Raw genomic sequence first — 60,948 nt, 5'->3', positions numbered from 1 at the left:
CAGCCCCTAGTGTGATCTGTCAGCTTTATTATCTTCAAAATGATAAAACTGCAAGTGACTCAAGGGATTAGAGAACTATTTGATAGACGATCCCATGCATTTATCAGTTAACTCCATCAACACCCTGCACCTAGACAACACATTTTTCACCCAAACTCCAGGGGGCACTGTTGCTATAATATGAATTTATGCTGTCTTTGATCAAATAAGTAAATTCAGGGCAAATTAATTGGCTTGTGCATCCAATAGAAGAGTGCTACTTATTTCAAAATTCGAAATAAATAATCATTTTGATTTAAGTGCCTCCACGGTGTCTTTAAGTTATTTAGATATTAGTAATTTAATACAGATTAAATTACTAACCTTATAAATATTTTCCTCTTGCCAGTTGCTAACATATATAGGGAAAAATATATATTAATAAATCCATAAAAATATATGTAAATTAATTAATTTTTTTTTTAATAATCCGTTTTTTTTCAGTTTTAGAAATTAAGTTTGTTTATTTTTTGGATTTTAAAAAAAGTATTATTATTTAATTAAAAGCATTATTATTTAATTTAGATAAATGTATAAAGAAAATTAATACATTTATGAAATAATTTACTTGAATTATAATTTATATTTTATTACATATAATATGATCTGATTTTATCACATACAATTATAATATAATATAATATAATATAATATAATATAATATAATATAATATAATATAATATAATATAATATAATATAATATAATATAATATAATTATCTTGCAGACACTATTAATTGTTGATTGTTGAGCATCACTCAGTCCCGCCCCCTCGTCTGCGTTTCAGTGGTTTCGTCCAAACTTGCTTTAGTTCTTCCAGTCCGATGGGGTTTATTCGAGTGCTTGTGATCATAGTGTATTCACAGATGGCCTGCCGAACAAGTTTTCAATGAATATTATAGGTCTTTACAGTCAAATGCCCAAATTCACGGCAATTATGGATATAATTCGTTTGTTATGGATAATACGGATTGTGTGGGCTGTTGAAGGTAAGAGCATGTGTCTGTGTCAAACGTGCGCGCTTTAATATGTCAGATACTTTTTACGCTACATGATGCTGATGATATTGATGATGAAATTAAGATGATACTTTTTTTTAATAAAGCCTCCGACACTAGTGTTTTACAGTCATGTCCTATTATCTCAAGTTAAAGGCTTCCGTTTCCATTAAAGTGCACCGAGAACAGGTGCACTTTAACTGTCTGAGGGAATAAATGAGTTGAAATGGCTTTTCTTTGGTCAGCTGCTACTCTCCTTTTACATCAACACAATATAAACCTTTCAATCAGAGCAAAACCTAAATGGAATTTTCACCACAAAATGAAATTCTTTCCTCATTTACTTACCCTCATGTTGTTCCAGACCTACACGACTTCCTTTATTTCTGTGTAACACAAAAGATGATGTTATGCAGTCTGTTCCGTTCACTTTCATCAAAGTAAATGGTGACTGAGACTCATTCTGCCTTACATCTCCTTTTATTATTCAGAGAAGAAAGACAGCCGTATACAGATTTGGAGCAGCACGAGGGTGTAAATCATGTCTCTTTAAGCAGCATTACCAAGTCCCTCTCTAGAATGATCTTAAGTAACATTTGAGAACATATAGGCTCATAGCTAGTGAGCTGTCTAGTAACTACACAGCATTTTTGTCTATTATAGAGTGAGAATGCAAATAGTAATGCTGTCTAGCTAGGTTTTGAAAAGCATGCTAGAGTAGTATTGTAAGTCAAAATGCCTTAAAAATATTTTAGTCCTTTCCATAGTATATTTTTGTCTGTCATGCTCCAGTCTTTCTGTTAGTACACGTTGCCCATTGTCTCAAATCTCCACCTGGAGACCTGCATCAGCACCTCATCACCACCTGAGACCTTCAGAAAAGCTGCAAGGAGCATCATCTTAAAAAAAAAAAACTTCATAGTGCAGTCTTGTTTTAATATATTATGCAAAACAGTTGCTTAATTATGTCTGCAGATTTGTCCTTCGGTCTTTTGAAGTAATTTAGATTGTCATTAGAAGTCTGTACATTCTCATGTTATATTGTAGAGTGATTCAGAGTGCTTATATACATTTTTACTATACCCATTATTTCTTAGAGAAGGTCCTTAATGGCGGACCTGTTGCAACCAGAGATGGTAGGAGAGACATTAAAACAGTTACACGTTTCTTTTGAGTATTATTTTATAGATGATATTGTCATGTTGTTCTTAAACACTTTTTATACATTCTAAAAAAATTCCAAAAAGGGGTTTGTGATGTCATAGAAGAACCATTTTGGGTTCCCCGAAGAATCTTTCAGTGGACAGTTCTTAAAATAACTTTTTTCTTTAACATGAAGAACCTAATGTAAAGAATAATGTAAAGAACCTTATAATGTGCAATGGAATGCAATGCAATGCAATCTGGAATCTGAGGGTGCAAAAAAATCAAGATACTGAGAAAATCGCCTTTGAAGTTGTCCAAATGAATTCTTAGACTTTTAGTTTCAATATTTCTGAAAATACTGCATCATATTGTGCTTTGTTTGTAAGCAAGATCACAGAAAATGAAGTGAATTAAGAAGTAAAGTTCATCACTGTTCACTCTTATGATAAAAGAATAAGAGAATTTCAATTTTCTCAGTTCATGACCCCTTTAAGAGTTGTGATTAACTAATATTTGTGACCTTTTGTATGGACATTTCTCTGTGGAACATCAGATGAGAGTTTTGCTTAGTCTTGTGCCATCTGTTTATAGCGATACACTATGAACAGTGTCTACATGACGCTTAGCCATACCCTGAAATCACAGCCTCCGTTTGTTTGGTCTGTCTGATGAATGTGAGGAGTGAAAGCTCCTTTATCACACCTCAGAGCAGATCCAGATCTTGGGAGTGAAATAATTGTTTACAGCACAGAGACACAAGACTTAGGCTGCGACTAAGGACATGGATAATTCCTCAAGTGAGTGAGGATGTCTCTGTGAATTAGACCCTGCTCTGACTAATCTAATGAATCCATCCTGTTTCAGTTGTGTTCACTGGGTTCTTTGTTTGCCCAAGGGCAGTGAGTAAATCATTTGCTGTAACGTGAAGAAAATACATGGCTGGACTGCCACTGAAGCTCCTGTTCTGTTTTGTTCTGTCAATCATGTTGCAAGCCATGATGACAGGACTGTGCGGGAAAAAGCAGACCCCCCCTCAGCTTTTGTAGAGAGAGTAGTGTGCATAAATTATACTAGCAACACATTAGTGTCTATTTGTTCTGTTAGAAATACGCTATTTATGGTTTTGCACAGGATGCACTAGTGAATCTAACCTATACTGTATATCACTACAGGGAATGGTTATGGGAAGTTTTTATTGATATGTTTCTATTAATAAGGTGCTATTAATTTATTCAAAAGTATAAAAAGTATACATGTATTCTCATTTTCATTTACCTTGTTGTACTAAAATAAACTATAGCTGAAAGAAAAATAAGTACATTTTATATAAAAATCGAAAAATATTAAAAATTATAATAGTACCTCATTATTGAAAAATAATGCTCCTGACAAACAAATAAATAAGTACATTTTAAGAAGTGTGCTCACCTGTGTTCAAGGTCTTTTTATATGACGGTTATATTACATTTTAGTCTGGTATTTCATACAGTTATCTTTGAAATTGATAGTTTTCAAAGACATTTGAAACCATTCTGAATACACTGATGATATAACCAGGTTTTTCTTATATGTCATTGACTATAGATGTGGGAGATTCTTAACTTCTGCAGTTTTTCTGACCTTAACACGATTATGCAACCACCAACTACTTTTTTTCCATTAAAAACACAGCAGCCGTGTATCCCAGAAAGCACCTGGGTTGGTGTGATGTGTGTCCTGCTGCACTTCCTCGTCCCTGTCTATTAGGACCAAGACCTGCCTCTGGCATCTGCGACATCTTTCTGAGCCTTGAGCCTACATAAGCACGGCAAACCTGACCAGTTTCTGTCATGCCAGACAGCGTCGGCTCTGTGGCCTGGCAGACAGAACAAGCTGTCTCTGAATCAGTGAATTTATGTGTGATGGGAAACTGGGAGTTTCCATATGGCCTCTGATGAAATGACATGATTTTGTCCACAGGCTTGTGAGGGGGTCAAAATGGTGAAATTATCAGGTATCCAAGAGGGACTTGCCATCTGCTTGACAACTTAATTATCCATCTGTCTTTCTGTCTTGTTGAGTGATCATTTTGAATAAAATGAGGTGAAATGGATTGTCCTCTTAATGTTAATTATCAGCCAGTTTGATGAGCGCCGTCATATTGATTTAAATTCATGCTATTTTTGAGTGCAGAGATAGGGGTACAAAACAAATTTGGTTCGTAAACACTCAGAATCTCATTTAACAAAATGTCAGAGTGTCAGTTGCTATCGAGGAGCAATATCTCTCGAACCACCACGCATACGTGGGTCATTTTATTAAATGGAGAGCACAAGCAGGGTATAGTGGTCAATGTGAGAGAGCAATCCATTTTATGGATGTTTTTAAGCACAAAGTAATAAGAAGCACACAGGACAGGATGATATTTCTGCAGTTTCTCTCCAAAGTTGAAAAGAATTGTAAAGTATTAATACTGAAGTCCTCCAGTTTCCTCCATAGTCGATAATTTGGCCGCAAGTTGGTACAAGTTGCATTTTTGTGAAAGGAGAGAGTGCATCTGCATTATAATACAAGCACCTGCCTATTCATGTTTGCTATTGATGATGGTCATTAGCAGAGAAAAACTGACCAATCAGAATCAGCCATTTCAGAGCACCATGTAATAAAGTTTGGTTAAACCAGTTAATTTTATTTATTTATTTATGAACATATTGTTTTGACTGGATCTATTAAATAATTAAAAAATACAGAAAGAAATTGGGTTTATGCATACAGTGACATGAATAAACCACCATGATGAGCATGCTTTTAATATCTTACATTTTTGGATGGCAGAAAGTAAAAAGGGTCAGGAGGATACAGCTGTCCTTACTTTATAATGAAAAGAAAATTAAGTTTGGCAAAAGTAAAAAAAAAAAAAAAGAACATTAAATACATTAAGTTTTTCGTCTTCTTTGCTGTGGACTTTTTAATTTGACATTAGCCCAAGTAGGCCTAACACTGATAAAATGAGTCTGGTAGCTTCATGCACTTATCTGATAAAGATTTATTTGAGCATGTGGCTTTATTCTGCATTATTGTGTTGTTGTTTATCTGATGAAGATCTATTTGAGCACATGACATTGTGTTTGTGCTCATATGATTAAAATATATTGGATCATATGGTACATTAAGCATTTCACACCAGTCAGATCTGCATGCTTCTCAAGCTGGAAAGATTTTCATCTTGCTATTACAGAAAAAGCTAGTGTGTTTTTTTTTTTGTTTTTTTTTACGCCAGTCCAAACAGAATGGATATACAGTACAATAAGTGCAATTAAATTCATTACCTGTACCTGAAAGGGTTCAAACCTGGCCTAGTCTCTACTCACGGGTGTCTAATAGACTGTGTTCTAGAATTGTATTTTCTTTGTCGAAAACAAATCTGTAAGTTGTTTTCATTGACCCATAAGCTTTAAAATTCTGAAGTGAACTTAATGAAAAGAGAAGAGAGATCCCTGAGCTTAAGAATCTCTATTCAGGGTGATTAAAAATCAGATGAAAAGTTAATTTGCTCCCATAGCCTGAAGCTGCTAATTTAATGTGAAATCCACCGAGGATCTGATTTGCGAATGGTTTGTTCTTGAGTGATCGTCAGTATTCAGTCAAAGCCTTCTCAAACCGAACCGTTTGGAATCATTTTTAACCATGTTCTGTATTTGTTACTTATTTTCAGATAATTGATATTCATCTACTCCATAATCTTTTTAGATGGAGATAATTTGCGTCTGGATGTGACGTCTGTGTTCCATGTATAATTTTGTTCTGTGTAAACTTCATTATGTGTTCTTTCATTTTCAGGTATTGAATGTCCCAAAGCAAGCAAAAATGAGTATGAATGGACATCCCAGATAATGAGCTGATATTGCATAATCATAATATCCTCAATAGTTACAGATGCAGATGCAGTCAATCCACTGCGTCTTTGCCATCAGAGCAGAAGTGCTCTTATTCCACGGAGAGAGCTGACATAAAATATTGAAATTCAAAAAGCTCATGACCTACTTGCTCACTATTCTCAATTTCAAAACTATCTGAAAGCACAAGGGTATGTGTTTGGTTTAATATCATTTGATTTCTCAGTGTATACGTTAGTGTTTTTGATGCATAGTCATAGTCTTGTGATGCTTCTCAACATCCACCTCCTCATACATTAGTCATGCAGACTGTATTTGCATTTAGTGTATTTATGGAGTAGATTTTTTTAAGGTAATGTATTTGCCATTAGTAATTCATGAATGTACTCTTTCTGTACCTTCATTTGGGCCCTTTTCTGCACCTTTGATTTAATCATTGTTTGTCTGACATGAATACACATAACTGTTCAAAAGTTTTTGGTCAGTGAGTTTTTTTTTTTCTTTTTCTTTTTTTAAAGAATGTAATACTTTTATTCAGCAAAGATGCATTAAATTAATCTAAGTGACAGTAAAGACATTTATAAAATTACAAATGATTTATTTTTCAAACTTTCTGTTCATCAAAGAATCCTGAAAAAAAAGTGTATCATGTTTATAAAAAAATATATTAAGCAGTACAACCGTTCTCAAAATTGGTAATATTAGTAAATGTTTCTTGTGCATCATATTAGAACGATTACTGAAGGATCAGACTGGAGTAATGATGCGGAAATTTCAACTTTGTGTCACAGAAATAAATTAAGTTTTAAAATATATTCAAATGCAAAACAATTATTTTAACTTGGAATAATATTTGAATCCTTGGTGTGCATAAGAGATTTCTTAAAATAGCATGATTAAATCTTACTGAGCCCAAACTATTGCATGGGCAGGGTTGAAACTAACACTCAGAAAGCCCGAAACGTGAATGGCCTGTAAATAAAACAGCAGTTGGCCTGTAAGTGAAGTATAAATATAAGTGACATCAGCGATTCAATTAAAAGTCTAACCGTCTACTAAAACATCTGTCACAACCTCTGTAAACTCTTCCTTCAGTGTCAATCACAGGTTCATATAAGTTTTTTTTTTTTTTTTTCAGAACTGTGTGACAACAACAAATGTGTGTAATATTCAGTGGGTTTATGAGTCTCCAAAAAGAAAAAAAAATACAAATCAGGATCTGTATAATCTCGAATGAGACGAGGACCTGTGCTGTTTGTCACAAATAATCCCATTGTTGCAGGCATAGAAATCAATAATGCGAAATATACTCAATTGGCAGGTGTGGTTAATTTTGGCCTCTGAATGCAAGTGGTCAGAGTATGGTTTGTCCACTTCAGGGTGCTTTTTTTCGGCTCTTGGCCCATATCGCTATGGAGATGAGAGTTGTAAATGGGGAAAGCAGGGGATTAGTGTTGGGTCTGTAAACTGTGAGCAGGCTGCTCCACTGACCCACTGCTCATTCAGAGCCATCACATTTGGCTCCTGTCTGCAAATGTTAGACAGTCACATAGCAGAGATATGCTGGGGTTATATGTAAAACATCCCCCTGATGTCTGCTCAGAATCCTGACGAAACCGAGTGAGACAAATCTCTTGTTGGACTGCAGCGAATGCTTTACTGACACTGTACCACAGACATGTTTCCTCGATAGCTTTTGTAGGTCAGTAAATCCCAATTCTGTATCCAACAAAGGATTTATGAGAAAATGCTTGTTTGATTCTTTAAAGGGATAGGTCACCCCTCAAAAAATGAATATTTTGGCATTGTTTACTCACCGTCATGTCGCTCCTAATGATTTTCTTTTCTGTGCGCAACACACAAGTCGCAAATTATAAATGTTTTTTTTTTTTCTTCATTAGATTAAAAACATCTTAGATTTGTTGCATTATCAACTAAATGAAATATACAAGCACTAAAATTTATAAAACTAAAACTGAAATAACAATGGAAAATTATAAGGTAAATAGAAAAAAAACTAAATAAAATTACAAAAGCACATACATAAAACATAAATTTAAAGAATTTAAAAAAAGTATTTTTTAGTATTTTAGTATGTGTTAATTACATATAAATAATATTAAAATAACTGTCAAAAACATATTCTTTTATGTTCCACAGAAGAAACCACATGAGGGTGAGTGAATGATGACAGAATGTTAATTTTTGGGTTTAGTGATTGAAGTGCGCTGTGAAACTACAAAACTGTTTCCTTGCTTCTAGATGTCAGACATGACTAGTGCTACTGTTGTTTTGTAGATGGATTGTGACTTGACACACTGCGGCAGTCCCCGTGGTCTAGTGAATGTTTTAACGTCCCACCCACAGGTTGACTGACAGATCTGGAGCACAGAGGATCAATGCACTCTGTCCCGTTTCTGGATGTACAATTCTGAGCGTGTCCTCACACTAGTTCACATGTTCACAATGTGTCATAGCTGCTCACTGTAGGGCATGGAAGCTATTGATCAGTTTAGAATATCTATTACAATCAGCGCTGTCTGAATCCATCGTGTGCTGGAGACATGCTGTTTCAGTTACATAATCATGTTTATGGTTAATTTTTTTCCTTTTCAAATGACTACAACCGCACTCAAGCTATATACTGTACATTAACTACACAAGTTTGGTCAGAAGTTCGTGCTTCAATGAGATACCATCTGTGCAAAGGAATCACATGATCAATATCACATTTTTTTCAATTAGTGATCAAGAAGCTTATTCAATTTGAGTCAGCATTTCTTTTCTTTTTATTTCCAGGTTCAATTTAAATTTTGAATCCCAGACTTTCAAAGAAGTCTCAGACTTTTGGATCCCAATGTATGTAGCAGTATATAATATCAGTGTTGCGTGTGTTTATGTGTGTGTGTTTTGATATAATGGAATGTAAGACTGTAGGGATCTGCATAGTTTGTGAGGGGTATTCCTGTATGATCAAAACTTGAGTTAATACATTTTTCAGTATGTTTCAAGGGCAATGTTTATGCTTTTTCCATCTGAAAAAAAAAAAAAAAAACTGACAAAATCATCTAAACCTCTGCATCAGGTACATGTTTGTCATGTGAATTCGCTATATTGACCAACAGAAAGTCTTCTGACAATAGACTTTTTTTACCCACAAACCTTTGCAAAATTATGATAATCTGACTGCAACTTAACTCGATGAAGCTGTTTTGGGAATCTTTTCGACTTGCTTTTATAAAGAACTGCTTCGTAACATTAATTTGTTAGTGAATAAGACATCATTACTTGTTCTATGATTGTTGTAATATGAAGGAAAACTGTAGTGGGTACTATAACAAGAATTATTAGAGAATTTTTTTTTTTTTTTTTTTTTTATATGTCTCAATCTGTTTTTTTCATACAGCCTCATACATCCCACAGTATGGAAAGGCAAAGGAACAGCGCGGCCATAAAAAAACATTAAGTGTAGCTAATACAGTAGACTCTCAAGAGTACCCTCACAAGAGCAAATTAGACTTCAAGTATTCAGCTTCTCAGCCTCTGTTAGCCGAAGTGGTGTTTACCGAGCCTGTTCAGATTTGTAACTGATAGTGTTTACCAGTTTCTCCACTTAAAGTTGCACTGTTGATATTTTCTCACTCATAGTAATGTCACGAGGGAGGATTCTATGTTTATCATATTAAAGCATTTGACAGAAAAATCAACATTCCTTAATCCTCCGTGCCTTTATATATTGGTATGTGAGATTTATTCGGCTTCATTTAAATACCACACTGTGATACATATTATATTTTAGACATAGCATGGGTAACATAATGTTCCAAAGAGAGTGATTTGGTATGAGGAAGATGAGGATCTGTGGATTTGGTGTATGTGCTTGTGCTTACCGCATTGGCATGGCTCGGCATGTGCAAACTGGATGATGAAATGAATAAATAAATAAAAATGTGGGACTGAAAGTTGTGCCTTGGCACGCTGACCTAAAATCTAGTGAAGACTCGCCATGTTTCCCGTGGGATTAATCCAGTGTGGCATACAGAGTGTAGCGCAGCCTGTAAGGATTATATGTGCTGGACTTGGGCTCCCGCTGCCCTACTTTTCATTAAAATATATAGAGAGAGAGGGAGAGAGAGAGACTGCATGAATGCCTGGACAGATGGAGTGGGGGTTTGATTAAACAGTGCACCAAGAACTGGGAGATGCTACAACTTTCTCTGTCAGTGCACAGACAGTTGTAAATTGTTCTGATTTTCATTATATTGTTGCATGGATCTTTTATTTGAATGCATGAGGCTGTATTAGTAATCGTGTTTTGTGCTTTTTTGGTTGGACCCGAAGGCTTATAAAGTCTAAGAGGATTGTTTGTTTCGTCTTGCATTTTCCTCCCAGGCTCATCATATTCTCACATTCACAGTACTAAACCCACAGCGACAGTGCTGTTCCTGAGAGAAATATCTTTGGTTGCCCCTGAGCTGCAGAAGCTGCTGAAATATAAATGAGACACTTAATGGCTGAGGCTGTATCGAGCCAGTGTTTACAGGGATCCCAGGATTGTGTGACATGGGACTTCTGGCTTCGATCTCAGGAAGTCCTCTTGCCACTTGCCAAATCCTGATTCATAAATGCCACGGGGAGTCTGTGTGTGTCACACTAGATGTATTTATATTGCCTTGACTGAGGCCCATATGCCCTGGCAGGACCCCCATATGTGATCATCCCCCAAGACATGAAAAATGCTCAGTCACATTTCTTATATACATGAAAATAAACGGCTATACACTGTATTACAGCTTTGGACAGATGGTTGCACTTAAATTTTTCTAAATATTTAGGGAAAAAGTTTCCCGTCTCCATTCTGAATGTTTCACGCAACTGGCTAATGGGATTTTCAGATTAAGACCCTATAAAATCAAAATTCTTGGGAGGTTTAACAACTTTAACTTTATTAGCTTTGAGACTGTCTATGCTCCTTAACATTGAAAAAATACAGATTTTTGGCAAAGGTACAGATTACTAGAAAAACAGACTAGAAATACTGAAGAATCACCCTGCACTCCATAGACTTTTTTTCCTTAAACGATTGGTCTTAAACAATTTCTAAACAAATACGGTACTCCATTGGCTTCTCAGTCAGTCCAAGATTTTCATTCATCAAGTGCTAAATCCGATTCAAAATCGCAAGTCATTGGCAAGCACCTCTGTAAAACGTTACTTGCCAGTTGGGCGTTCACTTTTTAGGACTTCTTACAAATCATGGTCGTGAAAACCCATTATGGCTTATCAAATCGCAAAGGCTGTGTGTTAATTAAAGGGTCATGAAACCCCAGACTACTTTTTTCTTAGATTTGATCAGAGGTGTTTGTGTTGCACATCATGGAAGACAATGTTAGCATCCGATTTTTTTAAAAATTTTAACTGTTGGAGAAAACTAGTTAATTTGAAGCTTTTTTGCACTATTTAGATCTTCCAAGTTTAAAATCTACATTGTGTTGATGTCACACATTTGTGACGTGGCAATGGACTATAGTACGTTCCTAATTTGTGTTTTGTTTCCTTAGACCAGCTTCAAAGCAGTACAACAAAATCTTTCTCTAGAGTCTCAAACCTGTCTAGAGTCTCAATTATTATGATTTTGGGAGTGTGTGGAAGCCAGTTGTACCTGGCTAAATAATGTGAGATCAGAGTCATATTTCTGGACTATTTTATCCTATTTGCCTGCCATATTGAAAAGAAAGGCACCCTCTGTCACCCGGGGCAATTACGAACTAGATGTGAAAGGGAAGCAGATGTTAGAACATGGTGTGATCTATCATCTGTGATGGATAACACTTCCAATCTAGAAATGGCCATTTGTAACATTTGATTAGCAATAAGAGTCAAAAATAGCGAACTATTACCACTGTGAATTGGGCAACTGTTATTCTTCATCTCAGTGTGAATCATCCTTCATTTAACATTCAGAAAAGCTATCCATTATGCATCATAATTACTGTTAGACTTGAAGAACAATGACCTCACAAATGCTCAGTAAAAGGCTCTTAGTGGAAGCATTTTAAACTTACAAGTTTTTGACATGCATTTCTTTTCAGATGTGTTGATGGACTCCACGACGGCAACGGCAGAGCTGGGCTGGATGATATATCCATCATTGGGGGTGAGACTCATTGAAATAATTTAGATGATCAGACCTAGCATAAAAATGAATAATTGAGCGCTCAAATTCAGCGTGACTCAAGTGGTGCAGAAATAGAAGTTGAATGAATTCCAAATGAGATGATTTTTAATGCAATCCATGCCATTTGTCTCATTTCTGCACATTTATACCTTAGACGTCATGATGTGTCTGTAATGGTGCGAAACAACAAATGAATGTTCCATAAATATGCAAATGGAATGAAAAACTTGCTTTTACTATTAGAAGCACACATTGCTTATTCAAACATTATTATCTGTGCTTTGTTCCTAGTGGGAAGAGGTGAGTGGCTATGACGAGAACATGAGCACCATTCGCACCTACCAGGTGTGCAACGTCTTCAATGGCAACCAGAACAACTGGGTGCGCACCAAATACATCCAGCGGCGAGGAGCCCAACGGATCCACGTGGAGATGAAGTTCTCCGTGAGAGATTGCAGCAGCATCCCGAACGTCACTGGCTCTTGCAAGGAGACTTTTAATCTGTACTACTTCGAGGCTGACAGGGACGAAGCCACCAAGGTGTATCCCGCCTGGATGGAGAACCCTTGGATCAAGGTGGACACCATCGCGGCCGATGAGAGTTTCTCCCAGGTGGACCTGGGTGGCCGTGTGATGAAGATCAACAAGGAAGTACGCAGCTTCGGTCCGGTGTCCCGCAGAGGCTTCTATTTGGCCTTTCAGGATTACGGAGCATGTATGTCGCTCATCGCTGTGAAGGTTTTCTATCGCAAATGCCCCCGAGTTGTTCGGAATGGGGCCATCTTTGAGGAGACCTTGTCAGGTGCGGAGAGCACGTCTCTGGTGTCCGCCCGGGGCAGTTGTGTCCCTAATGGAGAGGAAGTGGATGTTCCCATTAAACTGTACTGCAATGGAGATGGGGAGTGGCTGGTTCCTATCGGGCGCTGCATGTGCAAGGCAGGGTATGAGTCTGTGGACAATGGGACCATGTGTAGAGGTGAGTTTTGGTTCAATGTTGCTTACTGAGTATTTTGAATACTTTGATCTGCTCTTAAATGCAACCCGTCCTCCAACCAATACGCTCGTATAGGTCGTTTGTCCAAATCCCTAAAATACGACCCATCAGAGCCGTATACTACAATTGCGCCCATATCGGCAAAAGGTTGTTTTCATATTAATGTTTTGTACTCTTTTATTTGCACTCTGGTTTGTGTTTCGTGTAGCTCAGTTGGTAGACTATTGCGTTATACCTTTATATGTAATCATGCTATCATGGGTTCGAACCCAGAGAACGGACATGCACATAAAATGTATATGCTCAGTAAATCATAACTTAGTATGATTTCTGTGAGGGTAAGGTTTAGGGGTGGGGTTAGGTGTCGTCATTCGAACGAATAAGCTACCTAGTAAAATGTACGAATTACTGTGAGATCGGTGTAAAAAGTCTACACATTGCATTTAAATAAACGTGCATTTTGACTGGTAATGACGTTATACGTAATTTCATGACGACAGACGCAACGCGATACTGTCATTATTTTTACGCCTGCTAAAACGTAAATGTAGGTCATAATAAGGTGCTTGCACAAATTACCTATATGATCGTTTTTTGTTGGAGGACAGGCTCCTTAAATGTATGGACCACCAATTTGTTTACCCCTATGATTTTACATAATTCTTGATGACAGAAAATATTGTGTTATAGTTGTGATTGTGTTATAATCACACAGTTAACTGGCATTATGGAAGTTCAACACTTGGTTTTGCAATTTTTTATATTCTTTTTAGGAATTCAGGTTCTTATTAAGCTTTGTTTCTAGAACAAAGATAATAATTAGGAAAAAGAAAGCATTCTTAAGAAATTTTATGTGCTTAACTTAGCCTTGAGTTATACTAACTCATTCTTAGCAGAAAGTAAGTTTTAAAAGTAGTTTTGGCTAATAGTTTTGTTAATCCATCTCAGAAGATATGAAATATTGAGTCATACAGACTTTAGAATACTTTTACATCCTTTTTGGAGCTAGACAGCAGCACTATCTTTAAAAGCTATTTTTGTGTCTAATGAAGTTGGCATCAAAATGAGAATTTGAAACCACATTATGCTGAGTAATTAATAATTAATTACCAAATTCTGCCGATCTCATCCTTTTCTGGTCTGATTTTAATGACACACTAAAAATTGAAACTTTTGTTGTTACATGGGGAGCAATTTCCAGCAGAACTGACCCTTAAAAAGGACGTTCGTAGGTGTAACTGGATGTTGTCAGATTGATTTAGACGTTACAACATTTTTAGGTAGCCGGACTTTTTCTTTTTTACGGTGCTAAATGCCAGCAATGATAAATAAATAATGAATAGCCTCAGCTTCAGCCTCAGATTCCTGCACCAACCTAAAATACAATGAAAGAAGGGATACATTGGCAAATTAAATTTGAATTAAAAAAATAAAATTTACACTATAACAGAAAAGGACGACAGTGTCCTTCCTAAATATACACACACACACACACACATACATTACATAGTCTTACTATTGAGAGCTGCCCTGCAGGTACAAAACATTCACTGGCCTTAACTCTATTGAATCCAGTTGAAAGACATCGAGCCATTGTGTCCTCCAGCCTGTGTCTGTCCATGTGCAGCGTTCTTCTTACAGTGTTATTTCAAACAAAATGTGCACACATGCATGCACACAAGCACTGACCCTTCAAACTGTTTTTATAACATGAGATTTTGCCGTTAGTCTTACATTACTCGACAAGGAAATAGCTCTCTGTGTCTGAGAACAAGGGAGCTATAATGAATAGAAATCCTCCAGTCAATTGTAACGCTGCATTGATTGGAATGAATAGAGGGATTTGGGTAGAAAAAGGTGTTTTTTTTTTTGCCCTCGCTTAGCACTCTGCAGATATGATTACATTCAAGGAGAGCAGGGCGGCGATGAGGGAATGATTTTGGCAAGGTTCTCCTGGGTACTGTTGACAGAATCTAAATTACTAATATCCCCCCATCTGGAGCAGCTGATGGATAGAAATCGGCAATATCCTGGGCGAGCACAAGGCAGAGCGTCTCTTTATTTCCCCTGGTGTTAATCCTCCTCGCTGCCACCACTTTAATGACACTCCTAATTGACTAATTTGGAGTGCGCAGGGGGAACTGGGTGGACGCTTAGACGCTGCTCTCCATGGTGAGTCCATTTGGAAATCAAGCACAAATAATGAATCCCCCTGTGGTTGTTAACCAAGGGCTGCATGTAGCCAAATGGATTTATGAGTTCCATTTTCTGTCTCTAAAGGAAATATGCTGTAGCAGTACTCATTAAAGCCAAGTAGAGACATAATGGTCTAATTGATAGCAAGCTTGATGTGTAATTCTCTTATACTATAATACTGGAACAATGGCACAGCACTACATACTTCAGAACAATGTGACTTCAAAAGCCCTACATGAGGGGTTTCATCTTGTGTGTGTGTTTTTTAAACCTTCCATTGCTCAACCATAAGGATTTTTTTCTGTTGTCTTAGCTGGACTCAGGCTAGTAGTTTTGTACTTGCTTTGATAATGTTTTTAATGGCTCCACCTCATAAAATGCTAACTTTTCAATAAATTTCTTTTTTTTATAATTGTTTCGAAAAAAAAGGAAATCTAAATCAAATAAATAAATAAAAACCAAAAACATTTTTACGATATGGACTTTCGTCTTTTCTTTTGAGTTTTATTAGTTAATGCAGTCATTAAAAATGTAAATAATTTTTTTGGATTTTTTTCTATTAAATAAATGATACATATTTTAATAAAATAATTAATTTTTACTGCATAAAAAAAAAAAAAAAAAAAATTTGCAAAAAAAAAAAAAATTAGCAGAAATTTCTTTTTTTAGAAATATAAAATTATATGATTTATTGTACTTTTTAATTCAAATTATTTATTAATTCTATATTAAACCTACAATTAATTATTTAGGTTTTTGAGCAAGAAGAATAGCTATAAATTATACTGAGCCAAAACTCTTACACTGGCCCTGGGCCATCAGGCCGTTCTTATTGTTGATCCCTGTTAAATATTTAGCCTATTGAACATGACTAACCGTCCTTATGAAACGAAGTATGGGAACAGCTTGCGAAATAACATTTATATGCATCTTGTGCCAAGAACGCCTCTCCTCTCCATAGCCGAGAGCTGAAACTCACCCACACCTCAAGTAATTATAGGGGTAGCACTAATTCATTTAATCCAGCCGACATTCTGACCCTCTCTGTTCTTCTCTTGAGATCTTCTTCAGTCCGCTCGCTGTCTTTCACATGTGGTTTGTGATGGATATTATTGACTGGCCTTCTAGATTGCATTTCATAAGGAATTCCATAGACCTTAATGTACAGTTTCTCCTTGTTTTAACGTTTAATGATTACAAATAATGTTGGCTGCAGATGAATTACCTCTACTGTATGGAGCTGGACTGTGGCCAGTCCCCCAAGCCAAGCCCGCCTGTGTCTCCAAATAAGATGAATGCCGGCTGATTTTGCTTACATTGTGTTATGACCAATCAATACAATCCTCCACAGACAGCTGCAATGTGGATTTGTTTCAGAATGTTGACCTTTCAATTAGAAGTAATGGTTTTGTTATCTTATCTTTGAATATGGGAGTACCTTAGGCCTTAACCTCAGTTTTTGATTTGACCTCAAAGCTAAACGCTTACAGTTAATCAAGGCTGGGTATTCTTAATTATGTAAATGCAATGCATCTGAAGTGTTACATTTGCTAAATCCGTGTCCACTGGGATGCTGTAACTATCTTTTAATCTTTCACGGTCACTGTTGAGGGCCACTCAGTGACCTTCGTGCAATGCTGCCTCTGTTTAAAAGCTCTAGTTTCATGTATTTACACTGGATAATGTGTTCAGATGTGCACTATAGATCATAATGTACCAACACCCTATGTTTTCAGCACATTGGGGTCACAGAGTCTGTCTGTTCCTCAATTTTACTTCAACCTTCATGACTGTAGATGTTTTTCCTGATGTATAGAGAGCTATGGGTTGGTATAAACATGGGTTTTTCTGATTAATTGTGATCTTCATTGATGATTGATGAATGGCATGACTGAGCATTCTGACTTGGAAACAAATGACTCTTATAAACTAGTTCTTAATTAATTAAAAACATACTGGGGAAGCAGTGTAGGCTGATTAGCAATTTGATTCATGAACAAGTGACTCTTAAGAACCAATCCTTTTTAGTTAATTGAAAACATAGTGTGGGACCAGATTCACCAACAAATGACTATAACGGGGCGGTTCTTGGTAAAGAATCAGCTGCATACAGTGAGTAATCTTCATTTGAGCACTTATCTGTGTTACCGGTGTGATCTGATCATGAACAAATTACTCGACTAAGCCGGTTGTTTTTATAAATTAAAAACATATAGGGCCCTATAATACACCCGGCGCAATGCGACGCAGGGCACAGTGCAAGTGTGTTTGCTAGTTTCAGTCGGGCGCCGTTAGCATTTTCTCATCCAGCGCCACGTCGTTTAATTAGCAAATGCAGTTGCGCTCATTTGTGCGCCCATGGGCCTTCTGGTCTGAAAAAGAGGTTTGTTCAGGTGCATTGCTGGTGCATTGCTATTTTAAGGAGATGAAAATAGACTGCGCCATAGACCAGCTCAAACCTGGTCTAAAGTCTGGCGCAATTTTCTTTTCTTTGTTATTTAAAGAGCATGTTAGTATAGGCGGGTCCACAACACGCGTACACACTGCTTATTAAACACAGGGTTGCACAGCAGCACACAAACATGCATATATATATATATATATATATATATATATATATATATATATATATATGCATACATGTCATAATAGATAGTCATCGCATATATCAGAATTAGGCTATTTGCTCGCACACATTAAACGTTGACTTTTCAGTAGCGACAATATAAAATACTGATTTTGGTGGAAACTGAGAACGTTTTTTTTTTTCAACTCTTCATTTCCTATATATCCAAAGCAAAATAAACATTTTAACCCCAGTATTCTCAAAGTAATTGAATTTAATAAAATTTGAATTGAATCACTGATATTTTAGTATTAATTATATGCTATGAGTATTAAAAGAATTGTGTATTATTATAGTATTAATGTTTATTAATATTTTTTCCCATTTTCATTTTCCAATGTAATTTTAGTTTAAGTAATTTTGTTATGCACTTTTGTAACTTTGGAAGTATATTTTTATTTAGCTTTATTTGAATTTTAGTTTAAAGAATTAAACTACTGAATTTTAGATTTTAGTACTTCAACTTTTAGTACTTTCAGTTAGTTTCAAAGGCAACATTTAGAATTTGCATTATATTTTCTAATCTAATAATTTTGTTTTATTTCAGCATTATTTCCATTTAAAAAATGTATTTAAATAGTTTTAGTTAACAAGACTGAATTGAAAAAGGAAATCAGTATGGAAACCTAGACCTTTATAGTGTCACATGCAGGTTGTGCAAAACAAAGTGCCCAACGAAGTAGTATAATCAAAGTACTTTTAATAATCCACAGGAGAGAATATGCACAACCAAACACAAATCCAAACGATAGCAGACAAAGGAACATAAGGGAACACAGTCTTAAGTAATAGAGACTTAATTGGGAGAACTGAAACAGGAGTGGAGCTAATTAAATCAAAGACCATGGAAACAAACAAAGCAGGAGAACACAGAAAACTAAACTTAAACAGATCATACATGTGACATATAGACCATACACAGAACTGGTCCAAACCCAGCATGGGAAAAAACATCTTTAAAAAAATGTGTGTGTATGCTAATTGTATAATACCCAGGGTACACATTTCTAGTAATTGCACAGGTAATTCTCATATTGTATTTTCAGAAATTTTTGGAATATATGTCCACTCCCCAAATGTATCACTACTAAAACACATAATAATAATTTAATTAGAAGGGTTATATTGACCTATTAAGATTTTCTACATCTACATTGTAAAATATATATATATATATATATATATATATATATATATATATATATATATATATATATATATATATATATATATATATATATATATATATATATTATAAAAACAAAAATTCAGAGGTAAATCAATAACAATTAAACTTTTAACAATATTTACAGTGTCATTTATGAGACTTGTTGTATTTTGAATCCATTTTTTTTTTTGATGATAGTTGCATACACATTTCATTAGTGACAGTAATGCTTTGGTAACAACCACATCACATTACAGAATTTTAACTTTTTTACATAGTTACATAATTTACAAAGCAAACATAAAATAAATATTGGGCATGGCAGTAAAGAAGGGTGCTGGAGCTTGTCTCCTGAGCTGTCTTTATCAGGTACAGCTCTCTAATCCAATCTCAGCAGCATATTGCTGCAGGGAGGTCGTCTGCTGCCTTATTTGTTCCTGTGACTCAGGATGTATTTCAATTTGTTTCACCGCAGCACTGGATGTAAAGAGACTATGGCCGAGCTATACAGAAACCAAAATAGATTGGTATTTGTGTAAAATCACATGCATAAAATATCTGCATATTTTATTTGTTCACTGACAGATGTGCCTCTCGCCCTTGAGTTGCAGGATTATGTTACAGTCAAATTAAATGCTTTATATCTCATGCTTCTGTAGAAAGGTAAGTGGTCATGCAAGGCCAGGTCATTATTCTACAGTTTTTGCTTTCTCTCGTGTACAGTAGTGGATTATTGAGGATTTGTTTGGATTGCTTTGTCATTCAGTATTTCACAAAACATGGATATTAGTGAGTTGACCGACAGAGACTGACCATTTCTTCACCGCCATGTTTGTTTAGCTAAGAATGCAGATGGCGATGAAATGTTTTTATTGTGTGGTGAGACTTTGCTTTCATGTCATCTTGGCTTGCTGTGATGGACAGATGCTGAGATATAAAAGTTTCACTAGCAACTGGCTTGTAACTAGAGCTGGATGAATAGTTATGCAAATGATGATTGGTATTGATTGTCCCTCTAGGCCAGACTTGTATCAGATCTTTCTCCTTACTGTGAAAAACCCCCATGAGTCCTGATCCACTTTAATCTTCCATTATTTCTGTATGCGTGTAAACCATGAATTTTAACAGATGCATCCAGACTGTTTCCAAGTCATGCCCACACTGTTATGTTCTATCTGAAAGTGCTAGTTTTCTGTGGTTGGTTGCAGGTAATAACGAAGTATAATTTCCATGACTTCACAACCTGTGTGAAGGACTCCTATGACAGATACACGTACCACAAAAATAGTAATCTTGCCCCCTTTTTTTAGGTGTATGTCACTCTCTTGTTTGTCAATAGCTTATGTGAGCAATGCATTCAGCGTGGTTTGTTTAAAGGCTTTCAAGGCAGAAGTGCTTTGCATGTATTGGACTGTGTATTGAAGCGCATAGTTTTTCAGCTGACCTTTGTGTCTAAAGATGTTAGGCTTACGATAAGGGCAAGTCAGAGTTTTAGCTTGTTGCATTACAGTCAAAACGTTGTTATAAAAAATATATAAAAAAATTGAAACTTACTGTTGCAACTGCAAGCAAGTACACACTGTCCACAGTCAGTTCCAGTTCTTTCTGAGAGACATGAAAACCTGCATGGATATAAAAGATGAGGCTTCTGTGGAGCACGGGGGTTAATCAATGCTGGGAGCTGGATGTCCACACCGGAGCTGCCTGGCCCTCGTCTCTTTGATGGGAAGCAGGTGTCCTGTTGTCATCGATGAGGGGCTCATTGATCAAAGGCCCTTCAGGAGTCCAGTGCTCATCCATCAGACTCCAGCAGCCAGGCAATGCAACTGTCAGTGCCTCTCCTCCTCGCACATCACCATGAAAGAAAACGCTTCACTGGCCAGGCAAAAAAAAAAAAGTCAACTAGTAGGGCTTTTTCTGAAGACCCATACAGAGAAGTGATTTCTTTTAGCACAGTATGCTACTCGTATAGTTAGAGCTGCATGATAGATTAAATAAATTCAATATCTTCAGATCTGGCAGGTTATGATTTAATTATATATAAATTCTTTAATGTTTAGAGTTAAGTGTGGCAGTTACATGTCTAGTTCGTGATCAAGTGTTTTTTAGTGTCAGAGAATGGCTTGCCTCATTTACTTGTGTGTAGATGAACACCATTTTGAGCTTTACTCTAAAACAAGAAGCACATATTTTGATCTGCTTGCAACCCACAAAAATAAATTCTTGATGGTTTACGGTTTTAAAATGTTGAAATTAAGATGTAAATGTTAACACTCCACTAACTCCCACTATTCATACTAAGTCATATGGTGAAAATTCCTTTATTTTTTTCATATTGCACAGTATATATTGCAGAAAATCAAAATAACGCAATGTCATTTTTTTCCCCCAATATCGTGCAGCCCTAGTAAGAATGGTGATTATACACGTGGGCAAGATTATGACGTGTTGCACAATGTCACAGATGTAATTCAAAAGCCTGCAGTGTGTCAAACCACATCTAACTGATACATGAGGACATAAATGGTGCTCAAAACAGGCTGCCCATCGTCGTTTCTGTTCACACATTGGCACACCTGCTTAAATGAGTCACAAAAGGCCTGTGCGGGGGGCATGGAAAAATAGGGCATGTGAGGTCTCTGTTGTGCAGCTGTGAAATGGGGCCCAAACTCAGCCAACGGCTGTCTGATTGGAAAGAGCTGCTGGTGAAATGGGATTTTATCCATTTTTCATCTTGTTTCATCAGTCAAAAAAATACCATAAAAAGGATTTCTTGTAAAATCAAACATCAGCTTACTGAATCTATTAAGTAAATACATTAGTATTAAAAATTAGCCTTATTTAGATGTGGGTGGTTGACATTTACGGATGATTATTTATGGAGGGAATTTAGAGAACAAGACATGAAAATAATTAATATTATAATTTGCACATAACCGTGGCTACTTAGAAAAGTGGGATAATTGGACTTTTTAATTTTTTTAGCTTGTTTTAACAGAGCAAGATATTAGTAACAGCTTACTTTGTGATGGACATACAGAAAAATCAGTAATATATTGTTAGGTAACTGTTTTAAGGTCTGCCTTCAGGTCATAGTTGCTTAAAATGTAGGAATCAACTATTAAAAACCTATAACCCATATAGTTGTCCATCAATCTGAAAATATCGAGGGCACACACGTCCTCTTAAATGTATGTTGGTTATGGCCCTAATGATTGACATGCTTCATAAGACATATTGCAATATGTGCTTTATACAGTTAGCATAGCTAGCATACTTATAGCATACACAATGACACATAGCAACAGTCCTTTTAATATAACGTTGACCAAACATGAATGCATATTTGTGTGAGAATAAGACTGACCGTAGATCTGTAGCTCTAAAAATAGACCATGTCATGAAAAAGTTACAAGGCAAAATTCTCCACCTCACTTCCAACGTCCTTCACAGATGTTATCTGTTCTTCCTGGCTGAGCAAGGACAACTTTCCCATAAAAAGAAATATACAAATCACAAAAATACGGTGTCACATCACATTTTATTTTTGTATTTTATTGTATTTTTGGGCTAAATCACTTTAACCTAACATAGGTATATTATGCACAATCCTCAATATTTTTATGCCTTTGCAGAAGATTTTATCCAAAGCATCTTACATTGCATTCAAGGTATACATTGTATTAGTTCATGTTAAAATATAGAGATGAAAAAGATCTGCACTCGTCCAAATTCAGCTAAAAAGTCTATTACATTTATTACTCAGAGGTCACAAAATATATACAAAAAGTGCAAAGGTGCAGAATGTTTTCTGGTATTAATCTTTTCTCCATGCCATCATGTTGTATGTTGCCATGCATAAATTAAGAGAAGGATTAGGGTGAATTATTATTATTATTATTATTATTATTATTATTATTATTATTATTATTATTTTTATTATTATTATTATATTTTATGATTAAATAAATATATTAATTATTTTTTTATATATGTTATAATGTATTATTTTTTTATTAATATTATTGTTATTATAAGGATTATTAATACATTTAAATTACTCAATATTTAACTGTAAAATATTGACAACAAAGATAATAATAATAATAATTATTATTATTATTATTATTTTTGTTTTAGAATTAAATATTTTGCATTATTATTATGAATGTTTATATATCTATATCTATCTATCTATCTATCTATCTATCTATCTATCTATCTATCTATCTATCTATCTATCTATCTATCAATGTATGTATGTATGTATATATATATATATATATATATATATATATATATATATATATATATATATATATTATTGTTATGATGCTATTATTATATTTAATGGCAAAATATTACAAACAACAACTATTATTTTTATTCATTTATTCATTCATAGAATAAAAGTCAGTGTTGTTGAGTGCTATTTGGACATATTTTTCTATTATTAAGAATAAAAAAAAAATCATGTTTGGAACAACATGACGGTGTGCAAATGAGGCTGACACAAAACACTGGTAACAAATTAGCAGTCAATATAAAGGATTTTTTCCTACACTATACTGCTAATCTTCTCTCTTTACCATCTCCGTAATAACATTAACTCTCTAACAGTATATTAATTTAGCATTTTATCAATTTCCTATTATCTAGTTTGGCACAAGATGAATTAGCTTTGACTTAGCATGCTGACCCAAGGGGAAACACAGTGCTTTGATAAATGTATATTTACCTGCCTAATGTCTTTTCATACAGGCAAAGGACAAGATTAGCATTATTGACTTGTTGCAAACAATTAAGAAGTTTAGCAAGCAGCCACCCTGAATTGATTTATTACGCCAGACTTTTGTTTAGATAAAGCAGTTTACTTGTGTAAAGCGTATTTACCTTTGTCATTTGGAGAAGTTATTTATCAAGCCTCTGGATCATCGTCTGAATGCTTACAGAAACCATACTGAAGATCCACGATTGAAATGCCCCACTGAAACACTCATCACCGTCGGATCAGCTTCATTGTTCACTACTGCTGTGCATTTTCTGCTAGCTCTGTCCCCAGCAGTGCCACTGAGTGACACATTCAGATATGGCTGACAGCCTCACAAAAGGAACATAGAGCATCTTAGATGCATGATTTTGACACCACACAGTAAGATCTGGTCCGGGTGTCGTAACGTCACTTAAAAGAGCTTGTTCTATGAATATGGGGGTCTTTGATTCAGGTAGAAGTTAGCAGATGGAGCTGACACCATTAATATTTACAACTCTAAATGAAATGAATACATTTGAACTGTCAGTCACAGCACAATGGAGGCAGTCAGCAGAAAAAAGCTCCCTGGAGAGCAGAGGCTGAGGCGTCTGTGAGCACTGAAATATTAACACCAAATACTTTGAATGAATAAAACAAAATCACTCTCTGAGGGAAATAGGTTGGCAGGTAAACTTGGAGACTTAAGGGTTTCTGTTTTTGCCCTTTTCAGTAATGCACTCAGCCTTGAAAATGGAAAATATGTTTTTGCACTTGTAGTATAGTAGAGCTCTGTACAGGAGTAGTGTGACTAAAATCAATATATGGGGAGGTAACAAACCTTGGAGCCAGCCTGAATGCTTTTTGTGTCTCTGTGCCTCCTACGTTTATCAGTGACACAGGCAAAGAGCACAAAATGACGTAAATGTGCACTTGTAAGTGCTCCTATATTGCAGTCACAATGAAGCAATTGTGGTGTGTTTTTGTCTGTGGCTATCAGGTGCTAGTTGGGAGAGTCCTGTCATGATTCTTACAAAAGCACTGACAGAAAATGGTTTATTTAATAGAATATGATTGCTTGCTTTATGTTCTCAAACATTTGCTGCCATATTTGAATATTTACAGCCTGATTGCATGGTAATCATAATGTAGGCTAATGTTTACACTTAAATGTGAAAATGTGCAAAATGGATGCATTGACAATGAACAGTACTGACAGCATCTAATAGGGCTGGGTATTTTTTTTTTTTTTCGATTTTAATCGATTCTCAGTTTTATAAAACTATATAGATACTTTTTATGTATTTATATGTAAATATAATTAAATACATTAAATAAATAAGTAAACTTGTTACATTTTAGATGCTGTCGGTACTTTTTTAATGTTCATCTCAATGTGTATATAAAAATGCAAGTGTTCTAAAACATTTAAGTACTAACAAGATTATGTTGACATTTGTCACTCCAAAAGAATTAGACACCTTATTTAAATGTTGTAATGTTGTGGCCAGAACACATTTTCCATAGACAAAAAAAAAAGATCAGTTTTTGTTATTTAAATGAGCCTGTCAGTATTTTAAGGAATTGTTTTCTTCTCTCTAGACTGTACACCCTAAATGTCCTTCAACTCAGTCTGGCTGTGGCCCATAATTATTCAGATTCCAGACATCAGTGATGATAAAGGCATGAAAGAGACTGTTAATGACTTTACTCTCTAGAGCTTCCTTTTGCTTTATTTTAGTGGTTTATGTTTAGATCTCTCAAGCATGTGTCTTGGCCAGGTGCCCCTCGATTACACGACTAGTTTGGGCGCCGTTTGGCCATGTTGGCTCTCTGAGTACAGAGGGGCTGGATTCCTGTCTTGGTGCCTCCCAGGCTCCGTCCTGTCCTGCTGGGTAATCCCGGCCGTCTCATAAGAATTCAAGATTAATCTCAATCTTCTGTTGAGCTCAGCCTAGGCGATGAAAGTCTGGGAGAGTTCCCTCACACAGCGGTGGGAATTAATGCCCTTGTCTGAGGATGAAAACAAGATGTTGGTGTGAGCTACGACATGCTACAGCTGTTGCCATTGTTCTGTAAGAATGTACGGTGTGAGACTTCAGTGTTAGAGTGCATAGTGTTCAACTTGCTCAAGCTGTTGTGTCTTATGCGACCTAGAACATTCTGATGTTTTAAGAGCCAGTTGAGGTATTTCTGCAACCCAGCACTCTGCAAAATGTGGTGTTTTGACAGAGAACATTTTTTCATCAAGTTTTTGGCATGCCATGTTACTTTTTCATTATTAATTTACTATATCGGGTGCAAAAACACAAACAGCATGTTCAAATAAAAGATTCTATTAGTGGGTGTAATTGATTTTTGGTGGACTTCCTGCTAAGTGTTAACAAGCATCTAGAGGCATCGGTGGAGGCTCACTGTGGAGATTGTTTATACAGTCTTGAGACAAGCTTTTCATAGTGTGTTTACTGACAGCTGTGCTCTGGGTAGGCGTTCCGCTGCGGCTCATCACATGCTGTCTGGCTGCTTGTGACCGTATCTTCACTGTGCTGATATTTCAGGTTCCTGGAGTGAGGAGGTTGCTATAGGAAGCATTGCAAATATGACATTATTAGTTATTTTATTTTGTATTTCTTTATTTTTTGCTAAATTAATGTTTAGGAAGTTTTAATATGGGTTTCCAAAAAATATCTATATTTTTTTGCAGATTGTAACATATAGCTATCCTTCAGCTATCCTTCATTAGTGTGTATATGCCTCATCGGGCATTCTAACACAGTTCACACACGTGCACCTCAAATAAGTTAATAATAAGGAATGCAATAAAACTGCTGTCACATTACGTAAAGTACCACATACAAAGTTTAAACTTACCACTGAGAAACATCCTGATCAAGTCATGCTTGCAATGGAGTTTTTACTAATATTAAGAAAATTATGTTTTCTGCAAACCTGCAGCACAATATTAGGACACTTTAAAATACAATATGACCTGCTTTTTAATGCATTTACCAAGGTTTTTTTTTTTCTTTCTTTCTTTTTTTTTTTTTTTGAAACATAACATAACAAAAAAGATAATACTCAGAAATGAGTAATGGCTTCTGAAAATTACAGTTTTGCCATCACGAGGATACATTTTATTTTAAAATTAAGAATGTAAAACTGTTATTTTCAAGTGGATTATTTCACAATTGTACTATTTTTACTTAGCAAGTTTGAAATCCTAAACAAATTGAAGTACAGGACTGAGTTGTCTGTTGAAAATTTGTGTTTCGTTGGAGAGTAAACTCCTCAAACACAAATTATGCTGCTACTTTTGAAGGCTTCATGAAACATGGATGCTCAAGGAAAAACCTCTTCACTTTAGTAACTCCTTAAATTCGTCATTCACCTTGATATGGAGATGACAGGCGGTATAGTACAAATGAGTTCAGTTCGTCACCCCCATTAAACAAGTGAACTCCCCTGTGTGAATCCTGAGATGAGTTCAGCAGGTTGACATGGCACTTCTAATGGATATTAATGCCTCTCCAACTGCCTGCTTTGAGAAGCAGGGTTACAGACACATCTGTGACCTCAAGTTGGCCAAGAAAATTGTCGGCGAGGGCTTACAAAAGGCTGCATCCATATCTTATATGGCATGAAATTATGTCTGTCAGTGAAAAAGGCCCATGGTGTCAGTCTCTGCATTGTCTGAGGAAGAATGGACCTTTTTCTTTCCTGTGAATTTAATTTCCTCACTGTCAACCACTGTGATCTCAGGCAGTGGTTTTTGAGCTGAGCAGCTTTTTATAACGCGACCAAGTGTGTGCAGATAGAGTCGTGTAGTGTAAGTTTGATTCATCCTACTGATTGATGGAGCTGCAAAAAGCCTTTACATAAAAAGTAAAAGGGGTGGTCATAGCCAATATAATTAAATTTTTTAAAAAAATCTATATTTAAGAAATTTTAAATTATTTGACAATGGATTCAAATAAAAAGTCTAAAATAAACATACTTATACTTTTAAATGACAAAGTATTTTTCACGAATAAATATTTAATAAAAAAAGTAGCTAAACACTGTAGCCAACAGGGCACTTAGTACTCTGGGAAGTTTGTGTGCATTGGAAATCATATTTTTCTGTATTTTCAAGCCTGGGTAACACTCATTTTACGTACAGCAAACAGTAAAAATAGCATGATTATGACAGTGGGCAAATGCATAAAGCACAGCATAATTTGAAATCACTAGTTTAATGCTGGATACACATACACGCTGCACAAGATCTCGCAGCTGGATTCGACTAAGTGTGCAAGGTTTGTGAAATTAAATGTTCATTAGTCATTCAAAGATTTGTTTAAATGATATAAATGAGCATTTGCTAAATGGTGATGGCAAACGAGAAAGTATTATAATGTTTGCCTATTCCTAATCACATAAAAGCATTTGTTATAATACATTTTGTATACATTAATTCCTTTGTTTAGCCATTCTGTCTGATTATTAGACCGACTTCTATCCGTATAAGACAGAACTGTTAACGATGACAGCGAACAAGGAGAATGTGAGCCACTCTCAGTGCCGTCAAAATAAAAACAGGCAGAAAAACAAGAAAAATGACAAATATCGGCCGATATATCGGCCTTGGCGATATATCAGTCGACCACTAGTCATTGCAACTCAGTGGCATTTAGCAGAGTCTTTAGTTGTTATGTTTTAAAGACATTTAATGTCGATTGAGTTAAGGAACTATTGATGTTTCTGAGTTTTTTGAATTAATAATTTTAAGTAAACAAACCATTCTCATTTAGTCACCATGCTAAGACTCACAGGTCTCTCCTTTTTAAACGTGTCACTACTTTGCAGATTTTTCCTACCCTCAAAGACTGAGTAAAGCATGAGCAAGTAGTATTCGAGTGTGGACTTTGAAGCACTATTTCATTGGTTGAAGCTCCTGGACGAATGCACTAAATTAGTGTATCTTTCGAGTCTGAACGAGACTCTGAGTGGAAACACTGAACAAACTAGGACATCTCACAGTAAGTGAAATAAACAAATTAGGACATGTTTGTTGGCGAATGAGTTGGCGTTATCAAGTTTAACCAAGACACAGACTGTGACATGTAATTTGTGGAAGAGAATCGGCTGAATGAATGTGGGCATGTTTTTCATTCAGTGTGAAATGAGTCAATCTTAGGTGGAAGAATTATCCTAGTTATTCAGTCTGTAAAGGATTTAAGGATATTTTTGAAACCCAGTTATTTGAGGTTATTTTAGTTTTTTTATAGATAAATCCATGTAACCATCCTTTTAATAAAGGATAAGAAGAGAAGTGAATGATTCTGTTGGGTCAGTTATTTATTTAATGAGTCAATAAACTCAATAAGTCACCACCTACTGGTAAAGATGTAATCTAAAGGAGTGGTCACAGATTTCGGCATAAAATTCAGATCGTTGTAACTTTTTTTTGAGAGAATCTACCAACAAGCGTCTTACTTATAGCTGTCTCTGCATTTTAAGATGAAAATGTAGAAAGAAAGTCGGAAAAAGAGGAAGAAAGTACTTTAGCATTGAGAAAATTATACATCTTTAAATTAGTGAGTTAATGTTTAAGAAGCAAGAAAATGCCTTACACCAAAGGATAAACTCTTATACTGAGGCAATAACGTGTTAACTGTGATTTTCCCTGTTGTAAAATGTGCCTCATAAAAAAAGCACAACTGCTCACAGGAATGAAGATAAACAGATCTGTAAGATTATAAAAAAAATGTGAGGGGCCACAAAGGTCTTTAATCAGTTTCTCCCAGAATTCCATTAGCACTTACTTAAATACTCCAGTCATGTACAGTACACGGCGCACACATCTAATATGTCGGCGGGATATTGTTCTGCTGTCGTCTCTCTCTCACACGGCACAGGCTCTATTGTGGAGCCACAGATTTAATTCCACTCCTGTACACTGTCACTCACACCCACTTCGCCTCATTCAGCGGTAACCAACACCTCATTCACCGCGTCCACCGCTCTAACACACTCTGATGTGTGAGCGTGGAAGCCTTATATTCCTTCTAGCAGAAAGAGAATGTTCTGTCATCAATCATAGGCTGAGAGCGCCAGCCAAAGGGCAATGTTTTACTGTCAAAGCCATTTGGGGTATTAGGCTAATAGAATGAGTTTCATTGTACTTCCTACAACACACTTTGCTCTTGGTAAGTGTTGATTGCTTTGCACCTGCAGACGATATGTGACACATTACATTTACCCTCAAACTTTGATTTATTTCTTGTCAGTGGGCTATTTCTGTGTGGTACAAACATTTGTATTATTGTGAGAGTTGAGGTTATTTTGGCCGATGGGCAGACGTGGCAGCTGTTGAGCAATTTGGTGTGAGCGAATAAAGGATGCTGTCTGTCTTGCAGTCTGTGACTGGGAAATGATGTGAGTTTCGGTTGTGTCTAAACACTGCGTGAAATCAACATGTCATCGTGCAGTCACATGACTGGATGGTGTAGTCATCGTTTTAAATGTATTCTAAATTATAAATATGGTAACGTCCCGGTTCACCAGAGAGACCCAGTTTCACAAGGTAGGTCTTGACTCTTCACTAAAAATGTAAATATGTCACAGTTTCAGCTGCTAGGACAAATAACTTACAATTAAAGGGATAGTTCACCCAAAAAAGTAAAATCTGTCATTTACCCTGATGATACACTGAACAAAATGAACAGGTAAATAAAATAAAAAAATGTTTCTTGAGCAGGAAATCTGTGTATTAGAGTGATTTATGAAGGATCATGGGACACTGAAGACTGGAGTAATGGCTGCTGAAGATTCAGCTTTTCCATCACAGGAATAAATGACATTTTAAAATCTTGCAGTCTTTTGAATGGTAGTGTATACAGACTAAATATACTGGCACTAACATCATGTTCTTGGACATGTGACCTGAAAATCAATAAGGCCAGACATTAGATAATGTTTGATATATCAGTCATATGGATTCATTTGGGCTTTATTGACTTTCTTAATATGGACCAAAAAAGCCTAAACATGATACAAAATGTCCTTTGAACTACCTTGTCTGAAAGTGTTTGTGATTCACATCAAGGATGACACTGAAGGAAAATAAATCTTTTTTTTTTGTTAATATTATTATGTTTATTTAAATAGCACTTTTCATAATATGTATTATTTCAAAGTTGCTTTTAAGAAATAATAGACTTAATGGTTTCTGTTTTGTAATACTTTCAGCACATCAGTCTGCAAGAACGGTTGTCATCATAATTTCACGCACTAGCTGCTGCTCCCCATCATCCTCTCAATGCAGGCAGATCACATTTTGAGAACATCTTTTTGGGGGCCCTCTATTTCCTGATCCGACAGTTAAAATGTCATTCTGTTTCTAAACTGTTTGCATTATCATGTAAACATCTATTTTGTTTTCTTTCAGTTTTTTTTTTTTTTTGCAAAGGCAGATTCATTATGAAGCTGATATCATAATCATAATCAACACCTAAATATCCAGTTCAGACTTTATAAAAAATTACGTTTTCACAAAGTAAGTCAATTCTTCATTTAAAAAAATATTCTGAATAGCACAAGCGCATTTGCATTTTGTTTTCAGTAAAACTAGACAGCAGGGGAAAACTGTGCTGTCTTTTTTAGTTTATTCCACCATTCGGCTCTTTGTATGCCAAACAAAAGATTATCAGTGCGAGACCAAGCTTCAGAACTGCACTGGAGGCCCATCAGAATGCATTATGAAGGCTTTCACTTCCTACATTTCCTTTTGATTCCAAACTAAAACATAAAGATGGCTGTTTTATAAGAAAATGTGCTTAATGTGGGGAGACATTAAAGAGAGGGATGATAATGTGCTCCAGACATTTACAGTATGTATGTGTGATGCATCTTAAAACAAACTCATTAAATCCATTCCCATATGAATGACCAGAGATGTATAAAGTACTAGAGACCCATACTTGAGTAAAAGTACAAGTGCTCTATCAAAAAAGTGACTTGAGTAGAAGTTGAAGTGCTCTTTAAACACCACACTTAAGTAGAAGTACTTAAGTATTCAACATTTTTTGTACTTAAGTATTGCAAGTAGTCTATTTTAAAATTTACTACTCAAGTACTGAAAGTAAAAGTAGAAGTATTGTGTTATGTAGCTATTAAAGAAAGTAGTCAAAAGTTTGAACATATTGTTTTTACTATTTCAAATGATTAACCTAAAGGACAATCACAATTCCTTTGACTGTAACTTCTTGTAAACAAAAAACGGTTACTAGGGTTAGTTAGCCCAATTTGCAAAATGATGTCATTAATAACTTACCCTCATGTTGTTTCAAACCCATAAGAATTTTTTGAAGCATCGAAAATACATTTTGGTCCAAAAATAGCAAAAACTACGACTTTATTCAGCATTGTCTTCTCTTCCGTGTCTGTTGTAAGACAGTTAAAAACAAAGCAGTTTGTGATATCTGGTTCGCGAACGAATCATTCGATGTAACCGGATCTTTTTGAAACAGTCCACCAAATCGAATTGAATCGTTTTAAACAGTTCGCGTCTCCAATACGCATTAATCCACAGATGAATTAAGATGTTAACTTGTTTAATGTGTCTGACACTCTCTCTGAGTTAAAACAAACCAATATCCCGGAGTAATTCATTGACTCAAACAGTACACTGACTGAACTGCTGTGAAGAGAGAACTGAAGATGAACACCGAGCCGAGCCAGATAACGACTCGTTCACGAGTCAAGAACCGTTTCTGTCAGACGCGTCTGATTCGTGAACCGATGAGCTGATGATACTGCGCATGTGTGATTTAGCGTGAAGCAAACCGACACACAGAGCGTCTGGACCGAACTGATTCTTTTGGTGATTGATTCTGAACTGATTCTGTGTTAATGTTATGAGCCCAGGTGCAGTAAACGCCAATGACGCCAGTGCATCGAGCGCAAAAGAATCGGTGAACTGTTTTCTTCGACTGGTTTATTGAATCGAACTGTCAGAAAGAACTAACCTTACTGGTCATCCGAGAACCGATGCAACCGGTTCTTGACTCGTGAACGAGTCATTATCTGGCTCGGCTCGGTGTTCATCTCTCTCTTCACAGCAGTTCAGTCAGCACGCGCAGTCTTCTTAATCGCTTGTTTCGCTCAATGATGTCTCATCTACAGTTCTGGCAGTGGTTTGTAATGGAATGATTCGTAACATTATTATAATTGTAACGAGTAACGATGCAGCACATAAAAAAAATATCGGAGTAAAAGTATTAAACTCAGCGAAAATATGTACCGAAGTAAAAGTGGAAGTAGGAGAAAAAAATAATACTCCAGTAAAGTACAGATACCGCCTTTTAGTACTTAAGTACAGTAGTGAAGTAGTTCTACTTCGTTACTATACATCTCTGTGAATGACTTGTTCTGATTTACCATTGACAGTAGTTTGACTCCGCTTTTCTTAATGCAGCATGTCCATCTGGGTCCTTCAAAGCATCTCAAGGGGACCAGCAATGTCTCCAGTGTCCCATCAACAGTCGCACCACCAATGAGGGTGCAACCAACTGTGTGTGCCGCAGTGGACACTACCATGCAGACTCTGACCCTCTACAGATGCCCTGTACCAGTATGTCATTCTCTTATGTCTCTTATGCTATTTTATGTAATTTATGGTGGTTTAGACTCTCTTTTTTGAAAATAAGACTTGCTTTGGTGTGGTCCATACAAACACCTAAAACACTTACACTATCGTCAAAACAGTCAGAAATAATATTTTCTCAGTACAGAGGGCAAGAAATAAGGATGCATGATGTTCCATGTTAGTTATCAGCTGATATTAGTAGTTAAAAAAAAAAAAACGGAGTATTTGTCGATAATTAGAATTCCATTTCTCTGCTAATATGTAATTGTGCAGCTTATTTACTATATTTTTGTGTTTAGCTTACCTTTGCCATCATCTAACACTCAAAGTTAATCTTAAAAAAAATAATAACTAAATTGTAAATCTCAAAATGTTTATAATTTTTCATACGGTATGTTGTGATTCAACTGTAACTTTTTTTTTTTTTTTACATAAAAGAATAGAATTTTAATTTCCAAAATGTGGTGATTTTAGTATATAACTTGAAAATAAATTTTATTCTTTGTTCATTATTATTATTATTATTATTATTATTATTATTATTATTATTATTATTATTATTATTATTTAATAATGCAAATTTTTACTTGTGCTGTCAGTCGATTTAAACAATTACTTAATTAAACACACATTGTTTTCTGAAATTAATTGAAGATCTTAAAATCTGGTTCAAATCAAAAGAAGTCGTCTGTCAGTCAGACGGCCCTTGGTTACTGAATTAAGTTGATACTGGAAAAGACTGTTGCAGTAAACTGCTTTAATTTAGTATCAGCTTAGTTCAGCACTGGAGATTCATGATGTACATACTTTAGCATGTAGGCAGTCTTTTCCTTTTTACATGGGGTCGCCTTTTTAGAGTTCCAGTTAAAATGAGTGTAACCCTGAACATTCATTCATTGCTTTAACTCAGTGAGCAGCGAGATTGGCCCGATGAGATTTGCATAATGCTCTGTTCTTTTGGGAGGGTGGTCCTGTGTAGTACTCCACGCTGTCAGTAATCTGAACTGCTGCACTGGGTCCAGAATAGAGGGAGGAGAACATTCTACCCTTTCACTCTTGTTTTACATTACAATGAACCACTTCTCTTTTCATCTCTTGTCATTACCCATTAGGAAATTATTACTTTAATGTGGCTTGTTAGAAAGCGGAGATTACTTTGATCCAGTTTCTTTTTAAAAGAACGGTGATAATAGACTAATGAATAAGTGAAAATCAGATCATAAAGACACAAGACAAAGCAGTTAGAACGTGCTCAAGTGAGCAGGGCAGCAGAGCCAAGGGCCGATGCACGTAAAGTTACTTAACATCACATAGCCCTAAATTAGGGATAATTTAGGTGGCCTGTTATTGTGACTTGATGATGAGATTAAATTTGATGACTAATTCAAAGGGTTCACATACTTTTTCTTGCAACCTTACACCATTTAATCCAAGAATCTATTCCTAGGCTGGTTTTAATTAAACTCCTGTCTCGATAAGACATGGACTTGCTGATGAAGCAGTGTGGTTTAACTCTCCACAGCGGTTCCGTCTGCACCCCAGAGAGTGATTTCTAGCGTGAACGAGACTTCCCTGCGGCTGGAGTGGGATCCACCAAAAGAGAGCGGAGGCCGGGAGGACGTGGTCTACAACATCATCTGCAAGAGCTGTGGTTCTGGGAGAGGGGCCTGCACACGCTGCGGTGACAATGTGCAGTTCGTGCCCCGCCAACTGGGCCTGACCGATCCCCGGGTCTATGTCAGTGACCTGCTGGCCCACACGCAGTACACCTTTGAGATTCAGGCTGTGAATGGAGTGTCTGACCAGAGTCCTTTCTCACCTCAGTTCACCGCTGTCAACATCACCACAAACCAGGCCGGTAAGACAATAGTAAACATCGCAGTGGATGTTCATAGTCAAAATATTAATAATACATAAATAGTATATATGTATGAAATATATACAAAACAACAGATTTCATATATTATAATATAATAGTATAATATATTTTTTCATATTATAGAATATATTTTAGAGTTTATTTCATATTATATTGTTATGTTATTATACTATATATATTATATATTTATTTATATTATTAAAATTAATAATATACGTGTGTGTGTGTTTTTGTTTATTTTTTAATTTAAATTTTTTTTTTATATATGGAATTGATCTGGTAACTACAGGTGCTGGTCATATACTTAAAATATCAACACCTGTAAAGCCTTTACATGGTGTCTCAGTCTAGTTCTGTAGGCTACACAATCATGTGGAAGACTGCAGACTTGACAGTTGTCCAAAAGACGACCATTGACACCTTGTACAAGGACGGCAAGACACAAAAGGCCACCTAAGAAATGTGTCTAATTATAGCCAGTTGATGCCACTGTTCATGTTCCCAAGGTTTTTTTTCCGCAACAGAAAGGTGCTTTGAGTTTTATAGGACACTATCATGAAAGTGATGTGTTTGCATCTTTTTATCTTCACCTGATCAGATTTCTCCTGTTCCCTCAATTTTTATCTGAGAACTGAAAGCTAGTCCACAACACTCGTCATATTGCTTTGTACAGGGATTTTAAATGCCAGTCAAAAAGAGACAGTTCAAAAGGAACATAATAGTGTTTAATAGAGCATTTTAATGAGAGCCGTGCCCCCGGCTGTGCAGCAGTGAACTCGCTGGCCCTATCACTGGAGGCTGGGGCTCCACCGGTGTGCCTGTCAGTACACATTACCGCTTCACTTCGGCCATTAAAAGACAAAAATCCACCTCACACCATCCATAACACAAAAAAAAAAAAAACACAGAGAGAGGGACAATACCAGGACCGGCTGCTCAGCCAGAATCCAAGCCTGAGCTCAACGGCTATGGGTTTACACAACACTCAGGGATTGAGTTATTTATTAATAATGTTGCTCTGAGAAACTTGATAATGTTTTTTATAAAATATATGGTGTGTGTATCAAATAAATAAAAACAGTGTAAGAAAATGTGTTATTATTATTATGAAAAATTGGATATTAAGCCTCAGGGAAGGAATTTCGAGAGTAAAAAAATAAATAAGCATATTTCTTAATATCATAAGAACCTAAAAGGCCTAAGAACCTTTAAAAACCTTAGGCCTATAGGTATTCCCATTAATGTTTTCAAGTCTTTAATACTTTGTTTTAAGCTGCGATCAACTAGGAAATTAATTTGCTACAGTGGAAATTCGCGTGAAAAAAAAGAAAGATTCTGAGATCCATACTCGAAATACTCGTAATCTGTTCCTTTTATTCTCATCCAGAATACCGCAAGGACATATGAATTAATGTTTTTCACTGAGAGAGTACTACTTGTATTTCTCATAAATTGCAGTCAAAGAGCCGCGGAATAGTGAAGTACCAATTACTGTAGACTCTTTGGAAAACCGATCACTTCATCAAACCAAAAGAACTTATTCTCATATATAATGACTTGCTGTATTTTATGGACGCATACCTGTGGTGGATTCTCTCCAGATATTTTGGGAGCTGCATTTCTTTGAAAACACTGTTAAGAAAAAAAACATGGCTGCTTAGAATAAACAAAATCCAAATGCTAATAGCATTTTTTGTTGTTGTTTTGTTGTTGCCATTCTGTTCCATGAGTTTTATAAACACTACCATTAAAAAAAAACAATATATATATATATATTTATATTATGCAACACATCTTTTTTCAACATTAATGATAATAAGAAATGTTTCTTGAGCACTAAAGCATATTAGAATGATTTCTGAATGATCATGTGATACTAGTGCTGGTCACCATTCATTTTCCAGTGCTTGGGAAAAGAACAGCTTGAAGATTTCATGAAACTTCTGTTTTTTTTGTTGGTTTTTTTTCGTCAAAGAAAGTAAGTCTTACAGGTTTCATATGTCATGAAGTAAATGATGGATGATTATGACTTTGGCTTGTCTGTAATAAGTTCCCAGAGTGTAGTCCTGTCATCAACAATAATTTATGGGGGTTAAAAAGTTGCATGCGCCTGAAGAATTGAATTTTGTCATTGTTTGAAATGGTTCGTCTTCCTATTTGGAGAGTTAGTCTAATCACATCTGTCTTTCCTAGTGTTGTTTGGAGGAATCTCTCCAACATACACAACGGCACGCTCAACTCCTCAACAGTCCCATCCTCCTCACACACCATCCCATCATTCAGTGCAGTAAATCAAGACACAGGGCCTGTTCTGCCCATCGAAACTAGTGCATGGAAAAACACTTAATCATAGCTCAGGATCGAAGTTTACAGAGAAACCAAATAGCACAAGACAGATTTTTCTCACAACATTGTGCGTTTAATATTCCTGAGCTCTGATCAGCAACAGAGAAAGTATAATAACCCGAGGCCTTGAACTCTCTGAGCGATCAACCATCAACTTTATGCCAACTATAAATACAATGTATAAAACATCTTAAAACAGCCCTAATTATACAGAGATGGCACACGTGAAAGCATATCAGTGTCATTTATTTGACCAGTTTATTTAGAAAAATATTAAAATGGTCTTAAAATGCTCAGATATTATCTTACCTATTATATTTTATCATGCATGTCTAGGGAATCAGTACTTGGCATATAAACCGAATCGGTTTCCTCCCCACAAACCCAAGCAAGCATGCCAGGAGCATATACTCTGCCACCCGCTGCTCCAGCTGAACCCTGTTCAAGGCATCGATTGGCTTTAAGGCACTGTGATTTGTTTGATCTTTAAACCATAAATGCAGTTTTACTAGCAGCGATAGTGTTTGCCAGCTTTCACGCTTGTCTTTTCGTTTCAAGCTTGTAAATGATAATGAAGTGTTACATGGGCTTCCAGAGTCTTTGTTTTAGTAGTCAGCCTGAAGCTGCAGTTGATATAATGGCTCCTCTATATCCAAAGCTGCACGGGTTCCAGAGAACTGAGTACAAGGCAGTGGGCAGTTAACATGGGAGCTCCACAACTATAGACATCATAGGTGACCTCTGTTGGAAATGCTGTTGTACTTTTGCAGTACTAAAACCAGTAATATTAAGGGGTGACCCCAAATAGGCGATGATTCGATGCTTTGATTCGAGGAGCCTGATTTGACTCAATCTCTAATTTCACATAGAACTACCGGTTTTCTCCCAATAATTTAATATACAGTCTAGTATTATAATTGCTGTAAATAAGAATCTGAAAAGGAAAAAAGCTGGATTTTTCAGGTAGGGTACAAGTAATTTCAAACAATTTCGGTCGGTTTATATATGTAGTGTATATTATTTATCTCTTATGAGATGCGTTTGGTTGAGTTGCGCTGCAGTAATGTATTTCTTCAGCATGCAGCACAAGCTGGACAAACAATGCATAATATTAATAACTATGGGACTGTCATATGCATAGCATTATAATGAGAACACTATTATAATAAAATGCTGTTAATTTTTTGAGTTTAGTTGCCGTGTTTCTAAGCGTTGTTGCATGAAGAATGCTTTCACAAAAGGAGTTCATTCAGAGTCAACAGTTGTGTTGATTAATATTTTTGTGAAAACTGATCATTTTCCAGGCCTCATTGATGAATAAAGAACAGAAGTGATTTGAAATCACCTTTTTTTTTTGTAACATTAGAACAGTATTTGCTGTCACTTAATGAATAAAAATATTAATTTGTTTATGGAACATACAAACGTGGGATTTTCATGATTCATTTTAATTTATTTATTAAGGATTATGCGATGTATTCATTTGAATGTTCTTAATAAAAAGAGGGGCATTGGCTTGGCTGAGATTCTGTGTTGTGATCTAAACTCATTCAGCGTTGAGAAGCTCTCTAATGTAATCCTTATTATGAATTAATTTCTCATGAAAAGATTCTTAGATGAATTCCCACACGTTATGTATCCAGCTATGTTTATTTCTCATTTAATTGTTACCTTTTTTATCACCCTCTCTACAGCTCCATCTGCTGTGTCAATCATGCATCAGGTCAGTCGAACCGTGGACAGCATCACACTGTCCTGGTCCCAGCCAGACCAGCCCAATGGGGTCATTTTGGACTATGAGCTGCAGTATTATGAGAAGGTAATAAATCATCAAATACAAACATACTGGAAATTGTCCAGCTATTCTCTCAAAAAATGAAGTTCAACTGAGGTGAACTTTAAAAAAATCTGTTTCAAAAAATATAATAATAATATTTTGGGATAAATGAATTATGCTCTTATACAAGCTTAAATTAAGATTAATTAAGAGTGGAATCTGAGCTCAGGCCACATTAAGTGCCTGTGATCCCTAAATGAAGTAACTTCAATGAAGAACTAAATTAAAAACACTACATGAATAACACTCTAATAAATTTCCAATGTGTCTGTGAAGTTCTGGATTTCTGTACATCCCGTTATGCTAATGAAATTGCTAATGTAGTACCAACAGAGTATATTAAGTAAACCTCCATTGTGCTAACTTTGATTAACTATGTGCAATGAAATGAAAGTTCACAAGTTGTTGCATTAGCATAATTTTAATTAACTAAATTGGTCAAGCAGCAAAACCAAAAGAATTGTTGTATGTGATTTTTGATCTTTGGTTCAAATCTAGAATACGGCAGAGTCGAACTCCTCTCTACTGCGGAGTCAGACGAATACAGCGGTTATCCGGGGCCTGAAGCAGGGGACCATCTACGTCTTCCAGGTGCGGGCCAGGACGGTGGCAGGCTTTGGACGTTTAAGTGGGAAGATGTACTTCCAAACAATGACTGAAGGTACTGGACTTTAACAAACGTTTGGCACTAGACATGTTGATTTTGCTTTTCTGCTTTCCCAATTAATAGTCAGATTATTTATTTACAAGTCAGGTGCCATAGTCTGGTTAAAAACCACTTTCCAGTCTCTGAAATAGCTTTAACCACAGTGTGTTGGACCACAATGTGAGATCTGTGTGTCAAGGGCAAAGCCAGAAACATGAGCAAATAGCCAAGCCATCGCAGCATGTTGCTTGTTCTTATACTAATCTGAGACGTGTAGCCTTGTTCACTTTGAACGAAAATGGAAACATTCGACAGAAGGGAACACTCTGCTACTTGGAAACGCATTTATTTGTGTTTAGCAGGCATTAGAATATTCTGTGGCATGTCTGGCAAAATCCAGAAAGTGACTGTTGACAAATTGTTATTAAAATGTCACACATGAAAAAAAGTGTTGACAGTCAATTGCTAAAGATGAGTCAACACCCTGTAAAGGTTTGTTAGCCAATCAGAATCAAGAATTTAACAAAACTGTGATATAAAATGTGGCAAATTTAGACAGTTTTCCGTGTACACTACCGATCAAAAGTTTGGGCTCAGTAAGAATGTTTTTTGGAAGATTCATTAAATTGATCAAAAGTGACAGTAGAGACATTTATGAACAGTCAAATCATTTAATGTTACAAATGATTTCCGTTTCAAATAAATGCTGTTCTTTTGAGCTTTCTATTCATGGCAGAACCCTGGGAAAAATATATCATGCTCCACAGAAATATTATGCAGCACTATTTTCAATATTGCTAATAGTATGAAATGTTATTACAAATAATAATAAATATTTCTTCAGCACTTAATTAGCATGTTAGAGTTAGGATCATGTTAGGACAGTATGCAAAGTGAATTTTTAATTGTATTAAAGTTAAATGTTAGATTTTTTTTTGTGATGAAAAATAACAAAAGCTGATCTGATTTTGTGTCTACCATGTACATATCTGAAGAGGAGTACAGCTCCAGCCTGCAGGAGAAGCTGCCCCTCATTATCGGTTCTGCTGTTGCTGGTGTTGTTTTTCTCATCGCTGTGGTTGTGCTCATTATCGTCTGTAACCGGTGAGTCTGTTGCTTACCATGATCTGGAATCGATTAAACAAAACTGAACAGATGTTTCAAAGTAGCCCCTTTTTTCTGACATTTTCCTTCTTCTCCTGTTGGGGTCTCATCAGGAGAGGCAGTGACAGGACAGAATCTGAATACACTGACAAGCTTCAACATTACACCAGCGGCCACAGTGAGTAAACCATTCAGTGGCTTTATAATATTTCATTTGTGCTTATAATATTTACTTCATCTTTTTAAACAAGGCTCAAGTCAATAAATGAAAACAGCAGAGCACATATCAACAACATTTTAACCACGGCACAAATTGACTTACAATTTGAAGATCTTTGCCACAAAATGACACGCTATGAACTTCAGTTTATTCAAATTGGTTCACGTGTCGATAAAATAAGGTAGTTGACCATAATTCGATTTTGCTTCATTTCCTCTTCCAAAAGTGCTGGCTTGTTTAGAATACTTTATTATTTAGTGTGCCATACAATTCTGTTTCATTGACGGGTGTTATAATGTTGACAGATAATTCAATAAGAAAAATCATTTACTGTAAATATACAACACTGATTCTTAAGATATGGGACAAAACGTAAGTTATAAATACAACTACAGTGTGTATATAAATATAAATATATATATATATATATGTGTGTGTGTAACTAAATACATGTATAATGAAATATAATGTAATATAACATAATATAATGCTTGTACATTTGTGTTATTTTGGAGATCTGATTTTTTTTTAGGGAAGATCTTCAAAACTTTAAAAAAATAGAAAAATTAATTTAAAATTTAATTAAAAAATTGGATTTTGTCTCACCCTGTCTTTTAAGAATCAACATTACACTATTATTACAGTATAGGCAATATATTTGGTGCATACACTGCAGCTCCTGTTTCTCTTTCCAAGTGGCTCCAGGAATGAAGATCTACATTGATCCTTTCACATATGAGGATCCCAATGAGGCGGTGCGCGAGTTCGCCAAAGAAATAGACGTGACCTGTGTGAAAATCGAGCAAGTCATTGGTGCAGGTAAATTTCACTGTTCACATAAATAAGGAATATTTGAATATGCATAGATTTAATGGCATAGAGTTCTGATTTGCAGTCTAACCAACATCTTGCAGATCATCTAGATTACATATAAGCAAATCGACCATTAATTAGAAAGCAGCTGAAATCTAGCAAAGCATACATTTACACCTTTGATTATTGTTAAAAAGTTTTAGTAAGCTGGGCTGGTAATTTAATTGTTTTCTTCTGAACTGGATCAATCAACTGGTCTAATAATTTAACCTTTTAAGGTGAGTTTGGAGAGGTATGTAGCGGTAATCTCAGGCTTCCTGGGAAGAGGGAGATTCTGGTGGCCATTAAGACTCTGAAATCAGGCTACACTGAGAAGCAGCGGCGGGACTTCCTGAGCGAAGCCAGCATCATGGGGCAGTTTGACCATCCCAACATCATCCACCTGGAAGGAGTGGTGACCAAGAGCACTCCAGTAATGATCATCACTGAATTCATGGAGAACGGATCACTGGACTCCTTTCTTCGGGTAAGCTTCACTGTTGCTGCACGAAAACAACAAAAGTAACATTGAAAGTGCACTTCAATTTTATAAGTTGTCTTTGACTTGCTGACACCTAGTGTCAAAAACATTTTTAGCTACCGATGCCATTTTAGAAATGCGCTGTTCACACAGTTTACCATCATTCAGTTGTTTAACAAGTGAAATAAATCAACATGCCCACTTCTTTTTACTTTTAATTGGGCTGCACGAGCCATATAATCATGGTTATTTGTAAAAAAAAAAAAAAAAACCTACAATAACAACACAACAGCTTTTTATTTCACAGTGCGTGATATCAATACTTGAGCTGCTTTAAACTGACCCAGGATCCCATTGGACAGGGCCCAGATGTGTCTGCTGAGACTGAAGTCCAGATGTTTAGCCACAAGATTTTGCCACAAGCTCACATAACAAAGATGTTTTGTTAGAAAGGCTGATATAAAAATGTTAGAAAAGCTTTTTTTTTCTTAATGTAGAGAGGAAACATATGTGTATCATTTGTCATCAGCACAAAATTGTATTATATTTTAATATATTTTATATATCTCTGGATCTTAGCAAAATGATGGCCAGTTCACTGTCATTCAGTTGGTTGGCATGCTGCGTGGCATTGCAGCTGGCATGAAATACCTCTGTGACATGAACTACGTACATCGTGATCTGGCTGCCCGCAACATCCTGGTTAACAGCAATCTAGTCTGCAAAGTGTCCGATTTCGGGCTTTCTCGCTTTCTGGAAGAGGACACATCAGATCCTACATACACAAGCGCCCTGGTGAGTGTCTGTCTAATGGGTTATATAGACTGTGGCTATCTGGCAGCATCTACTTCATGCTAATATAATATTTCTTATTAAATTCAATGTACACAAAGGGAGGGAAAATTCCAATACGATGGACTGCTCCCGAGGCCATTCAATACAGGAAGTTCACGTCCTCGAGTGATGTGTGGAGCTATGGGATCGTAATGTGGGAGGTCATGTCCTATGGAGAGCGACCATACTGGGACATGAGCAATCAAGATGTATGAATCAGTTCTTATATGATTGCATAGTCATATTGATGATTACAGATTCTGTTCTATTTTTCCATGAAGAGCTGAATAAGGATGTCCCCTAGTGGACGAACAGTGTCATTAAACACCACCTGAAAGTGCATACATGAACATGTGTATAACATTTTTATTGTTTTGTTAAATTGATGTATTTTTAAGTATAACATGTTTAATAAATAATTTATCTTCCTATTTATCTAGGTAATAAATGCAATCGAGCAGGATTATAGGTTACCTCCTCCTATGGACTGTCCAAATGCACTGCACCAACTAATGTTGGACTGCTGGCAGAAGGACCGAAACAACCGTCCGAAGTTCAATCAGATTGTTAACTCTCTGGATAAGATGATCCGTAATCCTGGCAGTCTGAAGGCCACCACTCCTCTCTCTTCAGGGTAAGAGATTTAATTCTGGGTCAACACGGACGAGAAGGGGCCAGCAAGCACTGAGCACTGAATTGTTTTCAGTTCAGTAGTCTGAACCGTATAATCGTAAAAAAAACGAATTGTTATTGCAAAAAATTTAAACAATCAATCTTATTAGAATTCAGTATTCTTACCACAGCCATTTGTCTGAACTTTATAATTAGAATGCAGGAAAATTTCCATCTAGTTTTAGTTTTTTAAGTTAAATTTGCTCAGTTTGAATCTGTATTTAATCATTTAATGTCAGTGTAAACAATTTTAAATATGTGATTGTTTGTCACAACACGGAAAAATTTTATTAATCCCCCTCCAAATTTGAATAAAAAACACCAAATAAATAAAATAAGGTATCAAAATCTTGAAAAATTACGCACTATTCTCTGCTCTCAAACGCTAGGGATGTGTGTCCGCTCTCTGCGCTTAAACCACGCCCACTGGCAAGAAAACCATCTCTCTCACCTGTCAAATACTGCTACAATCTGAATGGATTCGACCTCTGGCTGCTTAATTAGATTTACACTGCCATACATGTTTGGCAATATGTATTTACGTTACGAATGCATAGCTAGCTAGCAAGCTGTAGGCTGTAGTAATTTAACGCTAATGACAGTAACTCATGATTGAGCGGGTGAACCACTGATGCTAATGCGCTCTAGTTATTAGAGGGTTAGACGAGGCTCCAGTGTGTCATTGAGACAGATTTCAGCCCCGCCCAAAAAATCCTGAACACAAAAATGGTTAAAAACAGTTTAACGGTATTACTACGTAGTCTTTGTAAAGTGTTTTCAGCATACATTTCTAACATTTATAATGTGTATATAAGGTATTTAGAAAAATGTAAAGACTGAAGAGTAACAAAAATAGTTTATAGTTTATAGTAATCAAATGTTTCTTGAGCATCTAATCAGCATATTAGGGTGTACTCACACTATGCACGGTTGCCTTGAACCGAGCCCGAGCGCGATTATCCCTCCTCTCCACTCCGTCATGTATGAGGTACCGGAGAAAACCACTCTCGATAATATTCTGCCGAATAATTAATAATAATTAGTTTATCATTGATTTTCACTTGTATATATCAGCAAATTATTACGGAGACAGCTGAGGTTAATGAAATAATTTACAGTTTTACTCGCAAACTACACTTCCTGTTTATCAATAAGGTAAGAACGAGAGCCATTATAAACCTTAATCTTGTTGATTTAATTAAATTTACTGAAAGTGTAGCATAGTAGTAAATATGTTAATGATGGCACAGATCACTCTCACTAGTCAAACGAACCGTGCTGTGGGGGTCAAACACGTTCAGGCGCGGTTCAAAACAAGTAGTGTGAGTTCATCCTTAAGAAGGATTTCTTAAGGATCATGTGACACTGAAGACTGGAGTAATGATGCTGAAATTAAGTATTAAATTATATTAATTATATTTTTAATTGTATTAATATTTCTCAATATGACTGTTTTTACTGTATTTTTAATCAAATAAACGCGGCCTCAGTGAGCAAACTTTAGTTTGGTAGTGTATGATACAGTTTTTCCTTTTTAATTTATTCAGTTGGGTCAGATGGCAGGTTTTTTCTAGTTTAGCAGAATACACTTTTTTTTAAATTTTTTTTTAAGATAAGTTCACTTCCAGAATGAAATTTCTGTCATTATTTACGTACCCTCCACTTGCTCCAAACCTGTGTGAGTTTCTTTCTTCTGTTGAATGCAAGATAAGATATTTTGAAAGATGTTAGTATCCAAACAGTTGTTGGGCACCATTGACTTCCATATTTGGAAAAAAATTATATGCAATACAATGATTCCCATCAACTGTTCAGATACTAACATTTTTCAAAAAATCTTTTGTTCAACAGAAGAAAGAAACTCATGATACACATGATATAATTCTCATCCGAGTGAAGTTGATTCTGGGGCTGTTTTGCAGCGTACATCTACCTCTGCTGGACCGCAGCACACCAGACTTCTCCAGCTTCAGCACAGTGGACGAATGGCTGGATGCCATCAAAATGGGCCAGTACAAGGAGAACTTTGCCAACGAAGACCTCACTACCTTTGAAGCCGTGTCTCAGATGAATATGGAGTAGGTTTTCGCTATCTTCTATATAGCTCAACATATTCACATCAGTCATTTTCATTCAGTTCCAGCTTTAGCCACCAGGAACCTATTACTGTAAATTTGATAGATAGTCTTGTCTGCTTAGATCTTTCTTTTACTGTGACATTATGCAGTTGCTTCTCTCACACCCTCTTTCTGTGCTAACAGTGACATTCTGAAGGTGGGAGTCACATTAGCAGGCCACCAGAAGAAGATTTTCAACAGTGTGCAGATGATGCGAGCCCAAATGAACCAGATCCAGTCAGTGGAGGTTTGAGTGGAGGATGGGAGCAGTCTGTGCACACCAGACCCCTGTGGACCTCCAGAGCCCAGCAGTTGTCACTTTCTCTAGGGATGATCAAGAGCAGATCCCCACAAGACCACTATGGTCTCGATACTGCACCAGCACACTGAAGGCAACCTGTAGTCTTTGCAATGGCCAAATGAATCCTTTAAATTGGCTGCATTTAAATGCAAATTTATATTCCAGTATTATCTCTGGCTTTGCAGTGTATCTGATAAACCACATAAAAACCTCTCATGTCTTTTGGAATTTTAGGCAATCTGTCATTTAATAGACAATTAAAAATACATTTATAATTTAAGGTGGCCACTTTGTCAAATATACCATTTGCATAAAAAATTATAGTCTTTTGTATGTAAATCCCTGGCTCTAAGCAGCTTTCTCTATTGTTACATCCTGAAATGTGCTAAATCACCTGCCAGGTAACTATTTTTGCTCAAGTATTTCTAAGCATTTTCTAGGTCCATTGAAAAGCATTTATAAAGTGCAGCCATTATACTATTAAAATTCAAATATTAGAAGAATATCTCACAGTTCACAGAATTAGAATAAAATGGAGTCACTTTTATCATGATATGTTATATTGGGTATAAATGTATTCAGAGCGTTTCCATGTGCAGAATAAAAGGGTTGCAAAGCTTGTTCAACCATGTAAATGTAGCCACCATCACAAATTATCTTATAAAGATGATAATTATTATTCCGGGCAAATGCATTAAATGAGAAATAATCCGATTTTGATTATATAGCCCCTTTACTCTTTAATATGATTTGGCCATATTCACCAGAAATGCGTTGGAAAATTTAACATTTAAAAACATTGTCTCAGTGTGCATCTGAAAAGGACTATGGACTAATAGCAAGAAAAAAAGGAGAAGCAATTATACATGTGTGATGCTCATGTATGATGAGGAATGATCCATTTGATGGATCTTGTGCTGGCAGAATATGCCAATATGAGGACTGTTGTTAAAATTACAACTATGTGAATAGTAGGTAAAGCAACCAGTACTGGTTCAGTCTGTTTTGTTTTTTTACAAAGAAATGTGATGAATATTTTTTTTATTTTCTTGATGAGTTTTATTTATTTGTTTTATGCTTTGTAACACCATTACTTTGCAATTATCCATATAACCATGCACCAGTGTTGTACTACAGATGTTCTTGTCACATATCAGAAGCATTTCATGTGCTGATTTCCTCACAGAGCCTGCCGACTTTTATAGAGTGTGCATGCCGGTTTTTATTTGATGTTTACTTTCTATCCCAATAGTATGTGTCCCTTAGTCTTAATTTTTCATGTTTAGAAAAATATTTGACAATTTCTTATACTTATGTATATGTATACATATATAATTATGTGTGTGCATATATACAGTACATGCTGACACTTTACAATTAGGGTACAATTTGTTTTAAAGGCACTAATCCCACCTTTTTTTTTGTTGTAAGAATTGTTAGAAGTTTGACAAACTATTATCTAACAAGATTAGCTTGAAAGTAGCTAGATTTTGAACTCTTCTTAATGATCCCGTCTTTCCCTTGAATTTTGTATTTGGCCGGTCCCACTTTTATTTTCAGGCCTTATTTTGTATCCTATTTGCGGTCCACATGAAATAGTTATTGGCACCAATGAAGCGCTTCACATACAAAAAGCTGCTTATGAAATTGAAGAATGAGATGAAAAGAGAACAGACCTTTGGGAGACCTAAAGACATATTACAAAAGACTTTTAAGTCTGCTTTAATTGAAAGGTGTGTTTTATAATAATTATGAATTTTAACATCGATATTCTTCCTTACTGTTATAGTTTTGTGCAGTTTATCTGAATTTTAGTGCCGTGGCAAAGGTTATTTGACAGTTTGAGCCTGGATTAAGTGAAAAGACTTCACTGGCCGTGCCTGGACAATTTGTTTTAATATATATATATATATAATATATATATATATATATATATATATATATATATATATATATATATATATATATATATATATATATATAAACTATATGTATAATATCTTTGACATGTTTTACACAAACTTCATGACATATTCAGCATTATTGTAAAGTACTTTGCGAAATACATGCTTGCTTGTTTGTTGTTTTCAGTAAATACAGTGTTGGTTAATAAGCAGTTACAGTTCTAGTCTGTTGCTCTTCCTGGAGCACAGCACATTTGTAACCCAAAATAGTTGTTGAGTTGACACTGTGACAACGTCTCTCTAAAGTGAAAGTGCTTCCTATCAACTTGTCACCTGGTCTTCCATGTCTAAACACTTTACACATGTATAAAAAAATACTCTTGTTCACTTTCTTAGTACGTCTGAATCTCACATATTTTTGTTTTAATCACTCTCTCAGCACTAAAATCTCTTACTGACTTTCGCTTGTTTTCCTTGTAGGCATACTGACTTTTAATGGGAGCCAGGCTGCTGTGTCCTTTGTAAAGCTTTGCCTGACAAACTCATAACCGTTAATGACTATGTGCTGCAATATTTAGGTAAATTTTTCCCATATCTATATTCCATGCTTTCAATTTACATTTAATACATACATTTTACATTAGTGTTGGGCAACATTCTATATGTTAAATGTAAAACTAAAAGTGCAATGTTTTGTAAGCAACATCATTTATTATTGCAAAATCATTTCTTCTTCCCCTTTTATTTGAAATTTTAACAATTCACGAAAGCACCAGTAATCAGTCCATAAAGGGATTTTTTTTTTTAATATGCCATTAGTACCATAACAACAGAATGGTAATAAAATGGTTGTATGAAAAGAATGTACATATGTTAATATATATGAAAATACCTTCATTTCAATCTTTTTTTTTTTTTTTACCATTTTTAATTGTAATGTGGCAATTTTTTTTTCCAGGTTTACTTTCTATTCGATAAAGAATCAGTTTCTCTGTGGTGAATATATGACTGTGGATTAGGCCATGTACACGCATAAAATAATATGCACAAACTTTCATTGATAATAACTTCTCATACACGCACTCTACTGTCCACCTTGACCACTGTGAGTGAAGCAGGAGGCTCTGGATTTTGTATAAATGTACATTTACTGTAACCCTGTGAATGATGTTACAGGTGAATAATTTGTAGTAATGCTATTGGTTTATTTTCTATGAATGAACATTTGTGGCCCGCTTTGTTTTTTCTTCAATAAAATATGGAGCAAGGGTCAGTGTCGGGGATCATGTGATAAGTGTATTGTTTTTGGTTCTAAGTCTAAATGATTATTTTGTGTTTGTGTTGTGGATGTTGTATTAGTCCAGACCACCAGGGGGAGTTGTAAGCTGCTAAATGAGATCAAGGTCTGTTGACATGCTTATGAAAAGTGGACTTTTGTATTTTATTATTATATTATATTTAGCAGCAGAAATATTGGAGAAATCACAAAATTAAATAATAATAATAATAATAATAATTTTTAATCTTTGTAGTATTATTTCACCAGAAACTTATGTTTTCTGAATGTTTGATTTTATGCATTCTATCAATATTTTTTTTTTTGTTGGTATTTTAACCTTATATTTTCCTGCAGTTCATGCCTTGAAATCTATTGGCATTTGACCTGCTCTGCCAGCTGAACTGAAGACTTGCGCCTCCTGCCATCTATTCAGCCTAGTGTTGTTTTATTGACATCCTCTACTCTCACCCAGATAGCAAACAAATTAGGAAGCTGTCAATACTCTGTTTGTGTTTGAGGGAAAGAGAGATAGGGAATAATCTTCTCAAGCTGTAGTATTAGAAAGATTAGAAAACTCTTGGCTGTGATGTGGGAGCTACTGTGTGGAGCCTGAATTCAGACCCATCTGTTCTTTGCCAGTAGTTGTTCCTTCTTAATTATCATTCATTAATTTTATTTTGCAGGTGATTTGTGACTGTCGATGGCAGACATGGGCAGTGTTCTGGAAGGACCTTTTAACTTTATTTGGTGATGCTTAATCTTGTAGGTAGCTTGCTGGACACCAGTTTTTCTCTCGCGGTCTTGACAAATAGGGGTCAAGTAAAGTCACATCAATGGCTAATCTTTGAAACACGATCAAACTGTGTCATGCCTATCTGATAACTGTAGTATCACCTCTTTGGCTGCAGTGGACAACAGTGTTTATTTAATCCCAGTGGAATTAGCCACCACAACAAAGCATACCAAAAGTGCAATGCAATATTAGTCCAGTAATCCAATAACCTGTATTAAATATGTGGCTATGTAATGGTGCACTTATATCCACATAAACTGAATTTGTCAGTACTGTTGTGATTGAAAGTGCTTTAATGACTTGGCCTAGTTTTGTTGATCCCTTGCAGTTAGGACTTCGATTCTGTGCATTCAACTGGGTGTCCTAGTTTCCGAGACATTCATATTTTGTGACTATTGGTGCTTTTTTCCAACTCGACAACTATTTATTTTGTGGCCAGTTGTCTCAATAGTGCAATGGTTCAGTAGGGCGACAGTATCTTGCTCTTGGGTATGTTGGTGAGGATCATCTGGAGTGAGGGCCCAGAATGCACCTGGAAGGAAAGTATGTCACCATGTTCTCAGCCGAGGCTGACAGGTATTCTTTTGGAGGGCACTGACACATGGTCTTCTTGCCATTTGTGACTGTGTATATGGGATTATCATGTCTCTCTTTAAAGACCCTAGTGAGAAAATCCAAGCTGGATGATCTTCTCGTCTAAGCCCTGCCATGCATGCTTCTAGACGATGAATAGTTTGGATCTGTAAAAGAATCAACTCGACCCTGGAAAAACCAAGGCACACAAAGTTATCAGCATTTTATTGTCTTGCATGCAAGCCACATTCTTAAATAAGGATTTAGTATTTAAGTCACAGTAAGTAGCATTACCTTTTGTTTGTGTCCTTTCCTGTTGTGTCGCCTCCACAACCCAACTGTGTCAAACAGTATGTTGCTCATGATATTTATCATTTATTCATGTGCCATACTTAATTGTGAAGGGAAAGTCTGCACAGATTTTCTGACACTGCCATATGCCCTACTGAGAAGATATCCTGTACCTTTGCACTAATGATCCTGACATTTGTTTCTTTTACAGGGACACCAGAGGAAGTAACATTTCGAGTTGAAATTCTTTCAAAGAAGTGCCACATGAAAAGGTCAAAGGCGAGTCTTTTTTTTTTCTTTCTGGTCATGCCTGCCAGAAAGGTCAGAGGTACAAAATGACCTATGGGACTATTGTGTAATTCCACTGGGCTGTGCCATGCTATTCTCCAGTGCATGTGATGTAAGAGGAAAGCTGTCTGTTGGAGATTTACAGCAGCACAGGAGTAAACATGAATTCTGAACACAGAGCGACAAAAATAACAACAGCTGGAAACGCTATGAGTAATGACCGCTTTCATGGGCACACTGAAGAAGAGGTACTGTCAAAATCTTTTTGTAGTCCTTTCGACTAATATAAAATGTTGGACATTTTGAAAGCGTTGTGATTTTCAGGACAGCCATTACATTCGGGATGTAAACAAGTGTGATTGAGTTGTGCAGCTGTGATGAGGTCGGGAAGGTTTTGCATGCGATTTCTAATTTGTAGAATGCAATAGACAAGAATGATCCTCTTTGCTGAGGTTCACACGCAGTCACCATCTCTCACTTTCAGGGCAGTAATCTGTATGCACACAGCCCCATGTTAATCGTCACATGCATCACCATGGCAATGGAGCCAGAATATAAAATCATGCACTATACCGACTGAATCGGAGGACAACAGAAAAGAAGCCAAATGTGATTAAATGTGGAAACCATCGACAACATATCATTAGCCATTTATTCAGGATGGAAGAAGACTTGCAACCACAGCCTTGAGTCAAATGTGCTATGGACACCATGGTTCAGCTGGCACACAATCAAGAGCAGAAGCATAAGGACCAAGATACGGATCAGCACATAGTGTATGTTTGAATTAAAGAATCAGAATTCCCTTTTGACTGTGGGTAAACCAAGTAGGCTACACCTCCCCTTCCGTCCTCACACTCCCCTCCCCTCTCCATGCCCCCAGCGCTTCCCAGTCTCTGGTTCACTCGTCTCTGTTTACCTCTCTGCTAATCCCTTGCATTGCGTGGTCTCTCTCTCTCTTCCCTGTATTCTCTCGATCGCTCTCTCTCTCTCCTCCCTTTTCATGCTCGGAGCCAGAGGGCTGCCACACGACCCACTCCGCCTGCTATATGATCTTGTGGAAAACAGAGCTCCGTGTCTTTTTAGCCGCTTGCTGCTGCTCGAGCCTTTGTAGATTGCAATCTAGAAGACAAGGAAAGATGCCTTCGCGACAACCCTGACTCCTGTCATCTCCTGATGCACCCCTGTCCCCTTTCCTAGTATCTCGCCCCGTCCCTTTACCCCATCCCCTCTCCTCTATTCCTCTCCAGACCTCCCTCTCTCAATCCCCCCAATCTCCCCTTCACCTCGCACCCTCTTGACAATGTTCTCATGTGTTCGCTGGTTTCAGCCTTTCCTTGCCTTGCTATCCTCTACCTTGTTATCTTGGGGGTACAACTGCCCATCCAGCTGCTTGTGTCCAGACCATCACACCGTGGACTGCACAAGTCAAGGGCTCACCCGTCTTCCAGACTCCATCCCTTTGGATGTACGGAGACTACTTCTGTCTAACAACTGGATTCCCTGGATCCCTTCTGATTTCCTGGTTCTCTACAGTGATTTGGTCTACCTGGATCTGAGGAATAACTCCCTAACAAAGCTGGAGCCTGGGACTCTGTGCACATCCTCCAGACTGGTCTATCTGGACCTGGGGAGCAACAACTTGACTGAGATCCCCTCGGGAACCTTCGGTGAGTCCCATAGTTTGATCAAGCTTCGTCTCGGGAACAATCCTTATTTGAATATGGTCAGCAAGGACGCATTTGCAGGCCTCACCTCCTTACGAGAGCTCGAGCTTGAGAGGAATTCCCTCTCTGGCCTGGACATCGAGGTGTTGAACCAATTGCCTTCTTTACGGGTGATACGCTTAGAAGGGAACCCCTGGGTGTGCAATTGCAACTTTGCCAAACTGTTTCTTTGGTTGTTGGAGAATCGTCACAAGCTCCCAACTGGTAAGCTGCTTAAATCTTGCTTTCCCGACCTGTATTAAATAATGTCATGCATTTCATTTCACCGAAAAGTCTGTGGTCATTCAACTTTGAAAGTGTAAATAACACTGAGGGTGAGAACTGTTGATGCTTATGATCTACTTTCTGACTAGGGCGTACATATGGGTAGACTGATTTTGTTTAAGGATAGATATGCTTCACAACCCACTAGTTGCTTACAGCAGAGACTTAACTATTTTGACTCATCACATTAGCATGATGGGCTAGTAATTCAACTTATTAATGTCTTGAATATCTAAATCGAAAGTCAAATTTCAAATGATAACACTTTTGTATTACATGCCTCCACTGCATCTTGTATTTAGCTGCATGAGAATATTTTCAAACCAAGACTAAGAGGTTGAAACACCATAGGTGATTGCTAGAATATGCCAAATGTTCTTGTGCATAATTCATGAAACAGATGCCACACAACATGTTCCCTTATTTTTTTTCATGTCTTGTCCTCTTTGTCGACATTCATTTGAGTGGTAACTAAAGGAAGAAATTGAGGGAAATGTACTGTACCCTCTTGAATACAGTATCCATTTGTCATTATAGGTCACTTATCACTAGCTCCACAGCTACATCAAATATATATATATATATATATATATATATATATATATATATATATATATATATATATATATATATATGCATGATCCTCTCTGTCCCTTAGAAGTACAAGTCACTTTTCTCTCCCTTTGTCTATTTTAGAGTAATGTATAGGTCGCAAGTTACGAACATATAAGCAAGTTAGATTCAATATAAAATATTTAGTTTGGGTTTTGGTTGCACATTTATATACCAAGTGCTGGGAGCATGTGTAGTAGCTTTGTTACACAACCAAACCAAACCTCTTTCTCTCTCTATATATAATAAAATAAATAAATATCTTTCTTAGTAAAAACTACTAAAAAAAAAAGATTAAATGGTACATTGTTAATGTTGGAAACAAAACCAAAAACTATAATTTGAAGTCTAAATTCACATATTTTTAACAACATTTGAGAATCATTACTTATCATAGTTATCCCTTATCACGAATCATAGTTATCATCATACAGTAGGTGTGAATCCTTCTGATTGGATTAAACTCCATATTCAGAGAAAGATTTGGTTAATCCTCAGAGATTTTGAAGTATATTTGACTATTTTTGTTGCTTACGATTTGAAGCATGAGACTGAGATCCTATCAGACATCATTTGTAACTTCTAAATCACATCAACATTTAATTAGTCCATCTCCAGAATAATAATATTAACTGTACCCATTAATTTAACATGAACAGGGTGTCTGTTCCTTTGTCAACAGAGACAATGAAGGTCAGTTGTATTTGTAAACAAAACCCTTTCACCCGTTCACAAATGTATGCTAACCTTGCACAGTCTTTTATGAACCTCACTTCCTCTGTATAATTTCCTCATTTCATTGCAACATTTAAGTTCATTTAAATTCAGTGCTATTACATTCAGCATTGATTAACAAATACAGAAAAGGTCCAGAGAAGTCCAAATTGTTTAGAATGTGTCAAGATGTTCCAGATATCTAGCATTTATTTACATTTGACAGACATGGTTACCACAATTTACATAGTATTCAAGATGTGCATTTTATCATTCTTTCCTGGCAATTAAACTGACCTTGGTGTTGCATAGCAGCATAAATGCCAGTGGTTAGATTGTTTTAATTGTAACTCAAGAAACAAAACTGACACTATTTAAAATATTGTGTGAAAAACTGTATGAATCCACCATAATGCAGTCTTTCATTTAGATCGTTAATTTGGACCACTAGTTTAAACTCCCTGGCACCTGGGGATGGATGAACACATTACATCCATTATTCAACCCAACACTGAAACTGATACTGATGATAGCACACTTCTGGCACACTTTCAGTTGCCTGGTAAATGGATATTCAGTCTTTTAAGGGCAAGAACCAAGATTTCCACCAAAAACAGTGTTGAGGATAAACAAAGCATGTTAAGTGGAATACATATATGTGATAGGTGCATGTAAAACTCTTTTAAACAACCCTCAAAGGTCAACAGACAGAGCCTGAGAGGTTACTACGTCACAATATGTCACCATTATGCCAACAAGCCATGTATTTATCACAAGATAATGCATGCACTCTGTAATTAAGTCTACAGGATTTTTAGCACATCAATCAAATGTATTGAATGAAATCAGTGTAATCTGAAAAGAGAGACCTAATGGGATTCATATATTCAGCTGCATTACACTACAAAGACACAGCTTTGATTAATTTCACTGATGCAAACATAAGAACATGGCAGTGTCTTCCTCGTGCTACACATATGTGGTGACAGCAGGCTAGACAACACTAGTCGGCTGACTGAGCTTGTGGCTGCTGTGAGAATTTTCTAAATGGATAAAAGCATGTGCGTGTGTGTTGGCGAATTGAGATTTTCGCTCCAGGGGATCTCCAGTGTAAAAACACTGAAGCTCTGGCATGAGAAAAACATTAGATGAGCTCGTAGAGCTGTGCAAACGGCCACGTGACAGACCAAACAAAGGAGGCTGAGGTCGATGAATCCCCTGCGTGTGGAAAAGCCCTTCTGGATGGAGTGACTCATCCGCACGTACTGCCTCACACGTTTGATGATGATGTCAACTGACTTTGGCCAATGACATGAACAAGCATGGTGGCATTGTGTTATGACACGGAGGGTTATATACTGACGAGAATTCCGTTTCTAATTATTTCCGCTCAAAAATACACAGCGTTAGGCAATTAGAGGAGAGATGGGGCTCTGGAGCTCTGCCGCTCTGTTGTGTCTGTCTGTCAGCGTGGCTGTATTATGTAGGCGATGTTCCGCTTCAAATCTGTCATCTGGTGTCCGCTGATCACACAGCTGAAAGGAGATTAAACCTCCCTCTGTGAAAATCAAAATACACACCAACGAGGAAAATTTCACAAACATTTCCCATAAAGAAATTAGAAAGCATCCCATCTCACATCTTATTTTGCCATTATGTAACAGGAGTTTTCTGAGTCATAGTTGCAGCTCTTCTCTGTGTTATTGCTATATGAAAAAAATATATATATATCAGAAAGGCACTTGAATGTAATGGCATTGAGCGCTAGTGCACATGTTCAGTTGGAGTGTATAGCCTTGGGTTTTGTGTGTGTGTTAATGAAGTCTGCTTGCTCATTTATTATCCTTTGAAGTGAAACACTGTCTGGATATGTGACCATCAAATGGCCTTTAAAGACCTGAACAAAACAGAAATTAAATGGGATAAAATAAACCGAAACAGATGAAAAAACAGATGAACTTAACTTTTACATTTAAAAGAATTTATTATTTTTTTTTTTTTAGTTTCTGCTTACCAAATATGCTTTCTTTGGTCAAAATTACTGCAATAAGAGTGTGTTCTATTTGAATATATTTTTAAATGTAATTTATTCTCTTGAAATATGATTTATTCCTTTGAATTAGGAATCAGCAGCTATTTATACTGTTTTTTCAGGATTCTTTGATGAATGAAAAGTTCAAAAGAACAGCATTTATTTGAAATATAAATATTTTGTAAAATCATAAATGTAAAATTTACTGTCACTTTTGATCAATATGATAAATCCTTGATGAATAAAAGTATTTTTTAATCTTGTTTAGTATTATCTTGTTGACCGCAGGCTTAGATAATGTTTGTTCATGATATTGTGCAGCTGAGGTTGCTGGTGACATTAGTGACCTGACATGTGAGCTGGTCCGGTAACTGAACACTGATCATGAGACTAAACTGAATGTTCCATGGACTCTTCACCAAAAGATTCACTGTGTCCTTTCTATCAAGCCATTTCAACTAAAGCCATCATATAATGAGAAATCTCATTTTTTTCTTACTTATAAGCAATTAGAAAAACATACTTTCTAGTACAAAAAAAAAAATACAAAAAAGTGAAGTTGTGAAAAACAAATCACCACATGGTCTTCTCTGAGATTGTATATATGTTCAATAATAATTGTTCCCCTCTCCGTCTTTCTCTGTTCCAGGGTTAGAGGGTATGGAGTGCTCTCTTCCAGGGGACGGGCGGCAAGTGTCCCTCAGTGTGCTTTCTGAGGACAGTTTCCGCGAGTGTCGGGGATTGCTGACTCTCACTGATTATCTCATAGTCATTTTTTCTGGAATTTGTATTTCAGTGGCAGCCATTATTGCCAGTTTCTTTCTGGCCTCCACTATCCACTGTTTCCAGCGGCTCAAATCCAAAAGGACAGATGAAGAGGAGGCAGAGGACTGAGGGGACTAACTGGACAGAATGGAGATTACAAATTACCCACAATGCACCACACACTGGAAGCCAAGGGGATTTGATTAAGAGGTGAAAACCTTATTTCCATGAGAATAGGCCCCTGTGTGACTAAGGTGAGGCTGCAAGAGCGGTCAAAAAATCTCACAAACGTCATCTGTGATGCTTTTTTATACTTGAACACCAATGATTGAATTGAGCCTTAAGACTAAAACTGTTCCTGAAAATGCAGTTTATGAAAGCACTGTTTAATGCCCCTGTATTCAAAATTGATCAGCATTATATTTTGACATCAACTAGCAACAATGGTCTTTTTATGAAAATGTGCAAGATAATTAGTATTTTCTACACGAGTTATTTTTGGTATTGTGTACATGGATCTTGCTCTGTTTTAGTAAGGTTTAGCTACTTGCACTTTAATGTACAGATGACATTGCACACAATCCCAGTGAGCCAGACTGTAAGCCACTTCTCATAATTCATAATTGCACTTATCACCAAAGAAATAAATGAGCATATATTGTGACATACATGTTTTTCATGCAAATGGTTCAAAACGCCAATCAATTCGGTTGTATTACAAATAACATAAGACATGTTTGGTTATTGATGACTTCATAAATGTCATGCATACTCTTAATATGCTTGTTGTAGTTACAGATGGGTCACAACTGTATATCAAGTACTCAAAGTATTTTAAAGGCTAAATTAAAAGGGAACTTTGTCCATTTTATGTTAATTCTGTCTCGTAACATTCTTTTCCTTTCCTTTCCTAACATTGATGCCAAAGTGTTTTAATATGTCTGGTCACACTGTCTTAGGCCATATTGTAACTAGATGAGGTGGTCTAGCTTTCTGCCACCATCTTGTGAAAATAACATAAAGTTCCTGCCGGTTCGACCCGGAAAGCCCTGGAAGCTCTCAAAGTGCAAAAGAAACAATAGAGCTCATGTAGTGCCTTTATACTCTTGTGTTGCTTCCACTAAACATAGAATTGAGTTTTTTAGGTTGATGCTAGAGGACGTTTTTGTCTCGATGAAAGCTTCTTGTATATGCTGTGGTTGGGAGATCTCCATGACTTAGCAACAGTGACGTTTTACTCCGGGTCATGAATTTAACAGACGACAGAGGCAAACAAGCGACACAGAAGTGTAGATTCCACAAACATCCCCTCAGATGGAGATGAGAGAGGATGGAAAGCACACTTATTTCGCCTGCTCATTTTCTAGGCGAAAAGTTAAATGAGACAGAGGAAAGAATTTGGCAGAATAAGTGCTACGATTCTTCAGATCTTCTTGTTGCTATGGTTACGTGTCTGTGGGCCAGTTGTGTTGAATTCAGACTCCGCTACTGAGGATGGCTTTGACTAATCAAGTCTCCTCCTGTCCCTTGCTATTTCTCAGTGACTTTTAACCAGCTTTCCTCTCCTTAAAATTGACTTGATTTATGGCGTGAAACTAACATTCCCACTTCTTTCCTTACTGTTTACTCCTTTCCTTAGTGAGATTTGGATGGCCATTAGCTAGACAATAATCGAGAGCATTAAATATTGATGCACTGCATCATAACTACTGAGTTGTAATGCTGTGAAACACTGAAATGTCAGTTTTAAAAGGTAAGTAAATGATGTGGGTCTAAGTTTACAAGAGCATGTAAGTTGAACATGAAGGCATGTGGCCAGTAGGAAGTTATGTGCCAAGACCTGTTTACTTGGACACTGGCCAAGATTGTTTTACATTCAGGGCAAATGAAACTGAATCCTTCAACTGGCCACTCATTATCCAGTGGTGGACTATGACCTGAGAATGAAACCAAGATCCCTGAAAACAAGAGCAGCATGACTCTGCATCCTGATCCTCTTCACTGTTTCTGACACCGATGCTGGTTAGTTTACAGGAGTTAGTGTGATTACAGTATGAAAAGCCTGTCAATGGTGGTTAACTTCTAACATCCAAGTGAAAGGTTAAACACAAACATGTCTGAAAACAAATCAATAAAACTAAAAAAATGGAGATGGAAAAAAATTATTTGTAAACTTGATCAGTTGTAATGACCTTCTCAATGGCACACAAAGCCATTTGATTTTTAACTGTGATCAGCTGTGGTCATTTTGATTAGCTCAGCTTGAAAAGAGCTTTCCTGGAGAATCTCAGTCCTTGGCAGTGCAACTGAAGCAAACAATCATCTATGGGTGGCAAGGCGCTGTCAAAAGATCTCTGGGATAAAGTTATGGACAGGCACGAGTCAAGAGATGGATATGAAAAAAAAAATCAAAAGCTTTATCAATGCCTATAGAAGTACAGAGAAGTCTGTGATTAAAATTGGAAGGTATTTGGCACAACGCAGACCCTCCCTGGATCAGGACTTCCCTCCAAACTGGATGAAAGAGCCAAGAGGAAACTGCTCAGAGAGGCGACCAAGAGGCCTACAGCATCTCTGAAGCAGCTGCAGGAAGAGTGATCATGTGACAACAATATCACAAATTCTCCACAAATGTGACTTGTATGGGAGGGTTGCAAGAAAAAAGCCACTCATGCAGTCCAAACGCAGCTTGAAGATTCTTCTTAACCTTTATTTAAACAGGAATGTCACATTGAGGTTAAAACCTCTTTTACAAGAGACCTGGTCAAGACAGGGTCGGGTAGCAGAATTAAACATATAACAAGTCACAATAATAACAA

The 60,948-nt window shown here is 36.4% G+C and overlaps 2 protein-coding genes across 2 annotated transcripts; both read left to right on the top strand.

Moving 5' to 3' along the window:
* The first annotated feature begins 874 nt into the window (after positions 1-874).
* On the top strand, positions 875-48,812 carry LOC127945189 (ephrin type-B receptor 2). The gene is made up of 16 exons (XM_052541805.1): positions 875-1,028; positions 12,151-12,215; positions 12,528-13,212; positions 33,428-33,583; positions 35,121-35,456; positions 39,518-39,642; positions 40,159-40,321; positions 41,302-41,410; positions 41,524-41,588; positions 42,327-42,449; positions 42,722-42,969; positions 43,543-43,758; positions 43,857-44,006; positions 44,238-44,431; positions 46,392-46,547; positions 46,731-48,812. The coding sequence occupies exons 1-16, from the start codon at positions 929-931 to the stop codon at positions 46,837-46,839; spliced, it is 3,000 nt and encodes a 999-aa protein (XP_052397765.1). The 5' UTR covers positions 875-928; the 3' UTR covers positions 46,840-48,812.
* A 3,321-nt stretch (positions 48,813-52,133) lies between these two features.
* On the top strand, positions 52,134-59,006 carry LOC127945188 (leucine-rich repeat-containing protein 38-like). The gene is made up of 3 exons (XM_052541804.1): positions 52,134-52,263; positions 52,500-53,946; positions 58,014-59,006. Exons 2-3 carry the CDS (start codon positions 53,319-53,321, stop codon positions 58,256-58,258), a joined length of 873 nt encoding a protein of 290 aa, XP_052397764.1. The 5' UTR covers positions 52,134-52,263; positions 52,500-53,318; the 3' UTR covers positions 58,259-59,006.
* The last annotated feature ends 1,942 nt before the right edge of the window (positions 59,007-60,948 follow it).

Source organism: Carassius gibelio, chromosome A23 (genome assembly GCF_023724105.1).
Source record: "Carassius gibelio isolate Cgi1373 ecotype wild population from Czech Republic chromosome A23, carGib1.2-hapl.c, whole genome shotgun sequence".
Taxonomy (NCBI): domain Eukaryota; kingdom Metazoa; phylum Chordata; class Actinopteri; order Cypriniformes; family Cyprinidae; genus Carassius; species Carassius gibelio.
This window is presented reverse-complemented; position numbering and strand designations above follow the sequence as displayed.

What these genes read in the sequence shown, in the direction of transcription:
- LOC127945189 (XM_052541805.1), top strand. Translation starts at nt 929, where the DNA reads ATGAATATTATAGGTCTTTACAGTCAAATGCCCAAATTCACGGCAATT. An exon ending in GATTGTGTGGGCTGTTGAAG is followed by an intron (nt 1,029 to 12,150) that starts GTAAGAGCATGT and finishes ATTTCTTTTCAG; the next exon opens with ATGTGTTGATGGACTCCACG. An exon ending in CTACATACACAAGCGCCCTG is followed by an intron (nt 43,759 to 43,856) that starts GTGAGTGTCTGT and finishes ATGTACACAAAG; the next exon opens with GGAGGGAAAATTCCAATACG.
- LOC127945188 (XM_052541804.1), top strand. Translation starts at nt 53,319, where the DNA reads ATGTTCTCATGTGTTCGCTGGTTTCAGCCTTTCCTTGCCTTGCTATCC. An exon ending in TCGTCACAAGCTCCCAACTG is followed by an intron (nt 53,947 to 58,013) that starts GTAAGCTGCTTA and finishes TCTCTGTTCCAG; the next exon opens with GGTTAGAGGGTATGGAGTGC.